Source organism: Pygocentrus nattereri, chromosome 16, assembly GCF_015220715.1.
Source record: "Pygocentrus nattereri isolate fPygNat1 chromosome 16, fPygNat1.pri, whole genome shotgun sequence".
NCBI classification, from domain to species: Eukaryota; Metazoa; Chordata; class Actinopteri; order Characiformes; family Serrasalmidae; genus Pygocentrus; species Pygocentrus nattereri.
Window position 1 is genome coordinate 23348524 of NC_051226.1, and position 69546 is coordinate 23418069.

General features: G+C 37.9%; 4 protein-coding genes across 6 annotated transcripts in view; 3 read left to right on the forward strand and 1 right to left on the reverse strand.

The window, feature by feature from the left end:
• The window catches only part of heatr6 (HEAT repeat containing 6), a 22112-nt gene extending 21035 nt beyond the window's left edge, over positions 1-1077 (forward strand). Inside the window, exon 20 of the mRNA XM_017704386.2 lies at positions 1-1077. This exon is cut by the window's left edge and continues 746 nt beyond it. The gene's annotated coding sequence lies outside the window, so the exon portion shown is untranslated.
• A 15942-nt stretch (positions 1078-17019) lies between these two features.
• On the forward strand, positions 17020-33332 carry hnf1bb (HNF1 homeobox Bb). Of its 2 annotated transcripts, none has more exons than XM_017704385.2 (9): positions 17020-17489; positions 19770-19969; positions 21006-21282; positions 21885-22105; positions 24590-24735; positions 26209-26329; positions 28857-29006; positions 29980-30077; positions 31912-33332. In XM_017704385.2, exons 1-9 carry the CDS (start codon positions 17152-17154, stop codon positions 31930-31932), a joined length of 1572 nt encoding a protein of 523 aa, XP_017559874.1. In that variant the 5' UTR covers positions 17020-17151; the 3' UTR covers positions 31933-33332. The 2 variants fall into 2 exon arrangements, with proteins under 2 accessions (XP_017559874.1, XP_017559873.1); XM_017704384.2 differs by having other exon boundaries at positions 17022-17489; positions 21078-21282.
• tlr22 (toll-like receptor 22) lies at positions 33215-38230 on the reverse strand. 2 transcript variants are annotated; one of them, XM_017704383.1, is made up of 3 exons: positions 38196-38230; positions 34646-37667; positions 33215-34560 (listed from the first exon to the last, which is right to left on the reverse strand). In XM_017704383.1, exon 2 carries the CDS (start codon positions 37548-37550, stop codon positions 34653-34655), a length of 2898 nt encoding a protein of 965 aa, XP_017559872.1. In that variant the 5' UTR covers positions 37551-37667; positions 38196-38230; the 3' UTR covers positions 33215-34560; positions 34646-34652. The 2 variants fall into 2 exon arrangements, with proteins under 2 accessions (XP_017559872.1, XP_017559871.1); XM_017704382.1 differs by having other exon boundaries at positions 34646-37672; positions 38196-38229.
• Positions 38231-39048: 818 nt separating this feature from the next.
• ddx52 (DEAD (Asp-Glu-Ala-Asp) box polypeptide 52) lies at positions 39049-48163 on the forward strand. The gene is made up of 15 exons (XM_017704381.1): positions 39049-39176; positions 40911-41133; positions 41316-41470; positions 42357-42542; positions 42753-42896; positions 43018-43129; positions 44075-44147; positions 44269-44472; positions 44749-44839; positions 45624-45746; positions 47098-47248; positions 47339-47414; positions 47525-47596; positions 47790-47888; positions 48012-48163. The coding sequence occupies exons 1-15, from the start codon at positions 39090-39092 to the stop codon at positions 48079-48081; spliced, it is 1866 nt and encodes a 621-aa protein (XP_017559870.1). The 5' UTR covers positions 39049-39089; the 3' UTR covers positions 48082-48163.
• Positions 48164-69546: the final 21383 nt, after the last annotated feature.

The following is a 69546-nucleotide window of genomic DNA, read 5'->3' on the forward strand; positions in this document are numbered from 1 at the left end:
TAATTACCCTTGTTGCCAATTGATTTTGCAACTGTGTGGCAAACATGTCCATCAGTGTCAGTAAGATGTTTAGAAAGTTCATCTTACAGCTTTATTTGAGTGGACCTCTCTGACATTGTTTATTACTATCACATCAAGCTTGAATTTGTTTGCAAAGCCAGCAAGGCAGTATGGTATAGTTTAAAGTGGAATTCCATTGATTTAGCAAAGTTTCTATATACTCAGTCTCTGAAATGGTGCTTTCTAGAAAAACTTAGAACTGATTTATTTACGTTGGTTTACGTTGTGGTGATAGGAGCCAGGGATCACAGTACAGCGCAAATATAACCATTTTATTTACTATCCAAAACACCCAGTGAACCTACATGTGTCCTCTTAGTTTTTATAAGTTATGCTGATGATAAAACTGTAGTAAATCTGAATAAGGTTCTCTCTGGACTGTTAGCTTTACTTCTCCACCATTTTTTAAAAACGAGAAACTTTCATCAGGAAAGTATGTCTCAGGCATCAGCCAACGAATCTGTACCCAAGTTATGTAATAGCTTTCTGTGATTGTAGCTTTTAGAGGCATTAAACACTATGGGTGTCTGGTTCCTATCACCACCACTGTGAATTTTTCTGATTTGGTTAGTTTCTCTAGAACACTGCATTTCACATCTAACCTCTCTGAATGACCTTGTTTACATCTTAATTGAATCATTCAGAAAGTTGATAATCCTCTCCATCACTGGAGGTGTCACTAAGATGTGTTGTATATCTTTTGTATTTACAGCTTTATTTGACTGGACCCTTGCTGTTTTTCATAACCGCACACCAAGCTTGAATTCTTGTGAAAAAAACAGTAATACAGTAAGATTCATTTTAATACCACAACCCCGAATCTGCCAGGTTTGGCCAATTTACTCTAATTCAAGACCCTGAGATGTTACTTATTTCCTCATGCAGATTCTTTGTAAACATGCACATAAGCATTGTGTGGCTATATCAATGCATATCATGCTTATCAAACATGTTTATTTGGTCCTGACTGTCCTGAATAAGAGGAAGTTTTGTTTATTAAAGTTACACTGTAAACCATTTGTCTCAAAGTCCAGTATTTCATATTAGGCTTTGGTGGGAATCCTAACTCTGCTTAACACAGATAAGTCCTAACATTTTACGTAACCAAAACCGTAAGAAACAAAGATGTTAAACTGGCTGCTTTACCCATTTTTAATCAACCTCAGGTTTCTGTGACTGTTACACAGCATAACTGCAGAGGGCAGTAATGAGCTGTGGGTGGATGCTAAAAGACAGGACCTCAGTCTCTTCAATAGGGTAATTAATTTAAAACTGTAATTAAACCATAATTGCATTAAGATTCAAACAAATTCATTCAGAATGTTTTGAGGCAAAATGCTCCATTCTAGAGAAACACAACTGATCACAGTGTTCGTGATAGGAACCAGATGTCTGAAGAGGTTAATGCGTCTAAAAGCTCCATCACAAAGTTATTACATGAAATGGTTGTGAACCCACTGAGACTAGATTTGCATTTACATTGCAGTCCATGTAGTTACTGAATAATAAGCCTTAGGATGTAATAAGTGTTGTATTTTAAGGGGTTAAAGGCACCTTGATTTTCAAATCTAAGTGTATAGTGCTCCTGGTTGTTCAGTATAAAATAGTCTGTGGTGGACCATTTATAAAGTTATGAACACATGTAGACTGTTCGAGATTACTTTATATTCAAGGGCTTCTCTCAAGAAGTCCTAGGCGTCCATAATATGTTTGTCTTTATTACCAGGCATTAAAGATGTAGCAGCAGTTTATGAGTAAAATTTTATAAGAGGCCATAAAATAGCTTCAGCTTTTTCTGTCCCCAATACTGAGAAACTCCTTCCTGAGGACTGAAGTTTTGGACAAGTGAAATGCTTTACTGTTTCATGCTGTTCATGGCAAGGTGGTAAAATACATAGATAATGATTGACGCTTGCTTTTTCTTGCATGCTTGGCAGTACTTAGGTGCTGTGGACTAGAATACATGTGAAAGCAGAGAGTCCAGTGTGAGGATCAAAGTGCTATTATAAATTTGGCGGAGTAATGGATAAAACTACACTGACTCAAACTTTTACTGCAGACACCACAGCTTTTTTTGTGATGATACTGAAAGGTGTCGGCTGGTACAGATACTGATTCAACATTTTTTTCTTTAGAAACTTCTAAGCTTTAAAATAAGCTGTAATTTTATCATTTCCCTTAAGATGAATAAAAAATCTGAAATATAATGCTGAGAAAATTAGCCTTTAAAATAGATGACTGTAATTCTAGTACAATACTTAGTAATCTTATGCTATGCTTTATTGATCCTACATGGGACATTTGTCATTTTGCTGACTAACTATGCCCAGTGTGAGACCAGCACTGCGGTTTATTTATATATATATATATATATACATACACTTCATGTAGTACGTAAACATGAACGTTTCAAAACAAACCATTCACTCCCTGCTCCATGCAGTCCATTCATAGGTGCTACCAAAGAAAAACAAGTGTCGCCATATTAGTAACTTTACAGTAGGCAAAACATTTGAATTCTTAAGGTCAAGAGATTTCATTTCATTTTGAAGCATTTCTGTTGGAACATTCATCATGAAATCCTTGCGCAATGTAAAAAGACAGCTGCTGTGCTCAGATGATGTAGAAAAATATAAATTGTAAAAATTTTGATACATTTTACATTTTTTTTTCTTTAGACATTGCTGATCTGGTAATTAAACTGCAAAAACAGGAAACAAAAAAACATTGCCTTCATGATGTGATGAAAACCTTGCGTTTACGTTTATGTGCTTACCCAGGCTACAGCAACTAAGCTCCACCCGTTGTCACTGAAGCTATAAGTAGTGATTTTGAAAGAGGCCCATTTCAAGGCATCAGTCAGAACAGATGTAATTTACATATGCCGGTATTAAAAGGTAGTAATGAAAACAGCCTCTTGAATTCTAAAGGAGAAATTATGGCTGTTTTTAGTACATAAAACCACATGAACATTATAAGTGGACCTGAGGAGGAGAAGAAATTTAAGTTGGGCCTTTTAAAACAAATAAGAATAAAACAAACTAGGCTTACCTAGTAAGCTTAGTGATAAGTGATAAGTCAAACTTATTTGTTTTGGCTTAAATGTATTGTTCTAATTGGTATAAAACCTTCACATTATGTGGAGGTTCTTCACAGTGGTGCTTTGAAGAACCTTCTATTAAAAGGTTGGTTCCTCTATAACATTGCTCCGAAGAACTCTTTCTGGCAGGTTTATTTTTAATCGTGCTCATTACTCATTCTTAGGCTTCAGGTGGCTGCTGTTGTTGTTCTAGAGGATTAAGTGACATTTCAAGCTAGATTAGTTAAAGATGGGATCAGATTCATTGTTTTGTGATATTTGGCAGCACTTTCTGCCTGTATTAGCCCGATACCGATAGAGGGTATTGGATCAGAACCATCTCTAAATTTTACGTCTGTGTTATGGAAGTTTCAGCTTTGAACCGTGTTTAATCAGCTATCTATTATCTGTTAAGACGCTTTGATGGAACTCTGTCCTTTAAGAGCTGCTGTTCACTGAGACGTGACAGAGAAAAGCAGAGGGAGGAATGAAGAGGGGGAGGAAGATGAGGGGCAAACGTGTGATAGCGCTGAAGAACAGCTCAGGCAAGCGTGAGGTTCAGTGCGAGCAGCAGGGGGGCAGAGTCCACTTGTCTCTAAACGACAGGGGGAAGGAGGGAATGCTGATTCAGGCACGTCCCCGAGCACTCATCCCCATCCTCCCATCCTCGCGGGTGGGTGTATGTGGGCGGATGGGGCGGCTGAGTGGACGGACATAGTCTCCCACTGGACTATGATGTCTTAAGGAACTAAGGTATCAACATACAATGGCCAAGGCATGGGTCCACGGCAGACTGCTGATTTCGCTTTATGATCTTTAAATGACCTACAACACTGTCTATTAGAACTTCTGGTTAGCATTTATAAGACTACATGGCTCACAGGCCTTTGATGAAAACTAACATACACCTACACTGTAAAGGCAGCATAATTTCTACAATAAAGTACTATAATATTTACAGTACAGGCAGATTATACTGTATCAAAGACCTTACTGCAAAGTTATTGCAGCAGTGTTATAACAATACATCAAAACATTAACAGTATCCTCAGCTTTTTGACCATTATCTTCACTGCAATTTACTTTTATTTTTTAGTTTTCCGCCATTTAAATGTTATAGAACTAGCTGAGCTACATTATCACTTAAGCAGTAATAGTTAACATTAGCCTAGCAAGCTAACACTAACTAGCTGTATAATAGCATGCCAGCTTACCTAGCACAACCTGTACCAACATAAGATAAGCATGGAGTTTTCAAGTGAATTTGTAAACTTTTATTTTTTTTGTCATATGTCATTATATGGCAGGTTTTAATTCGCTCTCTAAATATCCGTATCGTCTCCACTCAAAAAAACAACACAGACCAGCAAAAACAGCTGATGTGTTTTGATTTGCTTTTCAGGTTTTGACATAATTTGAAAATGCCTGGTGTCTTTTACGCTGTGTGTAAAGAATCGACCAAAAGGAATCCATTGATGTGGAAAAAGTTCGGTTCCATTGAATTACACTTAAAGTAAAGTAGGTTTTTTCCTTCCCCTGTAAAGTTGCCATTTTGGAGATATGAGGTTTTCTTCTGACAACAGCGATATGTTGGTCAACCATGCTAGGTGACCAGCTGCCAGATCAGCATAAACCACAATAAACCAACTTATTCCAACTTAAACCAGTTCAGCTAGCAGATAACCACTGCTACTGTAAGGCTAATAAAGCTATCTATAGGATTCTGTCTCCATGGGATTGGCTGAGTCCTGTTAGCACCAAGCTAACGGTGGTTTAATTTCCCTCATTGAATTGAATTAAACACTTTTGGACTTTTGGAGCATTGTACAATGTTTAAAGCACTTTTAAAGCAAATCAGTAAACACTACAGCTTAAAGCCTAGCTTTGAAAATGATGCGATGAGCATGTTAGCCTGTTAGCATTTGAAAGAGTAGCTGTTTGTATTTTTGGAAAAACCTCTTTTTTGATTTTGGACTCTTGTGTTTAAGATGAACTTTAAAGGCAAATTTCAAACTGCTGTTTAAATCGCTTTATTTCCAGATATGTGTGTGCAATTCAGAAAATAGAATATTGTTGATTAAGTGTTATACTGCTGCAAATATGTAGTCTTACCAAAGTAGAGTTACCAAACTTTTTTATACTCTATGCAGTAGAACCCATGTGTTAAACACAAGGCCTGGGGGCCAAGTCAGGCCTGTGGCACATTCCTGTTCAGCTCACAAAATTATTTTAGTTTTCTATTATTATTAGCCCATTTCATAAGCTGCATTATAGTTTCCAGCATGTGCCATAAAGTGTGCTCCCATCTCCTCCCCAACAATGATCTATGTCTAGTTCAAGCGGACAGTTTTAAAAAAACACTACTGTACACTGGTGCATGTAAAGAGGTTTAAGAGTCATCAGCAGCTAGTGTTGTCTATTGTTTTAAATTAAACTAAATTTTATTAAATTAAAATTTTTAATTAAAAAATATTTTTGAGATGTTCAAATATTCATTGCCAATTTTTCACCTTATTTTGACTCAACAATGCATTTGGGGTCATGCCAAAATATTATGTAAAAATACAATAAAAACAGCTGGCCCACACATTTGTTGAGATTTTTTAATATGGCCCTTTTAGTGGTTGACTTTGACACCCCTGTTGTAGAACAACCACGTTGTGTTTCCTAAATAGTTTTTAGTAGATTATTCAACAAAACTATTTTCTTTTCTATACAGAATCTTCACGGAATGTATAAGTTCTATACAAATTAATAGCTTTTCCTAGAACTCCAAGCCAAGATCTATTTAGGAACCTTTTTTTTTTTTCAGGAATGTATATGGAAAAAACGCTTCATCCATGTTGTGCAAATGGCCAGAAACAGTATAGACACTGTTGGTGCATACCTATTTGTTGAAGCACATTAGTTATGAAACACTCGATTAACTTGAGTTACTGTTTAGCCGAATGATTGTGCTTTTGGTCAGAATGACTAAGACCCTTCTCACAGGGGAAAAAGTGAGTGAGACAGTGAGAGGGAGAACTCGCGCTACATTAGGGTGGAATCCAAACGAAAACCTGCTGAATGAACCATAAAGGAAACATTCATTTTAACTTTCATGCGACATGTTCTAAAAGACAGTGTCTGGGCCGTGTTCCACATCACATGCACTTTTAGACATAATGTCCCTCTGTTTTTTATGGTTGGTGCTTTATAGGGCCTGCAAACTCCCCCAACCCCCAATAAGAACCGTTAAATCTCTCAAGGCAAATCATAATTGCTGACTTCAGGCCTTTGCACTTCAGGCCTTTACTGTGTCATAAAATCACAGTGGCATCATAACATTGTAGTGCTAGAGTAGTGCCTGCTGCTTAGTGTCATTGGACTTGGACCTGGAACCGTTGTTAAAGGGCCCATATCACCTCCTCACTTTTTAAAAAATATTTAAAACAGCTTGTAGGATGTAAACACTGTTAAAGATTCAAGACATACCATACAGTCCATATATGGAAACAAAGCAGCCAAAACAGACTGTTTTTAATTACTTTTTTGTGATGTCACTCAAATCTGCTTACTCAGCCTTTAGCAGTTTAACCTTACCCATTCGTGTTAAAGCTATAAGTAGTGTAAAGTGCACTAAAATGCAAAAACTAAAATACAGGAAAAATGTAAGACATTGATCATTTTGAAAGATTAGAGAGAGATTTACATTCATTCTCTTGTTCTTAATTTATTGGACGAGTATTGACATTTTATTTAAGGATTTAGATGATTTTTAAGTAGCTTTATTGATATTAAAGTGTGTTCCTGAATGTATTTATGTAATAATTATATTTATGCTGCACTCATTCTGCGGCAATAAAAACCAGAAAACCCAGCGTTTGATTAAATACTTACTTATTAGGTGTTTAAAGATTACGTGTTTAAAGACTTGCTTACATGTTTAAAGACTCACTAAGCATTACAATTGGATAAATTGTGCTGCTTCACTTCATCTGCTAACTTAAAAATAGCTATAAACTTGTTCACCATGTTTTTGCATAAAGTCTGGATGCTGTTTGCCCTGCCCTGGTGGGTTGATTGACAGGTTGGGAAGCCTATGAAAATTAAAATGCAATCTGGTCGGATGGACTTTCAAAGGCATTTTGCCATAGAATGAGTGGAGAGACAGAGAGGAGAGATGCTGTTTCCCATTTACATTCGAATTTTGCTCTCTATCTTGATTGGTGTTCTCTTTGATAGTATGGTATCATATGCATTATTAGAGAGTGAAAATTCAGATAAGGTCAAATACGTTATACATCATTATTGCATGGTCACATTAAGCAACTACACAATTCTGGAAAAACTTTTCAATGTAAATTGAGTTACTAAATAAGTTTCTAAATTTGTACATGAAATGTTAGTACCAGTATACCAACTTAAATTAAAATTTGAGTCTAACATTCCATATATGAGTGGGGTATAGAAATGCAAACATTTAAACACAAAATCGTTTTATTCTTTCTTTTCATTTTAATTTTGCTACTGGTCTGCTGCTTTAATTTTTTTTGCCATGTTTGTTTAGTGTTTTGAAGCGCGAATTCAGAGTTTCATATGTATGTGAAAGAGAGTGACCAAAAAAAGAGAGAGGGAAGAGAGTGTAGTGAGTATGGAAAGGATTTTCTGCACTCTTACAAATAGATTTTTTTTAAGGAGTGATGCCATAAAGCAGGACTGCCCAAAGTGAGGATATCTTATATAACCAGTAAGTTGCTCAAATTCTACCTCCTCACTCAAAGAGAGAACAAATATAACGTTTTTTTTTTTTATTGTTACATTTTTAAAATTTACAATAAGTTCAAATTTAATGATGAATGGACCAATAGAAATTCTCCGAAGGTACTTGGAAATCACGTTCCATAGTATTTCAATGAAAGTTGTGACCATTTCTCCTTTTCCTGCAAAGTTACCTTTTTTGGTGGCATACGGTTTTGTCTCCACAGTGATGATACTTGTATACTATATATAAAAGTTATCATATTCTTGTTTTCCATTTTAAAATGATACTTAAAGTTTTTAACATCTAAATAATTGTATTGTTTTTAGGAATTCCATTTGAAAACCCACCTACCTTCTTTGTCTGCATACTGTGCCCTTGGCCTACAAGAAATATTACACTTTATGCCACTCTGTCATAGTAGAACCAATTTAGGTTCCTTTAAGAAACTTTTGCTTTTTTTCGGTTGGGATGTGAAACATCATGTTGGCGGGAGGGGGGGGTCTTTTTAAAGTAAGAAACTCTGCATAGTTTAAAATTGGTGTAACACATTTATACATTGAATGTTTTTCTAGACACTCAAGGCAAGAACCATTTAAGACATATTTCTGTGAATGAGTGAGAGAATAACTCCACGACCCATCCTCCTTGAAGTTACTGTACATAATGCATTCCCTAGAAGAACCTCTGTCTCTTCATGAACATCTTCATGGACTTCATAAACGTTTGAATCTTGAATAGCCAGGGTCCACTGGTCAGTTTTATCACATGCTTCTACAACATAAGAATAGCTCAACCAGTTTGCATTGAAGTCCCTGTAGTTACTGAATAATAAGACTTAGTATGTAAAATGCCTGGGAATTAAACTTTCTGCATAATTAAATCATTAAATCAAAGTCATTCAGAGTGCAAAATGGTGAGTTCTAGAGAAACTTTTGTTGAGTTGTTCACGGTGGTGGTGAACCAGACGACCAATTGTTTAATGCCTCTAAAAGCTATCCCACAGACTTTTTTCTTATTATACTGTATTATTATTATTATTATTATGTATATATAGCCTATATATTATTAATGTATTACATTGACTATTATCAACATTACATATATTACAAAAACTATACATTACACAACACATTACAAAAACTCAGAAGACTCATGGAAACTGGTGGTTTTAGATGAATACAATGACTATATTTGTGTTGGAAATATTGAGACCCCAGGTTTCACCACCACCATAAAGAGTTGGTCAATTCTTTTTGCAATGAACCATTTCACTTCAAACTACTCTGAATGACTGTCTACATCTCAATGATTGAACAATACAAATGAAAAATAGGTGGGAAAATCAATTCCCTTTAAACTGAAATTCCCAATCTACATGGAGGAAATATATATACATGTGTGGATGCACCAATAACATTTAAGATGTTATTTAATAAAAATGATCAGATAACCCTTCAAAAAAAACATTTAAAAATTGTTCATCTTTCATTTTACATAAACCTCAATTATTGATTATTATTAATGATGATTATTATTGAATTATGTAAAATATCTGAGTGTGTCCAATAAAAGCAACTTCCTTTTTATAGTGAGTTAACTGTACAGTAAACATTCATCATGCAAATGAGCCCCCAGCTGAATATGGTATTGAAGTGAATCATTAACACAGTGATCAAGAGAGTCTTTATATAACTTCATCTGTGTGGCTACAGAGATCTGTTTTTTTGATGTATCAGCAGCTAACAGTCACCATACGGAAGACTTCGGCTGTTTGTTTTCTAACAGGCGCATTAGATAGTCGGGGACCCTGGACTGCTGGACCAGCTTTGTTTAGACAGGCGGTTAAAACCCTCCGTGTAGTTCAAGGCACGTTTGTTGTTTTAAATTCAAATCTGATCTCTGGACACACAGTTTGATCAGTCAGATCGGACTTTATGTCTTTCTTTATTTATCATTCGGTGCATGACCCATTCCATTTGCAGCATTTGGCAGACATTTTAGCCACTTACTATTTGATTATTTTATAGATATATCATAGAGTGCTTGCCCATGCAGGGGATTGACCTTCCAGTCTGCAGTGTGATGGGCAGAGGTCTTACCCGCAACACTATACCAACCAGAAACAATGTTTCTGGCACAGAACAGAGTTCAGGCACAAACCTGTTGATGCAGAATGTAAATGATGTTCATCATGTAACAGTGTAATTATTTCTGTAATGACATGTGAGTAGTTAAAAATCTATTTATAACAAAATGGGTGCATATGGGCACCTCCTTTTTTTTTTTTTAGCATTTTGGCCCTCCAGCATCTGCAGTTACTGCTGTGGTGAGTGAGACCAAATTGAAGACCAGTAAATACATTCACTGGTTATGCCCTAGAACTACACCTATGAGAGAGAGAGAGGACTTTTTAAGGACAAACTTTTATGGTCTTCAAGGATGTTGTGTCCAGCTACCTTAAATGTCAGAGAGAGAGAGAGAGAGAGAGAGAGAGAGAGAGAGAGAGAAATTCTCCTGATTTTATGAAGCATTGCCTAAAGTGTGGCCTATGAGGACATTTGATTTGGCCCACTAGAAACTTACCCTAACCGCACCTCCTTAACAATGAGAGACAACATATTTTTATACTATATTTGGTGTATTAAAGTATTATTTGCCCTTTAAATTTGTATTTTTGAAGTTTGTCAGTAACAGGATACAGTGCAATATTGTAAATTACAGATTGCCACAAATGTCACCAGCGAAGCAATAGACTCGATCTCCCAGAATCCTCTAGACACATACATCAACAAAAGCCTTGAACAAGGTTTTATTTGACCATCCACCTCCCCAGTAGCTTCTAGTTTCTTTTTTTTAAAAAGAAAGATGGTGGATTATGCCCATGTATCAATTATTGAGTCCCCATGAATTATCCTTATCCTCTGCCCCAAGTGTCTGTAGCCTTATAACAATTAAAAGGGGCCAAGTACTTTAGCAAACTCAATTTCAGAAGTGCATACAACGTGATTAGAATAAGAGAAGGGGATGTGTGGAAAACTGCTTTCGTGACCACTAGGGTGCACTATGAGTACCAGGTGATGCATTTTGGGCTTTCTATCGCCCCCTCTGTTTTCCAAGCCTTTATAAATCAAGTACTGAGAGACATGCTAGGGAAATATATAATTGCCTACCTAGATGACATAGTCTACTAGCCAGATAGAGAATCTCATGTTCAACATGTTTGATAATAGCTTGTATTTAAAAGGTGAAAAGTGTGAATTTCATTTACAAACAGTAGCATTCTTAGGATACATCATCAGTTCACAAGCGGTAGTTCAGTGGCCAACACCCTCTTCCGTAAAAGAACCACAAAGCTTCTTAGGCTTTGCTAATTTCTACCGTAGATTTATAGGGACCTTTAGCGGTATTGCAGCATCTCTTACCTCATTCCTCAAGGGTAGCAGTAAGAAATTACTATGGACCAAGCAGGCAGACAGGACTTTCCAGACCCTCAAAGAAGCTTTTACCATGGGCCCTATTTTGAAACACCCAGACCCTTCTGAGCCCTTTGTTGTAGAAGTTGATGCTTCCAAGACAGGTGTAGGAGCCGTGTTATCCCAATGTTCAGGTTCACCTCCTATATTGCATCCTGTAACTTTCTACTCACACAAACTATACTACAGAACATAATTATGGCATAGGAGATTTATTAGCAATTAAACTAGCCCTCGAAGGCACCACACACCCTTTTGTTGTTTTAATGGGTCACAAGAATCTAGCATATTTACATATCGCTAAATGTTTAAACTCCCGCTAAGCTAGATGGTCTCTCCTTTTCTTTCGCTTCAATTTCAGCATCACTTATAGACTTGGATCCAGAAACACTAAAGCAGATGCCTTGTCCTGAATATATCACACAGACACCACTACAACCTCAGTAGACAAGGTAGAACGTATACTTCCACCTGAAGTGCATTTAAGTACTATTTGCTGGAAGATAGACCAAGAGATCGAATAGGCATTACCAAATACAGAGATACCAGATCATTGTCCCTCAGGGAAGATTTATGTACCCAATCAGTTCTGCACCTCCCTCATTACTTGGGTCCACTCGTCCCTTGCATCAGGCCATCCAGGAGAGACCAGAACGCAGCAGCTTATAGCCAAGAGATACTGGTAAGAATCAATGAATAAGGACATTCATTCATTTGTTAGCTCTTGTTCTACTTGTGCCCAATGTAAGACCCCAAAATCCTTTTGTCCTTGCCCATCCCTAGCAGACCCTGGTCCCATATAGCAGTGGATTTTGTTACAGACTTACCCGATTCCCAAGGCTATACCACCATTTAAACAGTAATAGATTGCTTCTCTAGGGGGGTCAGATTCGTTCACTGTTCTGCATTGCTCATAGCATTCCAGACAGAGGAAGTACTTTTTCAACACATCTTTAGATTATATGGTATACCAGAACATATAGTGTCAGATAGGGGACCCCAAAATACTTCCCAAGTTTGGACTGCATTTTTTTAAAGTTTGGGTGTTACTAATAGTCTCACATCTGGATATCACCCCCAATCAAATGGACAATGTGACACTCAGTGCCAATCAGGAACAGGGCAAATTTCTGAGACTTTTTTGTTATGATAACCCTTTAGACTGGTCACGTTTTCTACCATGGGCAGAAATGGTACAAAATTCGAAATAGCTTGGCCACGGGGATGACACCCTTCCAATGCATTTTTGGGTATCGAGCACCTTTAGCGCTATGGACTGGTATGACAATGGATGTACCTGCAGTAGACGAATGGATGCAGAAGTGTGAGCAGGTATGAGAGAATGCGCATCAGTGTATTGAGAATGTTCTGAAAAGAAACAAGAAACAAGCTGACAGTTTTCCCCAGTATTTCAGATTGCTGACCATGTGCGGCTCTCCACTAAGGAATTTCGTTATTTCGAGGGAAGTAGGAAGCACCAGCCCTAATACATAGGGCCATTCAAAATTGTGAAAAGAATCAATGATGTAGCATATAGACTAGACTTGCCCCCCGATATTGTGTTTCCCATTCTTAACATGTCTCTCTTCTTAAACCCATTATTTCAGGGCCATTGGACGAGGCTACGCTGGGTGGCGCCACCTCTGCCTGAGGAGATAGATGGGGCACCAGTTTACACTGTCTGAAGGCTGCTGGACTCCAGGAGGCATGGAGGGCAACTCCAGTATCATGTGGACTGGAAGGAATATGGACCAGAGTAGCAGAGTTCGGTATCAGCGAAAGACATCCTGGACCCAGGCCTTATACCTCACTTTCACAGTCAGCACCCTGACAAACCTGCTCCTCGCCCCTGAGGGCGACCACATAAAGGGCTCTCTAGCTCTCTCCCTCCTCGTATGAGGCATCCATGTGAAAGGTCCTCGTCTGGCCAGCGCCTCAGCAGCTCTGGGTCTGCCCCTATTGGAAGTTCAGGTGGAGTTAGTGGTGTTCGTCCTGGCACTCTTTGGTGGGGGCGGTAATTTCACGAATGTCACCAGCGAAGCAACGGACTCGATCTCCCAGAATCCTCTGGGAGATCACATGACTTTATCGCTTCCTACAAACCCTGATACACACATAAACTTCATCACCCAGAATACACAGGGAGATCAGCTGACTGCTGTTCTCCGCACATGCTCAAATCAGCGTTCAAGATCGCCTGAGTTCTATTGTGCAGCACCTGTATCTATGATCACATAACCTCATCAGTTTAGTTTATAAGCCCGGGCTTTAGCAGTAGTTAGTTGCGAGGTATTGTTTCACCTGCAAACTACTGAGCATTCTTTCTATTATATTGATTACCGTGTATGACGTGTAATCTCGTTTTCCTTACTGATTTTTGATTTGCCCATTGGATTGTTTGCCCTGGATTTTGACTTCAACATTAAAGCCTGCTTGTATTCCTTTATAGCATCTCAATTCTGTGATAATCTTTACACAGATTTAAAATTCAATTTGAAACCTACTTATTTTCTTAACTTGTGTACTGTTTTGCCCTTTTTACCCTTTGGTCCAGGACAAAGATTGCACTGGGTAGCACTGTTGCCTCACAGCGAGGAGGGCCTGGGTTCGATTCCCCGGCCGGGCGACCGGGATCCTCTCTGTGTGGAGTTTGCATGTTCTCCCCGTGTCTGCGTGGGTTTCCTCCGGGTTCTCCGGTTTCCTCCCACAGTCAGTAGACATGCAGTCAGGCCAATTGGACATGCTAAATTTCCCCGTGTGTGAGTGACTGTCTGTGTCTGTCTGCCCTGCGATGGACTGGCGACCTGTCCAGGGTGTATCCTGCCTTCCGCCCGAAGACTGCTGGGATAGGCTCCAGCACCCCCTCGCGACCCTGACGGAGAAGCGGCTTAGAAAATGGATGAATGTATGAAATGTATGTATGAAATATATATGGGAAATATTATTATTACATATAGGGAATTACATTACAATATATATATTGCATACAAGTACTGACATATCGTCTTTGTCCAAAGAAAACCATGTATCTCCATTTTTGTTGATTTTTATTTTCCTACATCATTTCAACACACGAGCTGCGTGTTGTGTGAAAGATGAATGGACCAATGGACCGGACATGCTCCAAAATCTCTTGGAATAAAATCTCTTTACATTGACTTACATTGAAAGGTAACTCCTGTAAATTTACTATTTTGGAGATACTTGGGTTTTTTCAGACAGTGTATAATGTAAATGGGCCATACTACTATTAAATATACATATTTACGAATATAAAATCAACATGGGCCATATTCTTATTGCATATTACATATCTAAGTAAGGATATATAATACGTACAGTACTTCATGTCCTGACATTTTATTAAAAATGTGTGTGTGTGTGTCTGTGTGAGAGAGAGAGAGAGAGAGAGAGAGAGAGGAAGACAGAGATGTGTATCATTTTGAAGTCAAGGTTCAGCTTGTTAACTGAAATCTATCTTTTTGGTCACTAATTCTCTGAGTCTCACACGTCCTGTCTAACATTAACATCTAAGAGAGTTTATTCACACGTCACAGAACCGAGCGCTTTTCACTGTGATCAGATGTCACAACACTACTCCTACGTTTCTAATGAATCCAGGGCTCACACAGAGAGAATATAACTGAGTCGATTCACTTCGGTGCTGAATAAACAGTTAAAGTGAGTTACAGCTAAAACAGGAAGATGTTTCAGGGACACAGTGGAGCATTTTGTGTGATTGTGGCATCCTGTTCACCTCTTGTACCTCAGGGAAAAAGAACCTTAACAGATTATTCATCCGAATCTGTTCTGCTCCACTGGTCCTTTTGCAATGGGGCTGCTTTCACATCCTGGAAAAAAATATGTAATTTCAGTAAGTTTCTTATTAACTGCTGTTAATCATTGAACATCCACTCTCTTGCTTCAAAAATGTGTGAAAAGGTAGACAGACAGTTTAAATTCAGTCTCAGAACGATGTCAGTATCAGTAGCAGATCTAATGGAGGAGCTCCTCTCACTACACCTCTATGTGTATATATGTGGACATGGGTTTATGATGTTTACTGACATATAGTTCACCCAATTGTGTTTTTTCTGAATATCACAGTGATTCTCAATGTTGTCTTCAGCTTTCACACAAAACACACACACACACACACACACACACACACACACACCCGCGCACACACACACACATACACACACACACACACACACGCACACACATATATATATGAGGAGATATATATATATATATATATATTACTATTTCTATCCAAATTCCATTTTTTGCATATATATTAATTCTAAAATACCATTGATATTAGAGAAATAATTAAAAAAACTTCTTATCTATTTTTTCTTTTAAAATAAATAAACCTACATTTTACTTTCTTTAATAATAGTGATATTAATCATTTTATTGCATTTATTTTTCAAACAAAACCTTCATATACAGTTGTACTCAAAGGTTTGGGTACCTCAGGTAAAACTACATTTTGTTGATTTTCTAAGTATAAAACAATTTAACTGAAATGTGGCCTATGCAAAATTTATGGCACATTTTAAATTTTTTCAGTTTTATTTTTTCCAGCATGTCAAAATTTTGTGCACTAAAACACCACAAAAATACTATATTTAAGTTTTATCTCTGTAGATGATGTGTAACTTATTCTTAATTAGAAAATCAACAAAACGTGATTTGAGCAGGAGTGTACGTCATAAACAAGCCTTGCTGTGACTTCTGTTGTTAGGGTAGTTTTGTTTGTGCAACATAAAAGCATCAACAGATTTGTTTCTAATAATTGGTCTAATAATTGATGGAATGCATGTGTTGACTTGTAAGAGCAACTCATATAGACTATAGTATAATCGTATTATTCTCATACTCATGTAGACTATAGTACTAATGTATTTTCTGAGCTTAAATATATTAAGTAAATCCTATCTTTCCTAGATTGAATGATCTTGGCCCAACTGCATCTTTAAGTGAATATTTGTGTGTGTGTGTGTGTGTGTGTGTGTGTGTGTGTGTGTGTGTTTTTACTGCTCATTTGAAATTTTCTCATTTTGTAAATCCTTGGTTGGTGGCAGTATACTACATTTAATTCATCGTTTAATTAATGGGACTGACCTGCCTTTATTTTTGGGTAACTGAAAAGCTCTGATGGAGGCTGATTGAATGATTATTAAACTATTAAAGAACTTGGATTATTATTAAACCAGAACTGGACGTTTCTCTGTCCATAGAGTGATATTCTCTCTAGTCCTATCTCTTCTTACTGTTTAGTTTTCTCTGAAGGCTGATATAAAGTGGTCTAGTGTGACGATCAAAGTGTAATATTATAATCTCTATATTTTATGTACGCCCAACCTTAGTAAGAACATGTGAATTACTTTAAATGAACAAATATTTTCTTCTGCTGAAAAACTCTGACACAATTTTTATTTTTTTTTACAGATTTGTTGGAAATGAATATGAACGGGCAAGTAAACCGATCCTTTCCACTCAGCTCACAGACTCAAGGCCAAAGTCGCATATATTTGCATAATAACGAGCAGAACGTGGTTCTGTTTAACGGGGCTGAGCGTTAAGCCCCGCCCATAGCCGAGGCGGGGCCTCTCCCAGCAGCAGGTGAGTTTAGCCATTTCACTCATGATCTCACTGCGGACTCACACGAGTCCGAGGTTTATGTATGTACTGACTGGAAACTTTTCCTCCTTCAGACCACCAGGCTGAGTTTCCCGGAGTGTTCTCCCCGCGTTGCCGCGCCGCCGGCTTCATGTTTTACTGACATGGTGTCCAAGCTGACCTCCCTTCAACAGGAGCTGCTGAGCGCCCTGCTGGACTCCGGCCTCACCAAGGACGCGCTGCTGCAGGCGCTGGAGGACCTGCCGCCCTGCCCGCCCTGCCCGCCCGGTCTGGGCATCAAAACGGAGCGGCCCCTCTCCCCGGCCAGCGACAGCGACTCCAAGCCGGTCCTGCTGACGCTCGGCAGAGTGAGCAAAGTGTCCGGGGACGAGGGCTCGGAGGACGGAGAGGACCGGGACACGCCGCCCATCCTGCGGGAGCTCCAGGCGCTGAACACCGAGGAGGCGGAGCAGCAGCGCGCTCAGGTCGAGCGGATGCTAGCGTGAGTGTGGATCAGTTTCAGTGAAAAACACTAAAAACACCCAGCAGAGCGGGTTAAAACGGGTCAAGACACCCAGAACACTTAGTTAGTTAGTTCTGATGTGGGCAACATGTGAGGTAGTTTGGACTGACAGAGCCGAGGCTTCCTGTTATAATAGGATGGTTTAGTGAACAGCAGCGCAGTTAACCCAGTTTTAAAGTGAACAGCTGCAGATCCGGGAATTTATACACAGAAATACTCAGCAGGAAACATGGAGCTAAAATTAATGATGCTCTTTCGCAGGTTAGAGGTCCGTTTGTTTGAGGCATTTGTTTTTGGGAAGTTAAGTGGTTTGGTTAACTCATATTCAGGCCACCTGTTAGGGGCATTAACGCACCGTAGGCTCGTTTTTTGAGTGTGGTTTTTAAGCTAAAACGGCGAAGCGGAGGCTAAACGGTCTGTTTGTGTTTTGGTTCAAGTCGAGCGGCGTGTCTGAGCGCCGTGGCCAGGTAACGTTACCCACACGGGCCGGTTAAGATACTCGGTTATTTGGGAAAGTTTCACTTTACACTGTTTAAGGGACAATTAACACGGCAGCTTAGAAAATGATTTATTAAATTGCTAAAAGCTGCCGCGGGTGATCCAGCCTGAGTCCGGATTCAGCTCCCTCTGTTTACAGCCCGCTGACTCTCACAGGCCAACGGGGTACGAGCCGCTTCATTTACTGTTTAATTATTATTAGAGGTATTTAGAAAAATATTCTAATATTCATCATTGATTATTGATTATATGTATGGCATTGCAATAGATTAAAACGCGTTTATTTGAATTTTAAAAAGTAACGGTTAAACGCTATATATTAGCAACATTAGCTGGTCGACATGGTTAGTCTGAATGAGCTTTTCGAAAGAAGAAAAATCCTTTTTACAGCGCTTTTAATAAAATTAGTTTGACCCGTTTTTTGTTGTCTGTTTTTTGTTTCGCGGCACATGTTCAGGTCGCGTTGTGCCCGACTCTCTCAGCGCTGCCTGTGCTCGGTGTTTGACTAGCTCGGCCTCTCCTCTCCTCTCCTCTCCTCTCCTCTCCTCAGTCTCTCCGCGCTGCGAGTCTCACTGCTGCTTGTCTCTCTGCTCACTTTGTAAGACGTTAAGCTACCGCTGCCGGTTGAAAGTCTCTCGGCGTGCCGCTGTAGAGACCAAACCGAAACCACGTGGAGCTGTTGTTATTAATTTAATTCTATAAATCATCAACAGAAAGATACACATGTCGTATGATTAGAGAGAATAGATATGTTAGTTATTCATTGTCCAGAGTTATAGGCCTAAATCAACATCCCGGAGCCCGCGGAGGGTTTTACTCCTAAAAACAAACAGAGGGACTGGTCACCCACATCCTCCACATCCACTACTCACAGTGTGGAGATCACAGAGACACGCGGCTGAGTCCTTCACTGATCCGTCTACAGATACAGCGCATTTAATCCAGAGACCACCAGCGCACAGACACCAGACAGAAGAGACAGCAGCCCCGGTTCATCAGCACAGTCTGAACCGTCTGTTGCAAAACTGTTTATGAGCAGACATGTTTATATGATACTGCGCATTTATATCATTGCGACTGCCTTTACTGTTAGTGCTGTGTAGGCAATATTAATATTATATCATCATAAGTCATATAGAGAGGCTCTGTGGGCCTGTATATTATAACTCAAGAACACTGGAACCAAAAACTCAAACACCTTTTTATTGTAAAGGTCTTTTTCTGATTAGTAGTAGTAATACTAATATAATGTTATAATATAATGTAATTAATGTAATTATCAATGCAAATAATGAATAATAACAAAGCAGTTTTTATTAATAATGATATTATTAATAATAATATTAATGTTAGTAGTAGTAGTAATACTAATGCTAATAGTAATGTTATAATATAATGTAACTAATGTAATTATCAATGCAAATAATGAATAATAACAAATCAGTTTATTTAATAATGATATTATTAATAATAATATTAATGTTAGTAGTAGTAGTAATACTACATATATATATATATATATATATATATATATATATATATATATATATACATACATTACATACATACTAGTTGTTGTATAATGAAAGCTAATCGCTAATGTTACAAAAAACATAACACTTGCTAATATTGTTCATGATAACAATATTTATTATTATTATTAATAAAGTTATTATGTAATTATTATTGTTGTTGTTTTTGTTGTTGTTATTATTGCTGTTGTTGTATTGGCTAATAGCCCTTGCTGTGTATCTCTTTTAGTGAGGATCCATGGCGAGCAGCCCGCACCATTAAGAGCTACATGCAGCAGCACAATATCCCTCAGCGAGAGGTGGTGGACGTTACAGGACTGAATCAGTCTCATCTCTCACAGCACCTTAATAAAGGAACCCCCATGAAAACAACCAAACGAGCTGCGCTCTACACCTGGTATGTGAGGAAACAGCAAGAAATCAACCGACGTAAGTTTACATTTTACAGGTTTTTGTTGTTAAGTATTATCATTATTTATTATTATTATTATTATTATTATTAACAAAAATAATGTTGTATGAAATGGGGTTTTTGTTTCAGGATCTTATTTCTTAGTGTTTAAACAGTTTCACTGGTTAACCCCTACAACTGCTGCAGGCTTATTGTTTTTACAGTTATTCATTTAAGACTTATTGTTCAGTAATATAAATTATTTAGTAACAGTGTTATGCAAAATTTGGCCAAATGACATGATTTTTTCTATGTAGAGAACTCTATAGAGAACATCCGTCTGCACATTTTAAAACAAAATTACTGTTTATTTACTGAACTTAATATATTGCAAAAAAAAAAATCATAACTATGTCTTGTGCCAAACTTTTAGCATATTTGATTCTTTTGTTTTAGCTTTTTTCCATTATGTTAAACTCTGTAAATAAATATGAATTGTGCACTAAACCTTGCAGATAAAATACCATATTTAAGTGCATTAAAAGATGTATTAACTTTATTAAGAAAATCCACGATGAACCTTATTGTCTTTTCCCAGTTTGGAATCACTTGGTTAAGAGTTCATTATTTTATACATGAAAAGAAATTATACAGTGTGGGTAATGTTGGATATTAAGTATTCACCAAATTATATTCTTAGAGGCTTTATTCAATGTTTTTAAGAATTCTGTGATGAAGACCTTATGAAATAAGAACTCTAATTATCTAGTTTTACTCCCTGAGATTTGATCTTCACTTTTAAATATGAGGAATTCTAGATTATTATTAAAAATGAATTCATACCTAGCATTTCCTCATTTTTATTCGTGTTACGATTTTGTCTTACTAATTATTTCAAATCTTTTGAAAGGCTATTAGAATAATTTTATATGCTAAAATTGTTTTCTTATTATTGAAAAAAACTGATTCCAGACTTTTGAACAGTCGTTTATCTTCCTCTGTGGGACTCCCTCACTCAGTCCTGTCGTGTATCTTTACTCTGCATCCAATCATTTCCTCCTCTTATTTTCACAGAGTTCGACCGTGTTGAGGGCTCTGACCCCAGTGACTCAGGCAGTCAGGATCAGGTACTGTTTTTTTTCCCAGAGTTCAGCCATGTCGGGCAGAGTGTGGGCACTGCGGGGGGTCCTGGAGGGCCGCTGGGGGACGAAGGTGAGCCAGGCTCAAAAAGACTGAGGCGGAACCGCTTCAAATGGGGGCCAGCATCTCAGGAGATCCTGTACCAGGCCTATGAGAGACAGAAGAACCCCAGCAAAGAGGAGAGAGAGGCACTTGTGGAGGAATGCAACAGGTTAGAGTTCCCTAAAGTGGGCAGAGATAGTACTGAGATCAGACTAGTTTATAACAGTCAATTCTGTAAACAGCTTATTTATTATAGAAGTACTGGTTCAGCCAAAAACCAAATTCTCCTGTTTTTTTTCTCTTACCTAAATGTGGTCAATCAGCCAAGACATGATTAATGTCTGAAGTTTGCTTCTTTGGTTTTTCACTTTAGCTACAAAGCGAATGTATCTATCAAGTAATAGAAGCTTATAGCTTCCACTTAGCATCATGCAGGTGTTAAGTAGGGTCAGATAGACTTGTTTTAGGTGCTATGACAGACTTTTGTAAAAAAAAAAATTGTAAAAAGTAAAGAGAAGATGCGTGATGGCTTTTACTGTTTTTAGCTATGCCGTGTACTTGGGCAAAAGTTTGGGTGCCCTAAAATTTGCATTTGGACAGTTAATTTTGGGGAGGGGGGGTGTGGGGGCATGTTCGAACTTTTGCATATGACTAATTTTCAGACATCAAGCTGATGAACGATATTTGGGTAGTCAGAAAATTGTTGAAATATTTGTGTAAAATTTGTGCTGTTTGGGTGTGCTTGAGTGATTTTTTTTGTGTTATTTGCAGGGCTGAGTGCGTACAGAGAGGTGTGTCACCCTCTAAAGCTCATGGTCTGGGCTCTAACCTGGTCACAGAGGTCCGTGTCTATAACTGGTTTGCTAACCGGCGCAAAGAAGAGGCTTTCCGACAGAAGCTGGCTATGGATGCTTATCCTGTTCACAGCCTGAACCCCCTAATGCCTCCTTCAGCAGCACACCAGCACCACCATCACAGCAGCACAGATACAAGTAAGATAGCAGATTTTGTCTCTACTGAGAGCTTATATTTTTATTCTCTCTGCCTGTCTCTTAAAAGTATAAGGCTGCCTGAGAAAAGTTTATTTAAAACTGTTTATCTGCCACTGAAAGTCCGTCTGCATGTAATCTATCTGCTAGCCCCCTCTTTCAGAATATGTACCAGTAAAGATTAATAGAATGAATTGTAATTTTATATCTGTCAGTGCTTCATTTTGAAGGGCCAATATCACAGAAAAACTCATTTCCCTACTTTTTCAGCTAGAGAGTTTGTAGACAACTGTGCGTCCCATGTTTCTTCTGAAATCAAACAATACTAACTGGGAGTTTGTCTCCCTTTGCTGCAGTAACAGTCTCTATTCTTTCAGGAAAACTTAACAGTAGATGTTGGAACATTGGTGACAGGATTTGATTGCATTTAGCCACAAGAGCATTAGTGAGGTCAGATACTGATGGATGTTGGATGATTACCTCTGGATCACTGCTCTTATACTTCTTTATATCCCTGTAGCCGATGCTTGAGCATGGTTATCTCTTGTGGCTATGTCAGAGCAACCCATTGTATTGCCTTTGCCAGCAATGGGTGCACCTTAACGTTAGCTAAATTCACTAATTAGAAGGGTGTCTAGATTATAGTGTGAACATTATTAAAGTTTTAAAATGTACCATTCAGCACAGACAACGCAGGGCAGCCAACCAGAACAGAGGCCATTTAGACATTTCAGGTATAGCAGACACAGTAACAAAAACAGCTTGTTTAATGTTTAAGGGATTAGGAAAGGTTGGAAAATGGTCAAACATCACGAGTAGATATAAGGAGAAAAATTGAGCTGTTATTAGTACTTCAAGTTAAGTAAAAGTGGAATCAAGTGTACTGATGGCAGAATTGAACAAGTCTGTGCAAAGGCTAGGATATATTGAGGGAAAGAGGATCCAAACCTGTGTTCCTCTAACCATCTTCCACAAATTACTCTGAACTTTTTAAAAAGTAAAATTATTGTGTTTTTTTTTACAGTATTTATATTTATTTTTAGTTAATGTAGGCAAAAAACACAGATAAACAGTTTTCTTGGCTGGCCTAAACACTGTAAAGCACACACACACACACACTCGCACATGCATGCTCACTTAGTGGAATGCAGGTAGATGATGTGTATTCTCAAACATGAATATTTATTGCCTAACAGAGGAGAAAATCTGAAAGGTGAGAGCAAATGAGCTGGAAAGTAAAGTGACTACTGCATTGTTTCTGTGTTTGTGTGAGTATATTTATGTGTGTGTGTGTGTAATCAGAAATTCCTTTGTTGGCCAAAGCACACAGCCACACCTGTAGACACCTTTATGAGTGCAGCACATAAAAGTCTTGCCACATGCTTGGGGTCAGTTCTCGATTAACTCAAAACCAGGGCTTGGCACATATAGCAGAGCCCAAATTAAACCCGCAAATAATTTTCCATAAATTCAAGTGCTCTTTTTAAATCCACTTTTAGTTCAGTTATTAAGTCTTGAGACGTAATATTCCGTAACTGCTAAAAATGATTTGTTAAGCTCTGTGTCTAACATGTGAGTTGTGTAGTTGTGAGAGTGAGGAATTAAATGTGGGCTCACATACAGAGCCTTAAAGTTTAGAAAATTTCTAGATCTAGATTGAGGTGCCCAATCTTGTGTTGGAGGGCAAAAGTGCAATGTTTATAATGGGCTGAGTGCCAAAAAGGCAACATGGTATACAGTAAGATAGGCAGGTTTCACGTTGTTTATAATTGCTTTAAAAATTATTTCTTAAATTACACTATATTTTGTTACTAAAATACTTCAGAAATGCAATTTAAAAGTAAAGTAAGGATTAAATGTCTGGAATATATAGTATTAAAATATATTTCTTTCCTCATTAGTTGAGGGGGTGGAGTTAGGATGGCTTTCAATGGGGCCAAATCAAATGCCGTTGCTGGCCCTGATCTAAAAGAAAATTAGTCTATTATTTAACTACTTAAAAACTTGTAAACACAGTTGTCTGTTTTTGTGTCTTTGTGAACCTACAGCTGTGAAACAGACTAAATTTCACAGAATGTTTGCAGTTGGATTACGTGTTACGTCAGAAGTGTGTGAGTCAGAGAACTGCATGTTTGCTTGTACTGTGTATTCTGCTGCAGTCGCTGACCTCTGGCTGCTGAAACATTCTGCAATTGTGTGTCTGCCTGCCTGATTACAGAAATGAAGAAGTCAAAAGTTTGTTAGAACTAGTTTGGAAAGATCAGCTGATTGTGAACGTTTAAGAGCCAGAAAGAAAGCCGTGAGAAAATGGAAGTGAATTTGAAGGAATGGTCTCGTTTGATGTCTAGGTGTGTTTGTTCAGTACAGACTCTTATCGATTAGCTGATACAAAGGTATGCAGCAAACGAGGTCATATACAGATACACAAACCAGGTCAGGCTGTGCAGCTACAAACTCTCTCTCTCTCCCTCTCCCTCCTTTTCGTAGAACTCAGGTACAGCCAACAAGGAAGCAGTGAGGTCACTTCCTCAACGGCCATCAGTCACCTTGGCAACAGCCAGTCGGTGTTACAACAGGTGTCTCCAACTGGCCTGGACGCCTGTCACAGCCTGTTATCACCTGAAGCCAAGATGGTGAGTGTCTGGTGTAGTAGAATAGTGCAAATATCAGCAGCAGCCTCAGCTTGAGGTCTTTGTAAATAAAGGCTGTTTTGGCGATACTTTGGCGTAAACACTGAAACTAGAAAATAAACATGTGTTCACAGGTTTAGAATCACCTTTTAGAAGTTTGGAAACAGTTTTGAATAATATAAAACCAGTGTTGTTACAGATAAAAGGATTCTAATATGATACTAATATTTCATTAATTTCAAACAGTTTGTAGAAAGGTGTAAAAGAAAGAAATATTCAAAGATGAACAGAACTGTATATAATATTGAGAATGTTGCGCAGCCCTGAGAATGAAATTATAATAGAATTAATATCCAGAATGGCCCATATTCAAAAAGCGGGGACAAAATCTTACAAAATACAAAACGAGATAGTATTAGTGTGTGTACAATATGTATATTTCTTATATTTGTATATCTGCTGTAGTCTTGCACTAATCGCTTTGCACTTACTATCCATCCATCCAACCAATCAACTAACCAACCACATTTTGTTTTGATAATTATTTCCCAAATCAACCGTAATTTTTATAAGCTCATTGATCAGTCTGGAAAAAGGCAGACTAGTTATGTTTGTATTTCATTAACATTTGTCATGGATAAATGGTTAAAAACTGGTTTTAAAAGGAAAGATATCAAGACCAGGCTATCTGCAAGTGAAGCAGGCACATAATTAAGAAAATACTGTAGTGAGTGTCTGGCCTTAGTCTTCATGTGTGTAGGAAATGACTTGGAAACTTAACATAATGTAAAACTGATAAATTAAGCCAGACCTATTTATGACAGTTCTACTCTCATTATCCTAACACACAGCCAAACAACATCTGCCATCTAAACTGGTCATCTGAAAAAAGTGGAGGAATCTGTTTCATCTTCTTGTAGGCTGCACTTTTTTTTGTTGGTTCTGTGGTCCGCAAGTTGCGAAAGATTGGGAACCTCTGACATAAGTAATTACTGGATAACTATTATGGTAATTGATCCCAAACTTTTGCACTGTAATATATTTAAAATTTAGATTTTTGCATTTTTCTCACTGTTTACTGATCCAGTCATTGCTACGCTTATAGGTTTAATTCACGCACTGCTCCAACGCATCACTTTTATGAATAAAAGCATTATTTTGGAGATTGTGATTGGTGTAGTAAGGTGGCTTCTTGTTGCATATAATGTGGAATGAACTGGGTCACAGAGTAGCAAGTGTGGGCAGCGCCCATAACACTATAATAATGTCATCACTCTACTTTATGACTGGAGTGAATGAGCCCTCTAATAAACATGACTCACTGCTATGTATTCTCAGTCCAGCCGCTCACCCTCAAAGATACACTTTGAAGATAGAGAGGACATTTGTTCTCCAAGAATTGAGAACCCATGACCTGACTTGTAATAAATTTGAGTGTCTTATGTGTGTTTATTTTGTGTGTGTGTGTGTGTCTAGATCTCTGCCTCAGGTGGAGTCTTGCCACCAGTGAGCACTCTGACCAATATCCACAGTCTGTCTCAGTCTTCACATCATCACCAGCAGGCCCAGAGCCTCATCATGACCCTCACTGCACAGAGTCAGTTCAGCTCCATTCCACCTCTCTTTAACTACTATCTTTTATTTGAATTTACTATTATTGCTTAAAGATTTGACTGAAGTGTGATAGAATATGCAGTGCATGTGAGATGATCTATATATATACTGCATATTTTTGAAGGAATAGTTTGACAAGAAATCCAATATGCAGGACTTTTGTCCTGTTGACAATGATATATTATACAACCACATTTCCAGAAGCTAGGATGCTGTTCAAAATGTAAATAAAAATAGAAGGTAATGATGTGCAAATGATTTAAACCCTATGTTTAATTAAAAATAGTAAAAAGTCAAACTGAGTGTTTTTGATAAATATGCCCCTTTTAAATTTGATGCCAGCATGTTTAAGAAAATGTATGACAAGGGCATTTTAACACTGCATCTCGTCTTCTTTTACCAACAGTCTGTATGTGTTTGAGAACTAAGGAGACCTTGCTGTTGTTTTGAAAGTGATTTATTTTCCCATTCTTGCTTGACACAGGATTTCAGCTGCTCAACACTTCAGGGTCTCCTTTGTCATATTTTTCATTTCATAGTGTGCCAAATGTTTTTTTAAATAGGTGACAGTTCTGGACAGGACTCTTTTACTATGAAGCCATGCTGTTGTAATACATGTAGAATGTGGTTTCACATTGTCTTGCTGAAAAAGACATTGGATGTCATATGTTGCCAAAACATGTATATATCGTTCAGCATTAATAGTGCCCTCACAGATGGGTAAGTCACCCATGTGCACTAATGCACCCCCATACCATCACAGATACTGGTTTTTCAACTGTTCACTGATAACAGGACACTTTTCCACTTCACCTCAGTTTTAACTTGCATTTGTGGATGCAGTGATCAACTGTATCTTTGCATTCTGTTTTTATCTATATTTTGCCCAGTGTCCCAGCTTTTTGGAAACAGGATTGTATATATTTTTTGCTATATAATGTACTTTGGTATGTTTAACTGATAACAGTGAATTATACAGTGCCAGAAACCACATAAGCAAATCTATTTGAGATTGCTTAGCAAGTAGTCCCAGTTTAAAGCAAGTGCGTGATGAGCATGGTGGAGCATCAGCTTCCATCGCTTAGCTACATTAGCGTCGTAGCTCTTGTGCAAAAATTAATAAGTAACAGCCAACACGTGTCAACACAAGGGGGAAATTATGTAAATTCATATGTAGGTCTATGAATAGTTCTCCTTTTGTAAAGTGTAAAAAGGTTCTGTCTTGTGTTGCAGTACATGTTGATGCAAAGTAAAATCACTAAAGTTATTTCTGCAGAGTCGGCCTGACTCAGCTTAGGTCTGTCTGTGTTTGTCCAGCAGTGGTGAATGTAATGATGGGGTGGCCTTGATGCAGTAAACTCAAGTCAAATTTGTCATTGAAGAATTAATGCCTATTATTTAATTACACACAGGCCCATATCTTACATTATTCTTGCAGTTGTTTATTTACGTCCACTTAGTGTTTGTGTGGGTTTATGTACATTTATTAAAATTCATGTGACCATTTCCCAACCTCTTTTACTTTTAAGAATGAAACAGAATATATTTGTTATTGTACTTTGATTGATGTATATGATGTATATGATCTTTGTTTTGACTGGGTGCCCTATATTACGCGTTATTCAAAAGGCAAAAATAAGTAAATGCATTGGTTACAATGGTGATGTTATAAAAACTGAATTCGAAATGGGCTTTTTTCAGTTTAGGTACCACATACACCGATCTGGCATAACATTATGACCGCCTCCTTGTTTTTACACTCATTGTCTATTTTGTCACCTCCACTTACTGTATAGCTGCACTGTGTAAATCTACAATTACAGACTGTAGTCCATCTGTTTCTCTGCATACTTTGTTAGCCCCCTTTTACCCTGTTCTTCAGTGGCCAGGACCCCCATGGACCCTCACAGAGCAGGTACCATTTGGTACCATGTGTTAGTGTGTGTTGCGCTGGTCTGAGTGGATCAGACACTGTGTCCACTCACTGTCCACTCTATTAGACACTCCTACTTTGTCAGTCCACCTTGTAGATATAAAGTCAGAGATGACCGCTCATCTGCTGCTGCACAGTTTATATTGATCATCCTCTAGTTCTTCATCAGTGGTCACAGGACAATCTACTCTAGTATATCTGTGACAAATCTGCTTTTTAATCAGTTACATATTAGACAACAACATCTGTACTGCCTGGCGATTTATCAGACCTCTGACTACTGAAGTTCATCATTTTAGTGTAAAATTTTACTTTTACATGTAGAAGAATGCAAATTGCAAACTTCAGTTCTGCTAATGCTGGATGTGCAAAAATATTGTACTGCACTTCTATAAGCTACGCTGTTTTTATGTCATTATTAAACAGCAGTAAGCAATACTTTGTATGTTATGTATGTAAAGAGAGAGAGGAAGACAGTTTTAGAGTTGAAGGGGTTAAAGTTCTGGGTTTGGATGGGGGCTGCTGATCCTGAATTAGTGTAAAATTAACAATGCTCTTCTTTTTTCTTCTTCTTCAGGCCTGAGTTCCCCTCCTGCTCAGAGTGTACCTGTCATTAACAGTGTGTCAGGACTGACCACTCTGCAGCCCATGCAGTTCCCTCACAGTTCCGGCCTCACGCCCCTCACCACTGTGCACTCCTCACAGCAGCCCTATACACACTCACACAGTGAGTATTCTGCACATGTCTGCAGATACATGCTCCTTAGAAACCTGCACTACTATATAATACTATATACTTTATGAAGTAAAACAGTTAAATAATATAAAAAATAAAAAAATATATAAAATTATTCTAATATGGTGATGTTTGACTACATATAGTGGGGTTCAAAAGTTTGAGATCACATTTATGATTAGAATATTAGAATTTTTCATTTCAACCAGGAAATAAACGATGAAAAGTTTTAGAATTATGAAACATTTAAAACAAAGAAAAGTTATGACAATTAAAATAATTTACTATTTATAGGTCACTGTTCAAATGTAAGCAAATTTGTTACATTGGCCATGTTAAGGCCTTTGCACAGAAAGGTCAGCTCTTCCATTTAAGCCTGTGTTCAGAGGACTCTCAGCTGGATTTGGTCTAGTCATCTGAGATTTTTGCACATGCTAGTGCTGTTCATGCCATCATGAGTGAACAGTGTCATTATTCAAAGCAGAAGGAGGACCAAAGAGTAAGAAATTCAAAAGTTTTTATAAATATTTTAAAGATTTTACTTTAAATATGCCTTAAACAAAAAGTTTTCTGTATTGGTCTCAGAGTTTTGGACCTCATTGTAGGTTGCAAGTAATTAGTAAAATAATAAGACATTGTAAATGTGTAGATGATTCTGAAGTGATTTAGCAGCATACCATTGAAAATGAAGTTAGAATAAATGTCCTGGACAGAATGCCTCCTATTTCAAAGCCTGTTATCAAACCTTGAGGTAGAAAACCTGATAGGAAATTAAATACATCATTACTGTATATTATTTATTATTGTCATTAATTAATTTCATTTTAATACACACTGTGTAAGTTACAATTGAATAAAATAATGAATATGACTATTTTAATATGATGTGATTTCAAACTTTTGAATGGCAGTATTGACTTCTTGATGACCTGTTGTTTGACTCCCTTTTTGGTCCCTTCCTCAGTGTACTCCCCCAAGCAGGAACCTCCTCAGTACTCCCACCCAGCTCGATTCTCCTCCATGGATACAAGCACTATCACTCATCTGGGCTCTAACAAGCAGGTAATTCTCTTTAGGCTTGACTACTTAAGCTCTCACTGCTCCAGGCTTTACACTTTCAAAAAATAAGGAAGGCCCAACTTCCCACAGAGACATACAGCAGAGCACTTAAATCATCTGCTCAAGTAAATATATGTGTCAGTTCAGCCTTTTGTACCACATTAGTACTCAATGGCTGGATTGTCCTTCTCTGTAAGCATAGTACATGGGTTCCTGGATACAGCGTGATGACATGACTTGAACCCATACTTAAGTAAAGGTATTGTCATTTCACTGAAGTGATTATTTAAGTTAAAAAAATATTAGTAAAATTAACTTGAGTATGTGCGAAATTTCTGTGTTAACAAAAACAGCTTAAGTACTGAGTACCCTAAAGCTTCATAGTACATCCAGCATCTATCAGTATAGAACCTTAAGGTTGTAAGGTGCTTTTCTTCTCTTTCTGTAATACATTTAGTCTCAGCTAAAATGCTACATCTTAAAAGCAGGCAGTGTGAGCAACAGAAAATCAACCGAAATTAAAAACAGAAAGGGAATTATAGTTAAATGTGAGTGGCTAAAGTGAAACTGAGTAAAGGCTGTGTTACATTTTACACACAAATACACTTCCAATACAGCATCGTCCTATAAAAAAACAAAGCACAAACAATACTTTTACTATATTTAATGCAATAAATATAAACTTATATTAACTTCTGTGGATATGTAAAAGGTATAAATTGTATAGTATTGTTTCATTCAATGTGAACCTCTGAATTCAATATGAAGAAGAATCAAGCAATACTTTTGACAAATTGGAGCAAAGAAAATCATTTAATACTGCATTATTTTGCATGAAGTTTAATAAAACATTGAACAAGCAAGTCCCCCGTAAGGGAGACCATCCCTCTTCTGAAAAAAGACAGTCAGAGAGCCTTCATTTATTGAATTTCCAGACAAAAAGGCCATTACAAGTACAAGTTATCCATTTTCAGGAGAGATGTATCAGAAAATTAGTCTTAAGATAATCCAGTTATACATACAAAGGAGAAAGTGAGCGGAAAATAAGTAAAAAACAGGAGTTCAAAAAATTATTAGAAGATCTAGAGAACGGTGCTTACAGATAAACAGTACTTAGAGCTTTCATCTTTGAGAGACAGGAGCAACTAAAGCTCCACTCCTGCTTCCTTCCAGTGTGAGAAAAGAACTCAGCATGGTGGGTCTGAAAGGTTATGTGACTGTCTAGAAGCTGTTACTGCAAAAAGGAAAGAGACAAAACAATAAAGTTTGCAAATCCAGAAAAGAAACTGCTGGTGTCTTCAGAACAATGGACTGACCAACCCAGAGTCCAGATCTCAACAACACTAAATGTGTTTGAGATGACTTGGATTGTGAGAAGCAGAAAGTGCAACTGGAACTTTTTAGACTGAACTATAAAGGTGTGAAAAACTGAAAGCAAGTCTCTATAAAAGACTGGAAGTTGTAATAATGACAAAGAGTGGGCAAACTAAATACTACAATATTATACATAGTTGTTGGCACTTGTGTGTAGTTTTCTATTAAATATATATTTTCTCCTTTATTCTGATTTTCTGGACTGGAAAATAAATAAATGAACAGTGGTTATCACAACATTATGCTTTATTATAAAATATTGTACTTTTATGTTTTATGTAAACATTTTCAAGCTTGCCTCTTGCCTTATTTTTGTGGTATTTGAAAACATATTGAGTCGAGACAGCACTGTGTAGTACAGAGCCAAATTGTGACTCTTGTGAATAATTATACACCTAATAGCAAAATATGAAGTAATTATGTTCACCACAGGCTATTGTAATCCTCTTTTTCTTTCTTCTAGTGCCCTTTGCAGGCTTGGTGAAAGTGTTCACCTGTGAAAGACCTTCCTTGGCAGCTAAGCAAGAGGAGTCCCTTAAGCCACAGTAGATACTGTGACCTCTGAAAAAAACTGACTGCAGTAGATGATAAACCAGGAGTCTTGAGTCCTATGTTGATTTTACTAATGAGTGGATGGTGCTGTGACAACCTGCTGGAACGTGATCATTGAGCCCAATAGCCTAAATGATCAAGGCATTTTCTGCTCAACTTTTCAACAAATTTAAATCTAAGGATGCTCACTCACCCTCTCTGCTGACCAGCCTTCATCATCTACTGAACATTTACAGAGGACCTATAACAAGATTCCTGTTCAAAAGGGTGCACACAAGCCATCATGGACCTTCTGCAAAAGACTGCTTGGAGCTGTTCTTCGACAATCAGACCGTTACCTCTGTGGATGCTGCAGCCACCTTGAATCATCTCAGTTGAAATTCTCTGTATAAGAGGCTCCTCCTCCATATTTTCCTGTTAAATTTATGTGGATTGTGATGAGGTCAAGCAAGAGAACGTAATGGTCAATTTACGGACAGTTTTTTCTTTTTCCTAAATCGCTAACTCTGATATATGTAGTGTTGATTCTTATTTTTTTATGAAAATCATTTCTGTGTACCAAATTCTAGACATGTTCAGGATACAAAAATGCCCCATTGACTGTTTTTGCCAAATAAGATCATTCAGCAAGATGCAACAGTAATTGTCTCTCAGGGACTGATTTTACACCACCCTGTTGTGGAATTGTGAAAATGTGTCGCCTTAATAATGTTTTTAGTGTATGTAAATTCTGGAATCATTGGATCATATTTATACTGTTGTAAAACATTGTGTATATTGAAATTATTTTTAAAGAACAACACTAAAAGTGGAATGCTTTATTCTTGGAAGAGAAATGCAAAATATGTACAACTCTATAGAGGACATGTAGTTTAAGTAAGATGGGCAACAGTGGCAGTAGATTGAGAGATTCTGAGATGGAGTGATAGGATGGGGCGTATGTTTTCTTTTCCAGATTGACCCCATTCTAGACCCAGGTCTATTTCCTTGTGGCCAAAAGGCGTGAAAACTCAGTTGAGCAGCCACCATGAGGAAGTGAAGAAGTCATTACGCTTGTCCTTTCACCATGTGACCTTTGTGGAATGTGATTCAAATGTGTATTTTCCCAAGGGAAAAAAACCAAAGCCACTTAATGTAACCTGGAGGAAAAAGTACTTTTTTAAAAAACGACCACAAACTCTACTGCACCTCTAAATCACTCATAAGACACCAACTTTAGGGTTCATGTCAGAATTTGTATTTGGTATCATGCATATTTGGTGTGTTTATTACACCGTTTTTTGAAAATTGAACAAAATTGTCACAAAAATAAAACATCATAAATACATAGTATTTTATTGATTTATGTATGATATGAACAGTATAGAGATAATAGGCTAAAATAAATTATACAACAACATAAACTAAATGACATTACATGCTTTAACATACTATTATCAAAAAGCATCTTAAGCATCTTAAAATATACAATATACTGTATTTTCTCATTATTTTGATTCATTTACTGCTTTGTTTTCTCACTTCTTATTAGCTGCTGTTTTCAATCACTCAAATGTATTTAAGGGGAAGATCTGCCTGTCAGAGTTAATACTGAAGAACAGAATGTCTGCAATAATGAACTGTTCAGTCAGCAGTCAGAAGGCACTCTAAGAGAGACAGACAGTGAATAGGAGTTTCTGAAATATTGTGAGTATTCAAAAAGACATGTGGTCATGGATAACATGAATAATGCACAATGCATGTACAGTTAAGAAAGTTTGGAATATAAAAAATATAAATGATGTGGAATCAACAATCAGATTGTTGAACAGTAACAGCTTCTACTCATGGGGTCAGTTAGCTGAACAGGCATTAAGGCTGGACTACACAGTCTGGACTATACAGCATTCTAAATGGAGGCTCCCTATTGAATGAAAAGTGTAGTCTAAAATTAATCCCAATCTTTTCTGAAGCACAGCAGGAATAGGTCAAGAAGCTCTAAAAATAAGCACAAATAGTGCAAATTCATTGAAAACAACAAACATTTTTACTCTCTTTTAAGTGTCTATATGCCTCACATATAGACCTTTAGACAATGTAGATCCATTTAGGCTATAAAAAAAACTCTTGAGCGATATTCAGCCCTCTCATTCTGGTGTTTGAACAATTTGTCCTAATAATCAAGCGATAATACTGTGCATTAGAATGTCATTAGTTAGCTATTGTAGAACATAGATGTCAGAACAAAAGGCAGTTTAAGTTATTAGTGGTCCCTTTGAAAGATAATGTAAAATTGAGAACCTGGTTGTTGTGAATTTCCCAGCAAAAAAAAGAAAGTAGTTCAGTCAGTGGTGACAGTCTTCTTCTGTATTCTCCAGCAGTACAGAGAGAGCGGTTATTATAACCTGTGTAGAGAAAGGGAGCCAGGATGGAGGTCGATAGAGGTCAAAGCAGGGGCGTAAAGCATAGAGGCCTGCTGTTTAAAGAAGAGACACCAGGTCAGCTCCTTCTGGACCCCCTTTAGATGCAGAAGCCTGTAAGATGCTGCTGACATACATCTTGTTACTCCTCTTCAATATTCCTAAAACAATGAGACAGTGTTTCAGAACATTTCACTGATTAGGCTACAGAAACAGAGTACTGATGTTTAACAAATGAACAGTTACCTTCATATTATAGAATCCTTGATGTAAGTCTACATTCTTCTCCAGAAAGAATAATGTTCTGCTTGTCTGGGTCTTCCTTGGTCTCTAAAGCCTGTCTCATTTTCTGCCAGAAGATCCTGGCATCATCTCCAGGTTTGGGCCATTTAAGGTAGGTCTTCTTCTTCACCAGCTTACGCATTTGATAATAAGGAGACAAATGGCAGGTGGGAATATCCTCCAGGAATACCAGGATCAACACATCCTTCTGATCATTAAAAAGCCTGAAGTTAGCCATCTGAATTTCTTTGGAACACCAGTTGCTCCTCAAGTAGTTGTGGGTGATCAAACAAATGGTCTTACGACTGCTGTATATTCCGTCCATGATGTTGTCTATGATGGGTCTTCCTGGCTCAAAGTCCCTGTAATGTAGACACAGTCTCCAGCCCTGCTCATCCTCCAGATTGGGCACTAGCTCCTCAACAACCCAAGGTTCATCTTGGGCATTGTAGGAAATAAAGGCATCATACTGGAACTCATGTTGGTGGCGCATCTGTTTCTTCTTGCTGTCATACAGGAAGGCAAGGAATAGGTAGTATGCATAGATCACTTGCCAGTACAGGAAGTGATAAATGAAAGAGACCAAAAGGGTGATGATTACAACGGCAGAGCTGCATACAAAGCAGATAAAATCCACATTCACGTTACAAGAGTCAGTATTGAGGTCTGCAAGGTACGTGCCTCTTAGTGAAGGTGGGTAGCTGCAAGCGTACTTGCTCAGGTAGACAATCTGGGTAGTGTTATTTTTCATAGCCCAGTCAATGAAGAAAGCATTGCTACAGTCACAAGTGAAGGTATTTTTCTCCAGGTCAAGGTACCTCAGCCGAGGCAGAGACTGAATCAGTGTCTTGTTAATGACATCTAGTGTATTTTCAGAAGCTCTTAAGACTGACAGTCTGGAGAGGTTTGCATCTAACAGGAAATTGAGGGAATGAAGCTGAGACCTTTTGAGGATGAGCTTCGTCAGCCGCTGTATAGGATGGAAAACTTCTGCAGAGATTGACTGCTCATTTCCGAATGCATTCTTTGAGAGATCCAGAAACCAAAGTTTAAGGGTGGAGTTAAACGTGTCGGGATGCAGATACTGAAGGTTCATGCTTCCACCGTAGAACATGTTCAAGGAGGTTAAACCTTGAAGTAGGTTTGAAGGTATTTTGCCAATACCCCGTCGTTGACTATGAATAGACATTATTTTGAGTGACTTTAAATGTTCAAAAGGAGGTAGGTGCAACGTTGTTTCTCTATATTTAATGAAATTGCTGTACAACTCCAGTAGTTTTAAGTTAGGCATGCCTAAAAACACTTTTGGATCTTTGATCGTGTCCGCTGTTATCCTGTTTGAAGAAAGTAGCAGTTTAGCTAAGTTTATAAGCCCTGAGAAAGCTTGGCCTTTAATCTCGAAAATCTGATTGTTAGACATGTCCAAGACTCTAAGATTGGACAAACTCTTAAACGTTCCATTTGTGACTGCACTTAACTTATTGTATGTCAGTTGTAGCTCCCTTAAAGATTGTGGGCCATGTTCGAAAGTGCTGCCAATAGTCAGTAACTGATTAGTTCCCAGCTTTAGGATTTCAAGATGCTGCAAATTTTTGAACAGGCAGGATCTAATTTCCGAAATTCTGTTGCCATACAAGTAGAGGTGAGTCAGTAGTGTCAAATTGGCAAAGTCAGAACAGTTTAGCTTATGTATTCTGTTTCTACTCAGGTCTATAAACTCAAGTGTTGGGATCAACTGAAAGGAATTGTTGACATGGGACAATCTATTGAGCTGTAGTTGCAGTTTCCTCAGCTGTGTTAGTCCTTTGAATACAGGTGCAGAGACAATAGATATTTCATTAGTAGCCAAGTCTAGCTCTGTCAAGTTGAAGCAGTGTTGAAACATATAATTGGTCAGCTTTGAGATTTTGTTGCCCTTCAGGCGTAATACATTAAGTTTAGGTGAGCATGCAGCCTGTAGAAGAGCTTCTACCTTCACCCCCTTCATTTCATTTAATCTTAGCTTATTCAGTGAAGCCCAAGATGAGTTCTGAAGTAATGCAGTTATGCTCTCTCCTGGAATGTCGACCCCACTCAAGTTAAGTGTTCTTACTGAATTCAGGAAGGCCTTGTCTGTAATGTTCCACATCATGCTTGTATTTTTACCACAGTTTGACATATCAAGGTAGTCTAGAACAGGGAAAATGTTGTCTGTTATTTGGAAGGTAGTCAAAGGATTGTTAGAAAAATCCATTTTTGTCACAGTCAGTGATCTCCTTGACAGGTCATATGAGTTAAATGTGTCAAACCTGTTACTTCCAACCAATAATTCCTTTAAACTTGGTGATGCAAGCACAGGTTGGACTCTGTGAATCTGCTTGAGCTTATTTTTTGTGAGGTTCAACACCTTTAAACTGGAAAGAGTGTTAAAAGCATGTGGGTCAATACTTTCAATTGCATTATCATCAAGGCGGAGCACCTGCAACTTGGTTAGTCCCTGCAGCAGACCTCCTGATAGCTTTTTCAGCCTGTTGTGGGCCAGGTTAAGATTGGTCAAATTGGGAAAATGTTGAGATGTACCGTCTTGAATGTTTGAGATGTGGTTGTTTGATGAGTTCAGATGACTCAAGTTCCAAATATCCTCAAAGTCTTTGACTTGGATTTCTGAAATGGAGTTGAAGGAAATGTCTAAATACTTGACCTTGTTGGGAATATCTGCAGGAACCTTAAAGAAGCCCATTTTGTAGCATAGAACTTTCAACTGGAAAGTCTCATCTTGAACTGTGCAGTTCTGTAAAGAAAATGCACCAATCTGGACAATTAAGATGCATAATGAGAGAACAGTTTGTGGTATGTTAATATTTGAACATTTTGTAGGATTTCCTGCCATTCTTGATCAAGATGGGCTGCTTTCCAGGCCTCTTCTTAAATGCTTCTTCTTAAATATGGGTCCTGCTTTTAAAATCACACCATATCCAGCGAATTTGATTTGGAGAAAAGAGCCCACCTAGTCTGAAAAATGACAGTGTCAAGCATGGCCACATGTTGCATCTGGATAACATAATGATATTCACAACAATAATACATTTTTACTCAAACCACCAGCTTACTGAAGTACTGAAGTACTTAAATACATCTGAAACAGGATGTAAATGATCCTTTTGCCTTTTACTGTAACTTCTGTCTACAAAATAAGAGATAGCTAAAGTAGGAAGTAATACCACTGACGAAGGTCCATGCATGCAAAATTCCATTCTGTTGCAATGTCATTATTCTCAATAAGATCCTAATCTCACCACACTTTAAAATAACAGAAAGTGTGAAATTTAATCACAGCATCTTCACTTTCATTAACTTTACCATTTTTATACTTCACAAACACTGTTTTGCATTGTTTGATGCAATCACTTTTTCTTAGGAAAAAAATACTGACAGCAATGTATCTGTTATTAATTATAGACAGGTAGGCTTATAATAACAGTTTGACTAGTATCAGTTACAGAATGTAGTAAAAATACATAAACTGATCACATACCGTCAGCTCAGTATCTCTTCATGAGATCTCCTGAGACTGTTTCAACAATGAGGGTGTGTGGTCAGCTACTTTGAAGCAGAAGTGAAAGTTTTTTGGAGCTGATGAGTCATGGTGGAATTCTGTCCCACCCATATTTTAAATATTAAAGGACCTACATGTCATACATTTTTCTTGTATTTATTTTTTCCCCTTATGTCCACTCATGCTGTATCTATATGTAACAAAAACAGCCATGATTCATTTTATATTTACATACATCAAACTTATTTTAAAAAGAGAGGGGTATTTGGTTTTCCATCATATGGGCCCTTTAAAGTTATATGTTAGTATATAAATATTAACTAATGGAAGATGGAGCTTCCTTTGTTGTAGAAGTGGTTGGTTAGCGTAGTGGTTAACACCTTTGCCTTGTAGACTGGGGTTCAAGCACCCTACACTATACCAATAAGAGTCCTTGGGCAAGACTCCTAACACCACCCTGTGTAAAAATGATCAAATCTCTGGATAAGAGTGTCAGCAAAATGCTGTAAATGTAGAAGTCTGGAAAGTGAGGGAAAAAACAAACACTGTTCATTTTAAGTGACCAATTTTTCTTGCTCCATTTTAAGACCTTCATCATTAGCTGTCTTTTTACTCATAACTTGTGATTTACTGTTTACCCGGTGGTCTTATTGCTCAGTTTGTAATATGTGCTCTGTGTGTCTGTACATGATGGTCAGTCTGGTTGGTCCTAACGCTCTACTTTACTCACAGGAAAAGTCTGTAGAAGCAGCGCACCCACGTGGACATCAGGGGTACATGAAAACGTATAATAATCAATCACCGAGCTGCTGATCAGGAAGGCTCTGGAATCGATTAGTTAGGCTTTCCCCCTTCCATCTGTATCGTGACTCAATGGACGCGGTGGACTTGTTCAGAAAACTCGGAGCTGGAGCAAAGTTTGATTTTAAGCGATTTGGGAAAGATGCTGGAAGGTTTAAGGTGACGACTGTGTGGCTTTTTGCTTTCTCGTGTAAATATTGTCATGGGTGGCAGCTTTTTTGTTGAGGTGCTGGCGTTTTGACTTCAGTTAGCTAGTTAGCTAGCAAAGTCTGTTAGCCGCGGCTAACGCGTTCATTAAAATGTGGCTTTAGTGGCCGCGTGGACACAAAGTTCGAGTTAGCCAGACACCAGAATAGCTCGAGAACTGCTCAGCCAGTCTGTAAGGTTAAACGGTCAGTTCAGCGATGTAGTGAAGTTTGTTATTGTTTACCATAAGCGGTGAAAACACTGTATAAACCACACGTGGCTAGTAAGTAAGGCTAGCGTGCTGGCGCCCAGTGGGAGTAAACAGTCACGTTGTAGGACCTTTTATTCTTATCAGACACTCGTTTGATCAAAAAAACACCACGCGTCTCCTAATGCCAGCTGTCTGTAGCTGATCTTCAGCTCACGACGTTCAGCCGTAACATTGAAACCACCCACTAGTTTCTACAGTCATTGTCCATGTGTGCCCGGTGGGTCATTCTCATCGATGGTGTGTGTTGTGCTGGTACGAGTAGAACAGACACGTCCACCTTGTTGGTTCACCTTTTAGATGTAAAGTCAGAGAGGTTAGCTCATCTCTTGCAGTTTGTGATGGTCATCGTCTAGTCCTTCGTCAGCAGTCACAGGGCGCTGTTGGCTGGTTCTCAGTCCAGCAGCACTGCTGTGTCCACTCAAAAAAGCAAAACACACACTAGCACACCTCAGTGTCTCTGCCATGCTGAGAATGATCCACCACAAAGGTCCTGACTATTGAAGAACAGGGGAAAAGGGGGCTAACAATGTATACAGAGAAACAGATGGACAACAGTCTGTAATTGTAAAACTACAAAATGCACCTGTATGGAAAGCGAAGCTAATAAAATGAACAATGAATGTATAAAGAAGGAGGTGGTTTTAATGCGATGGCTAAGCAGGGGAATGTTCTGTAATGCTGCTCCTCAGAGGATAAAGTAGGCAAAGCGAGTTTGTGTATGTTGAACATTTCATATACAAAAGCAATGCAAAGAGCCTTTTGAGAGTAAAAGCAGAAAGACATTAATTTCAGTCTAGTGACAGAATACTTAACTGCAAAATAAGATAATCATGAATAAAATGTACAGTATTACTTAAGTCTTTCCAGAACCTTCCAAGAGGATAATCACCATCTGTAATGTATTAATCAACCCGATGTATAACAGCCTACCGTTTAACCTACAAGAGAGGTTATGTTTTGAAGTGATATGAGTCTCTAAAGAAGTAATCCTTCCCCCAGGGTTAGCCCCATAAGAGTCCATAAACCTTAACATAACAAATGCATAATTATGCTGTATTCATTATATATTTTCCATGCTTTTAACTTCCAAATGAGGTAATTGATCTTAGGATTAAAAAATACTTCATTCACTCTTTATTTTAAGATGTTAGACTAAACCCCTGAGTCAGCACATTTCCAAAGAGGACAGGGATTGAGGATAATTAGGGATTGAGTAATAAGGTGACAAAAGAAAAGCAAAATAAAGACAGCAGGCATATTAGATCTATAACTTACCAAAAGGGATATTTTTTATGTTATATTTTAGCAAAGCAACAATAATGCTGAGAATGTGATCATTTTGGTCAGGGATTTCACAATAGATGGTTTTCCACACTGTCCTATCACTAGTCTGAATTTCCTGTCTTTCTTTTCCTGTCGTTCATGCTGTTAAACAGGTAGCGAGGTCTCAGAACAAAGAGGTTTCTAAGCCCTTAGATGGGTTTAACTTCTTTGGCACCAACACTCGAGAAGAGGCAGCTGTACATGATGATGAGAACGAAGAGGAAGAGTCCGAAGAGGAACAATCTGCTGTTACACAAAAACGGAAACATAGCAACAAGGATGGATCGTTGAGCAAACCAAGGAAGAAACAGAAAGCGAATAAGGAGGAAAATAAAAGTGAGAGCCAGTCTTGACACTTCATGCCAGAACAGTTTTATAGAGTTAATGCCATTTTATTTATTATCAATCTCTGACCTGCTGCTTTAGAATCTTAAACCCAGTCTGCATTGAAGACCTGCTTGTTTAGTTCTGCATTTGCTTTTCTTATATTTACCTCATTCCCGTATATTGCTACATAGATGCAGAAAACAAGACAGATGGTGGTGAGGAGGAAGAACTCGAGAACAGGGGTATTCAGTGGCTGTCATCACAAGACAAGAAGGCAAAAGGGCCTAAGACAAAGGCAAAAGACCAGCTCTCACTGAAGAGATTAAAACAGCTTCACAGTGAGAAGGTAGGAAAAGCTGTCTTTCACTGTCTTTGTTTTTTATGATTAAAAAAAGTTCAATATCTTCAGCAGTATCTCAAACTAAGGATGGGCAGTATAGTGATATTTAATGTTATCAATATTAAATTTTATTGTGATCACTAATGTTACCATAGCATATTGTGGATATTGTTAGTGCATGTAATACACTGTCTATTGTATTATAGACAGGAGGGGGCTGTAGTGATTCTTTCCTGTCTGTTTGAACTTATTAAACCCAAAAATAAAATATCATCATTAGGGCTGACCCAAGTTATTTGAATACTCAAGTACTTAAGTTATTTTGGTTTTATGGTTCTCTATTAGGTGTGCAGAAACTTTGAAAGGTTGTAGCCTAAAATAAATATAATAAGTCAAGGCCTTATTGGTAATATATAAAAGTGTTAAAAGTCAGTAAACTATACCTGGTTTAATTGAATGCTTCATAAATTAATGACAGTTATCCACATCATCTCAGATCACAACAAACCGTTCCACACTTGACATAGCCAGTGAAGCTAGAAGATGTGTGGGGGCACTTTGTCATCAGACTATAAGAAAAATGCTCAGTGCAAAATTTGTGATAAGAGCCTGGTACACAATGAAAGCATGAAAAGTTTGATGAATCATCTCAAATATGTAAGTATAGTGATCCTTGTCTGAGAACTGCCACATATTCAGTCCACACTGCCTTCAGCTCAGCTCCGTCAGCAGCCCTAATTGTGATGCATATTGTGGATTGTGTGTAAATGTGTTAAGGTATTGTGCTTTATTTTAATCCTATTCCTTGTCCTTGTCTCAGACACAATCCATAAACAGGTTTCTATTTAAGTGATGAACCTGTTTGCTTGTTTTAACTTGATTTTTATTTCAGGTCAATCAGATCAGGCACAGTAACAGGATAAATGTGCATGGCACAGATATCCCAGACCCTCTTAGCACGTTTGAAGAGCTTCAAAAGGAATATGGGCTGGACCCAAGGATCATTCAGAACATCAAAGCAGCAGGCTTCCAAACACCCACACCTATTCAGATGCAGGCCATACCACTGATGATGCATGTAGGTTGATTTCAGTCAGTTATTTTTATGTAGATAAATGCTTTTAAATATGTCTCTGCATTTTGTATTTATTATTAATCTGTTCTGAGTGAAGCAGAATTGCCAAGACTTTAGTACAGACTTATAAGCACTTGTTTACTTAAAGTACAGTTTAGTTATGTTTAAAATTTCAGATAACATCCTAGGACTTTTTTGTTCTCTATATTTCAGAGGCGAGAAATCCTGGCATGTGCCCCCACTGGCTCTGGTAAAACCATGGCCTTTTGCTTGCCCTTGCTTGCCCACCTCCGCCAGCCATTCAACAAGGGCTTTAGGGCCCTCATTGTAGCCCCTACCAGAGAGTTAGCCAGCCAGGTGAGATTTTATCATTTACAGTACAGTTACAGTACAGTACTGCTTTCAGTTATTGGTAACACTATAAAGCTGTAAAACTGACTTGCATTTTTTCTTTATTTGGTTGTGTACTTGCTTGTAGACACACAGAGAGATGCTCAAGCTATCAGAGGGTGTGGGCTTCAGGGTTCACATGATCAACAAAGGAGTGGATGCAGTTAAAAAATATGGTCCCAAGTCAGCTAAGAAGTTTGGTAAGCCATCATTCTATAATCCTTCAAGAATCAGTGCTGATAAAATTATGTGCTGCTTGTTTATCAGACATCCACACTTGCCTTTTGTATTGAGTGAGGCAAATACCATTCACTAACTCTGTTATCAGATGAACTAGGACACAGATCTCTGTGTGTGAAATATTGAGATTCTCTGTTGAGCTGCTAACAAGCGATGAGAGATGAAAAAGGAGGGGTGAAAACTCCCTGCTATGAACCCTATTCACACCATTTCACACAAATAGCGATGTCTAAATGAAATAGACAGCAGTACTTTAGCTTTATTACCTTTAAACCTCACAACTGCCACAATGTGTATGTGCAGTAAAAAACATATTTATAAATATTTCCTGCTTGCCCATTCAAAAAAGGTGAAAATAGTTTGCTTTTGTTTTTTTATTTATACACATTTCTGTCTAACTTTATTCCATGAGTGCTATTAAAGACAAGCAGTAGCTAAAGAGAAAAATTGTTTTCCGCTGAGGGACCTCCTCCAAAAGAGGATTATTAGGTCAACCCACAGATACAGTATTTGTTTCTGATCAAATAGTTAGAAATAAGATATTTCTAAAAAGTGAAAAGACAGCCTTGATTTCTAAGCGGTGAATTAATTTCATCGTCTCACATTCAGATTTATTTCTTCAATAGCTTTCAAACAGCGGCTAAAAACGCGTCATAGATTATTATTATTACTGGCAACCAAGACAATCAGCTAACACGTTGTCTATCCTCTGTCTGAAATTGATTTAGTTCATTTCTGTGGACCGTTATGAAAGCTTAGCAGCCCTCTACAAATTACTTTGCAAAAACGTGGTAAAATGGTAAAATCATTGTTCGACCCTGCTATAGGGGATGGTTTCATCATTTTTAACTGCTTATAAATATTAACATCTGGTTTATTTTACAAATCCAACCTTTCTTTCTCAGATATACTGGTGACGACTCCTAACAGGCTAATCTATCTGCTCAACCAGGACCCACCAGCTCTTGATCTCAGCAGGTGAGCTCTAAACACTCTAACAAAACAAGCTCTTTATGCATGTGCTTATGTAGCTGTATTTATTGTCTGTGATGCTGTTAAGGTCTTAACTGCAAAGGTTACTTTACTTTCTTGCTTGCAGTGTGGAGTGGCTGGTAGTGGATGAGTCTGATAAGCTTTTTGAAGATGGCAAAACTGGCTTCAGGGATCAGCTGGCCACAATCTTTCTGGCCTGCTCCTCTCCAAAGATCCGCCGAGCATTTTTCAGTGCCACCTTCACCACAGAAGTTGAGAAGTGGTGCAAACTCAATCTGGACAGCCTTGTGTGTGTTAACATTGGACCCAGGTACAGAAATCAATATTTATATTAACAACAATTAATTGATAAAGTTGATTAGTTGTTGATTATGGAATATGGAATGACTGTGTCATTTACTTAGAGACAAAAGCGCCCTAATGTTATATATCATATACACAGCCGTTCAGATTGCAATAAACTAAAGTGCAGGGGGTGATATATCCAGTTTTTTTCTTGCTTATTTCTTAGTAACACCAGTACTGATTTGGCTTCTCTGATGTCTAATTTTATTAAGCTCATTTCCTGCCATGTGTCTGTCTGTAGGAACTCTGCTGCAGAGACAGTAGAGCAGGAGCTTCTGTTTGTAGGTGCAGAAAACGGCAAGCTACTCGCCATGAGGGACTTGATTAAAAAGGTTGGCAAGATTTGAATATTTTGTAAACTAGGGGAGAAGAATTAATAATAGCTGATGTGAAAACCAGAAGACAGACATGCACAGAAATAGGTGTTCATCCAGAATTTTAGTACACATCATGGCCAAAAGTAAGGGGACACTTTACTTTGGTTACTATGGGTGCTGTGTTTTTTTGGTGCAACAGATACATCTACCTAGCTCTACATAACACTTACTCCCTAGTTCAGAACTCTCTGTGTTGGTTGAGAGCTTCATAGATTGGGTTTCTATATTCAAGCAGGCACAAACAAGCCAAAGATCATCACTATGCACAATGCCAGCCATCGATTGGAGTGGTTTGAAGCACAACGCACTGCACTCTGCACTCAGTGGAGGCACGTTACATGGAGTTAAGAATTGCGCTTCCATCTGGAAGCCTTATGGATGAATCTGGGTTTGGAAGAAGACAGCTCTAGCCCATTGTTTGGACTAGAGCTGCAACAACCAGTTGATGCTATCCATAAGGTTGATATAGTGTAGTGAGTAACACCTCTGCCCTCTACGCTGTAGACTGGGGTTCAGTCCCCTGGCTGGGCAAGCACCCTACACTATACCAATAAGAGTCCTTGCACAAGACTCCTAACACTACCCTCGCCTACCTGTATAAAAAAATGACCACTTCTGGATAAGATTTTCAGCTACATCTGTTTCTGAAGGGATGAACTGCATGGCTAAATTATACATATTTGTTGCTGATGCTGGAATCTGGATTCCAACCTTCTGTAACCCTGAAATATTTTTGCAGGGTTTTATGCCCCCTGTGCTGGTGTTTGTACAGTCCATTGAACGAGCCCGAGAGTTGTTCCACGAGTTGGTGTATGAGGGCATTAATGTGGATGTAATCCATGCTGACCGCACACAACAACAGGTTTGTAAAAAGAAAACAATGAGTGATACTGTTTCTGAAAAGCCTTATAGGAACTGGGATTTTAGGGGGTGCTGAGCAAGATTTCACTAAAAGTTACTGTAGATCACAATCATTTGGTTCATCAGTAATGAACAAATTTTAGTTGACACTTACTACAAATTGTAATTGTTGTTCTGCAAAGTATTTCAGTATTTATTTTTGTCAACTGATTGCACAGCTTGATAATTTGTGTGGACATTTGTAGCTGAAGTCTGAGCGTGCTGAAAGAATCATAAAACAATGTATGGCTACATTTATCACTTTTGAAGGTTTTCTTGCTCATCATTTTCTAATATTAGAAGTCCTGAGTTGTTGTTTTGCTATGCTTTTGATTTGTTTGTATGCAATTGGACAATTACAATGTAATTACATAGTAATTATTTTGATTTAATGTCACTCTATATATGGCAAAAAATTAAATAAATAAATTATAATTATTTTATATATATATATATATATATATATATATATATATATATATATATATATATATATATATATATATATATATAATTTCTTCCCTTCAGAACTTGATCTTGAAATCATAAAATTGATGCTTTTCTCCAATCATGCAGCATTTTGATGGACTTTTTCTGGTTGACCCGCAAATGTGATGGTCATTCCTGAGGCGTTGAAGGGTTAAAGAACATCTACCTATTTCATGAAACTGCGGAAACATTCACATTAATTTCAAACTTGAACAAATACTTGGCTCTGATTAAATGGCCACTGTTGACCAAAGGATGCATTTATACAGGTTTCTCTGTGTAAAATGGTTTCACAAAAATGTTTTAGTTTTATTTAAAAATGTCAGCCCTGGGAAATAAAACACTGTCAAATTTAGAAACAAAAGTCTTCATGTTAAATTTTTCATATGTATCATGCCTGTTTACATTGTTTTTACCAAAATTATGATGCAGATCTGTTTCTCAGTCTAACATTTCCTGCAAGGCCTCGGAAGTATTTCTACTTCAGTATGCTAGGTGGCAGTCTTTTGCATCTTTTGCTCACAAGGCAAGGAGGAGTCAAAAGTCAGGAGCCTTTTTGAATTTCAAGTTGAGCATTAGGGAATGCAAAAAAAAATTCATTATTAGAATTGAAGAAAAAATACAGTGTAATAACATTTTTGTCCAGGTCCTGCTGTGGAATTGAGCGAAAGTTCTACTGTAAGCTTAACGTTTATCATATTTAAAATGTAGTATTAGGTACACAAGTTTAACAAAGGATCTGTCATATAATTCTAATAATGTACAGTTTGTTATATTCATGTAGGATAACATCTTTTCTGATGTTTCTCTCTCTTCCTGACCAGAGGGATAACGTGGTAAGCAGTTTCCGCTCTGGTAAGATCTGGGTGCTGATCTGCACAGCTCTAATGGCCCGAGGTATCGACTTCAAAGGAGTCAACTTGGTTGTCAATTACGACTTTCCCACCAGCGCTGTGGAGTACATCCACCGGATAGGTCAGTCCCTACAGGTTAATCTGTCCACTGCCATATTTATGACAGCTGCAGTTGAAAAAGGATGTTAACTTTAATTTCATCCTTCTGTAGGCCGCACAGGAAGAGCAGGCCATAAGGGGAAAGCCATTACATTTTTCACAGAAGCCGACAAACCTCTTTTACGCAGGTAACAGTATGACTAACGTAGTGTGAATGACTAGCAAGACCTAAGGAAAGATGCATGTTTATGTTTATCTGCCTCACTTGTGCTTTTGTTTTTCCTGTTTTTATCCTCAGCATTGCCACAGTAATAAGACAAGCTGGATGTCCTGTACCTGACTACATGATTGGATTCAAGAAAATAAAAAGGTGCCCCCCGGTCCTTCCTTCTGTCTGTCCTTCCTTCCTTTTTTCTATCTTCCCTTAAAACTTTTTTCCAGACATCACCCCACCCCACTAAGATATCTCTTCTACAAAACATTGTTTCTAAAGAGAAGTGGCCATTGAGGCTGATCAAGTGTATGAAGTTTCTATGATTTTAATGTAATTTTCATCTCCACAGCAAAGTCAAACGGCAACTTGAGAAGAAGCCACCAAGGAGGTCAACAATTCGCACAATGCCTCGCTTTCTCATAAAAAAGAAACCTGGCAAGCGGAAAAGGTAGAACTCTCAGTCTTACTACACAGTTCCTGTATGAAGCATGATGTAAGCTTGAAGTGGAATTGCCAGTCAAATATAAATGCAGCTGTGCTGAAATGTGATGTACACTTTTCTGTTTTTCAGAAAAGAAAGAAAAGTTGGGGCACACTTGAAAGCAAATGGAGGAAAACCAGAAGAAAGTACAAAAGACTGAGATGGGGAAATTGTTTTAAATTTGTGTAAAAATTGTGAATTCTTTTCTCTCTACCTTTTATTTCTAATAAAATTCAACAATTTCCAAGCAAATGTTTGATTTTTTTGTTGGTTTGGTTGGGGATTTTAGGGGGCACCCATTGTACAAACTGCAAACATGATTTTAGGTCATAAGAATAACAGCCTCAGCTTTTCTGCCAGTTTTGCAGTTTCCGGTATACGCCTCATTTTGGTATATGCAAATACTTCTGTGTTTGTGGTTTCATAGTGTGGTGCATATATTAGTTTTGCAGAGTGCGTTTAATCTCTGACTGTGTCAGTTTGACTGCACCTTACAAGTTGCTGCTTCTTGCTCAGGCAGATTCATTTTGATGAGTAATGTATCGTTTAATTCTTTTGAGATTTTTTTTTTTATCTTTTAGTTTCTTAAATGAAGGGACTACCTGATACATGAACATTTTGGCAGCTTCGCCTAAGACCGTCTGAGGGTTTGGAGTCTCAGTTCTTGTTTCAGTGATCGTTCCAAGTGGCTGAAGAGGCTGATCGGTAATTTTTAGGTAATTTAATTACTGTGTAGATTAATTGGCAGTGATTTCAGGGCAAGAATCTTGGGTTATTTGTGCTAAATTGCTTTAAAGTCTATCAATGTTCAGTAGTAATTCAGATTTCAGCTTTGTGTAAACAAAGTGTTTCTCTAAAATTTGAAGAAAACTTGTTCAGAGTTAAACTGTACTAGTACAATTTTAATGAACCTGAAAATTATAAGAAAAACCTTGTTTGGGCGGTTCTGATAGGTGGCGCTGTCCATAACCAGCATTTCCTCTCTGGAGTGAAATTCTGTGGTGGTGTGGAAGCGAGATGGTAGGATATTTCTTAAATTGATCAAATTTGTAGAAGTAAACCTTTTTTAGCATCAACAGTGTATCATAAATGCCCGTTTTAATTCATAGTGTTCATGTCGTTAGTCTAATACTCGAGTGACATGCATCTGTTGAAGTGATTGGCAACAAGTCCGTTTGAAATTGGAGTTTCAAGCTTTTCTTTCAAGCCTAAATTGATTTTTATTTCTCATGCAGATGCTAAATAACAATCGTTGTGATTTTAATGTCAGTTAAATAAGATTAATAGCTTGCTTTTAGGCCTTGTCGCTTATTTGTTGATGAAGACCGCTTTTTTCGTTGATGAAGGCTCATGTTCACCAAAGGCAGAGGCCTGTGTGGTGCAGTGTATATAATATGAAAGTATTCGAATTCAAAATCTATAATAAAAATGCTTGCGGAGTTCTAACCTTGCTATTTTGTATCCAGATAAATCTGAGTGCAGAATGTAACTTTCAGTTATTACTACTATGAGTTGGGCATAACTGTGATCGGCTAGAGAACAATAACAGTTGAGCACTTAACCGTAATACACACTTTATTTTTGGTTCCTGTAATATACATTTTTAAACCCTGCCTATCTAAGGCATCTTTTAAATAACAATGACATTTCCTATAAAATAAAAAAATTTAAGATATCTGACAAAAAATGTAACTTAAAAAATGTAACTCTCTTCCAAAGAGAAATTCCATTGAAACCGAGTCAGAATTAATGATAGTGGTGCTGATAGGAACCAAACGTCTGAAGCAATTAATTCCTCTAAAAGCTCCCTCACAGAAAATAACTGCACTAAATGGACGATGCTGCTTGATTCCTGAGACACTGCTTTATGATAGTTTTGATATTGTTAAAAATCCTTTAATGGAAGAGAAGTACATGCAGTGCTTTCTAAGGCAAAACAGTAACTAAAGAATTTTCTCCCCCCAGATTTACTACTATTTTACTGTTATTAAGATGACATATAAGAATTCATAAGACACGTGTGGATTTATTGCATAGCAATTTTTTTGTGCTGCACATAACTGACTGTTATATGGTGCTATTAGAATAATACAGACATTTTGATGTATTAGTGTGCTCTGTGCCAATTTACCCAGATTCATTGTTGTTTTATTGAATACAAAAATACAATGACCAGCTACTTCAGTAAGTACCTTGTTCTTCAATAGTCAGGACCACCATAGAGCAGGTAATATTTGGGTGGTGGATCATTCTCAGCACTGAGGTGTGTTAGTGTATGTTGTGCTGGTATGAGTGGATCAGACACAGCAAACACTGTCCACTCTATTATATACTCCTACCTTCAGAGTCAGAGACGGTAGCTCATCTGCTGCTGCACAGTTTCTGTTGGTCATCTTCTAGTCCTTCATCAATGGTCACAGGACGCTGCCCACCTGACGCTGTTGGCTGGATATTTTATCAGTGTCACTGCAGTGCTGAGAATGATCCACAACCCAGATATTACCTGCTGTGGTGGTCCTGACTATTGAAGAACAGAGAAACCGATGGACTACAGTCTGTAATTGTAGAACTACAAAGTGCACCTATATAGTAAGTGGAGCTGATGAAGTGGACAATAATTGTAGAAACAAGGAGGTGTAATTAATGAAGCGGCCAGTCAAATCAAATGCTGCATGTTAGTAGTGTTGTTAGTGTAGTCTAATGAAATAAATGTTGCTTTCTAATTTAGGGCACCGATAATTCTAAAAACAGCCTGAACATAAACTCAGCAGAGAGGCCAGACACTGACTGTGCCAGTCCTTTGGTGGGACAAGAGAAGGTACTGTGCTTTTACTTTTGCACTTCTGGACTTGTTTATGATGTATCCAGTATTATTAAACACAGACAGACAGACATGTTGTGTTGATGTCCTGAGTGAAAATAAATCATCCTCTACAGCTGACGTGCTCGGTCCTGGTCCTGGAGTTCTATCACCCAAGAGGGTTCAGATCTAACACACCTGCCTCTAATATTCAGAAGATCCTGAAGGCCAATAGTGTCTGGATCAGGAGTGTTAGATCAAGGTTGGAGCTGAACTCTGTAGGGTGGAAGACCTTCAGGACCAGGATTGAGTACATAGGCTCTACAGGGAACAAACATCAATATATAATGTGACATATTTGAAAAACGTGAAATAAAAATGTACCATAACTTTTTCACAGGCCACATTTGATGTTTTTTGCCCCAAATATGTTAAATTCAGCAATGAAACAGTAATTGTGCCTTGAAATGTGCAGACGTGTGTTCTTTGGAAAAGATGTCACATTTTTATTTAGAAAATCAACACAACGCCATTTGACAATGGGGTGCCAAAACTTTTGCACACAACAGCAGGCTGATTCATTGATTGATTGATTGATTGACCTGTCCCACACACTGACCATAAAATACCTAAAACAATACAGACAATACACACAGACAAAGCAGAACATGGCCGTTTATAACAGCTCCTAATAAAAAATACCTGTTTATCTGCCGTTGGATTTTAGCTGAAACTTAGTATTGACTGATTCACTTGGAACTCACATGGTAATTTTGTAGACATTAAACAGTAGGATTTTTTCCTTTTTATTTTCTTTTAGGTCCCAACTCAGTGTGTGGGAAACCCAGAGGGACATGGGTATGTGGTAATCTATGACGATAAGACCTTCACCATGACTAAACAGCCTCCAGTAAGTGTCCATTAGTGTGACAGCAGTTTTCCTAACACAAGATGGCTATTGCTAAATGTTGAGTGTAAAGTTGTTGTTGCTTGATTTTTTTTTTGTTGTCCTCTTTCCTTTTTTTTTGCTGTAGGCAGAAGAGGACTTGGATCCTTGGATCATGGAGGTGAAATGATGAGGCTATGATGAGGTGGGATTTCAGATTGTTCAACCTTATAAAAGTGCTGCCCTTTTTTTTAAGAAAAAGAAGTATTTCAACACTCAGGGCCAGATGTATTAAAGTTGCCTATGTAAAATTGAAAGAAGCAGCATTAATGAATGAAGACGTTGAAATATTGCAGTGAATCGCCCTGTAAAGCCTGAAATAATAATCGTCAGATTTCACGGGAGCCTCTCAGACCACGGCATATGTCTTTACGTTTTAGCGCATGCACACGTTCAAAAAGAAGGTCTGGCGCAATGTTTACACCTCAAATAAAAGAAGCAACATTGCACTGATGAAAACATGATGACTATATTAGATAATTCACTTACAACCTCGAAAAACACTTCCTTCACCAGGTTTTGACTGAGTTCTCTTTGAACACTCTTTCAGTGCACTTGCAGTCTTTAGATTCATTTGCTGAAGCGCAAACAACATTACTGTCACTTTCTTTTGCACATTAATTACACCTTTAGGAGAAGGTTCCAGGACAAATCTTCTATGCACAAAGATTACAGGCTATAATCATGCAGTACATGTGAATCTGCTTGGCTTCCTGAGATTTTGAGTGACAATTTTAAGTGAAATTTACTCCGGCTCTTAAAGCTAATTGCATATTGTTGGGAGATGTCCTTTCACAATGGCTGCAGTCAGTTAAGCACAAACACTTTACCAATATTAATATTTACCAACAGAATAAAAGTTATTCCCCTATTCCCTATTTAATATGTTGGTGGAAAAGAACTTTTGCTGTTTGGTTCAGTATTTTTGGGCTTGGTGAAAATGATTCATTTAGATGTATTTTTTTTTTTTTCTATTTTTATTTGTTTTTCTGTAATGTGAGAACTTCAGACACAATTTGCATGTGTTAAAATTTTATGACAAACAGGCTGATGTAAATGGTCCAAAACTACTTAAAAAAATTCTTGTCACATTAACGTCCATGCTTTTCCTTCTCCTGTAAGGTTATCATTTTGGAGTTTCATTCTGACAGCAGTGATGAGGATGTCCACCATTTCTCCATACCTCATGGCTTTTTATCCACGAAGGGCTGGTGTTGTGGGCTTTCATTCCATCAAAGCAGAAGCTCACCTAATCAATCGTTTGGAGACCTAGACTAACTGATTAAACGAGTGGAATCTTATGTGCTTCTGCTTTGTTGGACTGAAAACGTGCAGCCCAAGCCCTTTGCAGATAAGATTGGACACATCTGCTCTGACTTAACCTCTGAGCCTTTGTTAGAACTGTATAAATTGTCCTGCCAGAGGTTGCACAGACTAGTTGACTTGTCGATTTCACTGCATGGTGATGATGCTTTAAGTTCAATGTTGACTAGTCGCTGATCACATGATTGACACCAAGGAGGCCTTAGTAAAGTCTGTTGAGGAGTCTGGTGATTTCAGGGACTGTATCTGTGTTTTCCTGAAGGCTAGCAGTCCAGGGCTTGTTATAAAGGGTGCATTATTCTCTACTGAGCTGTGAAGTTTGGCTTCATTCTCACATTTCTTTGTCAATCTGCAGTACTTCAAATATCAGATTTTGAACAACATTATCTCCATTTCCCAAAGCCTACAGTAAAAATTCACAGTTGTTGGAGAGGGGGAATAATGCCTTAATCCTTAATTGTTTACTCTTATTTTGGCGCTCTATATTTCTCTGGCTCTCCGGACCTCTGCTGGGGATACAGTGTCTTGGCCAGGGTGTGCCTAAGTCAGATATAAATTTGCAAGATTCCCAGGTCTGTATCTCTGGTTCCCTGAAGGCTAGCAATGTGATCCATTGGTTCTGGAAAGGGCATGTCACACTCTACTGACCTGTGGAGTTTGGGTTCGTCACATATTTTTACCATCAGGATTTTGAAAATCACTTGTTGCAAAGCATTCCCAATGGTTATCAATGGTTATTAATCAATGGTTAGTCAGTCAACTTAACTTTCATCACATAACTGTCTGAAGTCATGCAGCCTCTAGTCTGAAATCTTCATGACCAGTAGGATCTGCAAATAAACAACAGTTTCATCAATCTAAGAACTGAGGTTAAAGTTTAATTCCACTATTTTTAAACACTGCCTTGCACCAGAAGTTGGTATTCTTGTGCGTAACTTACATGATTAACTACAGCCTAGATACACTAAATGTTGATTTTAGGTGCATTGTAGGTGCATTTTGTGGCCGCATCAAGGCACATTTTGCCCTGTGCCTTCTCATGCATATACATACATCTAGCAAACAGTATGAACTAATTTGTGCCATTCTGAAATCTTGTTTGTGCTGTACAAGGTAATACTAGAATTCTATAGAACTACTGTACTGTACAAACTATTGTTTGTTTGTTTTTTTTTTAGATGGCCAACACTTGTTCCTGAAATGGTGTCGCCGTTGACGGCGAATAAAAATTTTGATTATGACTTGAATCGTTATTTATTTGTGAATGTGAAACGACATTAATCGTTTTTTTTTTTTTATTTTAACCCAGTCACTCTCACAATTTTAGTCATTTTCAGTTGCCACCCACTAGCTCCCTATCACACACTCCTATCAATCAGGGTGGGTGAAGCCTGGCATGTGTTTCTTCCAAGATATGTGAAGCCCACCATCCTACCTTTGTACAGTCTTTGGACAGCTGGTTACAGTTTGCCCACCCCTGGCCAAATGAGATGTGTTTTTGGCCTTTGAAGTGAAAATAAGTTACCATAACCTCTGCAGCAGACTATTAAAAAATAGCAATTCTGGCATGTGCAAAGGTTTGTACACCCTTCCTGTTGTTAAGAACTTAATTAACTCTTTTGGGCCTTAATTGACTTGTGAGAATTGGTTAGGCAAGTCAAGAACCATCAAAGCTAGCTGATGGGGAAGGCTATCAAAAGATTTCAATGTGCCTTCAGCTCATAGTTTTCACTGTCTGAAATGTCCTTAAGAAAGTCTCAAAGATCAAGAAAACTCTGATAGAACTCATATGCTGACCAGAAAGATAAAGCAAGACCTCCATATCACAGCAAAGGACCTGCCGGAAGGTTTAGCTGACACAGTAGTGGTATTGCACCCTTTTACTGTATAGAGATGTGTTACAGCCCCTTTAAGCTGTCTAGGGGTAAGAGGAGCATATAACATGTGGTGGAAGTTGGATGAGTGGGTTGGTGTATGTGAAATGGAGAGGGAGAGAACCACAGACCAGATAAGCTCACGTTTTAGCAGTTTACTGAACTCATAATTCAGTATATACAGAAACCAGCCATAAATATACATATATACAAAAAGAAACAAAACAAAAATGATCAAATTCATACAAAACTGAAAATAAATGTAGGGCTGAACTCAGGATGGCACCAAAGAAAAGAACAAAACAAAAGAAAAACGAAACCCTAAGCTAACTGAACAAAACAACTTTTAATCTAAGAAATCAATGATGAAAACAAAAACTAGCTACTCTGAACCTAATCAATTAAACAAAACATACAGAGGGTAGTGTCTGCCCCTTGCCTAAGGTTTTTAACAGTAGACAGTCCTACATGGTGTAATGTATGAGCGCGCTCCTTCTTACCTGTCCAGCACCTAAAACAAATACTAATGGCTGTTTTAAAGAGCCACAGAAGAACTGGTTATCTCAAACATAAGCCAATTACATGGAGCATTAAAGTTTGTAGGCCACATGGTTCTCCCCCCCGCCAAACAGCATGGCTGCTGCTCTCCTTCTGTGGTTCTGTGGTGTCTGTCTGCCTCCTGCCCCTGCTGTTCCCTTCTAGTGGCAGACTTAAATAAAGTGGGCTCCACCCACCAAGGTACTCCTGCAACAGGACCACACCCCAGGCTGTACCTGTGAACATAACCACAAACACAGACATGCCCTACATGCATTTGCACGTAACAAGATTCTTGCATAAGCAATATGTGCACGGAAAAGTCTGTGGTAGAACAATCCAAGTATATCACAGAACTAGAAACATTTTGCAAGTGAAAGTACAGAGTATCGAAAGAGAAAGAGAGAACTTGTGGGGGCAGAGAAGACCGAGCCAAAGAGAATCCTTACTTCATCATAATGTTACACAACTTTTATCAGGAAACTTTATGCCAAAATGTTCATTGGATGCACAAAAACGTTTCAGGAATGTCCTTCCTAACAAGGACAAAGAACAAAACAATATACATGTATATACTGGATAACAGAAATTGCAATGATAATAGAAATGAGAAAATGAGACTGTATGTAAATGTCAATCATATTTGATAATACTGATAATACTTACTTTATTATACTTGTTTTATTTTATGCTTCAAAAGCTTATTTAATCCATAAATATGGGCCCAAAGTTTTATTACACACCGAATAGCTCGCTCAGTTTACATTGATGTCCATGTAGTTAATGAATAATAAGCCTTATCATCATAATTATCACCACTGTTATTTATATGGTGCCTTTCCTGTGCTCAAGGATGACAATCAGAAAGTAACAAAATGCATGATCAACAATAAATAAAACACACACACACACACACACACACACACACACACACACACACATCGAAAATGTCCTTAGCCATGAAGGGGTAGCATTTTCCTGCAGCAGAACAACACCAGTCCAAGCAGCCTCATAGATGCAGCATCACCCCAGTGGCTGACCCAGACAGCCATGTAGCTGTGATATAGTGTCAATCAGGTCCCAGGTTCAGAAAGCCTCGTAGCTGCAATACGGCATCAGGTTCAAGTTGCATCATAGCTTGGCGGATATGATGGGACACTTCTCAGCCAGCAGGGAAACATCAAAACATATACACAAACAATACAATACAAGTGAAAATGATGTAAAGTGGCAATCAGATTGCGCCAGTGTACTTACGATGGAACACACATGCACACAAGTATCAGAATGTAATAGTCTTAAAAGGTTAAAACTGAAAACTTTCAAAAATTACATTCAACATGTTCTACATGTCAACATTTTCTAAGTTTTGATTTTTTTGATTTTATGTTTTGTTGTTTTTCTAAATTAGTGCACATCCTTTACAGAGAGCACACTTCTGCACATTTTAATGAATTATTCCTTTGTATTTGCTGAGTTTAAAATCATAAAAAAACATGTGGCCTGTGGAAGTTATGGCACAACAATATCAAGATCCCTGCATACAACTGGCCTGTATAGGAGGGTGGCTAGAAAGAAGGCATTACTGAAGAAAGAATACATCAAAGCACATCTGGACTTTATCAAAAATCATTAATGTGATCAAACTAAAATAAAGGATAAAGGTTTGTGGGCAGATGAGACAAAAAATTGGGGTTTTTGGCCAAACATTTTAAAAAGCTCTGTGTGGCACAAACCTAACACTGCCCATTCCTCAAAAAACGTCTGGATTGTTCTTAATTTGTTAATTACACAGTCCTTACACAGCTTATATGTGTTTTATTAACCAATATTAATATATTCATTAATGATGAATAATTCTAAATACCTGAGCAGTTTCTAATGAGCTAATTGTGAACAAAAAGTGAATAGATGTTTCAAGCTAATGACACCAAATATTCAGTCCATAGCAAATACATACAGCAAGTACATATTTCTGTATTAGCCATTGTTGTTAACACAATTATTAGAATAGCTGTCTTTGTTTTGTCATGACTGACAACACTTACCTGGCTAAGACTATTTGCTAGAGGCTCATTTGAAGGATAGACCCATCAGCTGTAAAGAGATAGACAGGAGTTTCAGCTGATGAACAAATGATTGGATTATTATGTCCAATCAGATGCAACTGCATTTAGTTCCAAAGTAAAATTTTATGGTAGTCTGAAACGATATGCTGAGAAGATTTCAATATGTGCACGGAAAAGTCTGTGGTAAAACAATCCAAGTATATCACAGAACTAGAAACATTTTGCAAGTGAAAGTACAGAGTATCGAAAGAGAAAGAGAGAGCCAAAGAGAATCCTTACTTCATCATAATGTTACACAACTTTTATCAGGAAACTTTATGCCAAAATGTTCATTGGATGCACAAAAACGTTTCAGGAATGAGGACAAAGAACAAAACAATATACATGTATATACTGGATAACAGAAATTGCAATGATAATAGAAATGAGAAAATGAGACTGTATGTAAATGTCAATCATATTTGATAATACTGATAATACTTACTTTATTATACTTGTTTTATGTTATGCTTCAAAAGCTTATTTAATCCATAAATATGGGCCCAAAGTTTTATTACACACCGAATAGCTCGCTCAGTTTACATTGATGTCCATGTAGTTAATGAATAATAAGCCTTATCATCATAATTATCACCACTGTTATTTATATAGTATAGTAGTCTGAAACGATATGCTGAGAAGATTTCAATATGACTCGTCATACAAATGTCATACTCCAAATGACTAATCACCCGTCGCTTTGTCACCATCTTACCGCACATTCACATGTTCTAATGTGACTGTACAGTAAGATGGAAAGAAGATTATTTAAAAAATTAAAAACAACTCAAAGTAAAGGCCAGTCTCGATCAGTCTCCAAACCGGCATACTGTAGAATTTGCATGGGATGAATTATAGGAGACAATTTTAAGAAATCCAGTATAACAATATGATGCTTGGTGTGGCACTGGCTCAAATGAAGAGGGACAGTCCAGTAGCAAGTAGCAATCACTGGGCAATGATTGCCATTTGTCCTCAATATACTCTCTTCCTATTTCCCTGATGTTTGTTGGAGACCAGTATGAGTGGCCATGTTTTTGTGGCCATACCAGCCTAAGCCTGAAATACCTGAGAGCAGAGTGCTTGCAATGTGAGCCTGGTCAAAATTCAGTCTGGCCTGCAGGCCAACTTTTTTACTTCAATTGTAACCATCTGACCAGCTTTGATGGATTAGGCTCCCCTTGTTCTTTCCTGAAACTGGCCACAAACAGGAACCATTCAAGTTAAAGAACATTTGTGGTATAAATCACATGCCAAAAACCGAGGCATTTTCCCTTCATATGAAAAACATATCTGAGACTAAATGGGAAATCTGTAAAGTTACTAGCTGGAGAAGCTGCAGACAATGATGGCAAGACACCTAGTGTTTAGTCACCTGGTTGGGTCGTGTGTGGAAGGAAGGCAAATGAGATTACCAATTAAGGGCCTTTATATCTATCTCATTATCGTCTTTGTTATCAGACATCATTGTCTCCCTTGATAAGGTGTGTATGTAGTCAACTGTTTTCCTTTAAAAAGAATCTAATGATGTAAAAGAGACCATGATCCCCTCTCTCTTTCAGATGCTTCTCTGAGATTTGGTTTCTTCTTCATCTCTAGTGAGCCTGAGGGGCCTTTATAGGAAATAAACTGAATGAAAAAGTCCTAAATGAGCCCAAGATGATATCAAAATAACAAGCTTCTGTTTCAGCAGGTTAAAAGGATGCTATATTTTTCCACTGTTGGGGTGAGTGGCAACCGTGTGCCAAATGTCCTGTGATGAGTTAGGAATGATTGACTCATAATTCTGGTAGCATAATGTGCTGCATTAAGCATTTGTGGTTAACAATGTGATGCTTTGCAGCCTCCACCTCTGGAGCAACCTCAAAAAACAAAGGATGTGGGTTGTGACTTAAAACGTTTGCGCGCTGCCTTTTCACTTCTCAATCTGACACACACTGCCTGTTTTCCAAGAATTCTTTTCTTCTCTGCGTATAAATTGTGCTCTTCTGTTGTAAACTGGACTGTTGGGGAAACAACAAAAATTTGACAAAAAGGATGATTCTTCTTTGTGATTCCCACTTGCTGTGCTCGAAGGATATCTACAAAGGTAAATTCAATTCATTTCTTATATTAAATGTCCTAGTGTGAAGGCAACTGGCTTTCAGTAACTTAATTGCTCTGGATTTTTAATCTTTATTTTGATATCAATTTTAATGTCAGCATATTAGTGGGTTAGCAAACATTTGAAAAGATGTTAAACGGGTTTGGAAAATTGATGTTACAATTTGACATTTACTGGAGTTTTGATTGTTCTGTTCTGGAGCTTATTATGCTGTCACTCATTGATGTTTTCTGCCAGTTTTTTATAACTGTATGTATATATTTTATTTATGTATAAAATTGCTGGCAGTGCAGGCAGGGCTATCACATTGGCGCCCAGAACATGGGGTTTCCTGGGGCAACCGGCACTCTTAGCGTGTTAATTGGCTGCCTTAAATTGCTACTTACACGATACCCATGATTAATGGGTAGCCATGATAATAATAGACTTAAACCAGTAGCCTACATTACAGCACCAACTGTTTTGAGATGAGTATCCAAGCAAAAATATGATTTTTTTTTTAGTTCGTTGAAGTCACTTCATTTTTTTATAGGCTGTAAAGGGATATATATATATATGGTTTAAAATGTATTATTACTTTGCATCTTGGTTGCCATAAGTTGTTTTAAGTCTAATTAGTGATTTGCCGAATCAGTAAGTTCTGAAACTTGAGTGTTTACACACTCTAAACGTAAGTTTTTTGAGTTTAGACATCGTGAACACGTGGTTGTAGAATGAGAAGAGATTGTATGAATGTAGAAAAGGAGAGAACTTGGAAAACGAGGGTTGGAGTTCTGGGCGACTTCTCTATGCTGGAAGACCAGATCCTGTCCTTGACGATCAGAGATAGTACGAAGAAAAATGGGGAGAAGATGTGGAGCTGTTGGCTTTGAAAACGTAGTAGGAGGAAGTAGGAGGAGCGTCAGGAGTGGTTCCATCACAAACTTCTTTAATTTTATTCGCCATTTTGGATGTTTTAGTCGGTCTTTTCTTGAAACATTATTGTTCTTAATCTGGTCATTGAGTACGATTTGCACCGGAGCAATGGTAAAGTGATCATTGATCATTTTCTACAATTATTGTTTGAAAACCATCTGTAAAGTAATTGTGAGATTACCTCTATGCCAAGTGTTCGACACGTATATTATTATAACAATGCATTTCCTGAATTTAGTGGTGTGACTGGTAACCAAGTTTTAGACATTTGATATTGATTACCTGTGAGACTAAAGGCTATTTTTTTAGACTATTATTTTCTGTAAGAAGCAAATGTTTACAATTATTTGTTTGTTTACAAATGTTCTAAAGAAGACTTATGTCTGGGTTACCGCTACTTTTTCAATAACATTCATGAAAGGTTTCATGGTGACTAACAGGAAACAAAAACATCACAGTACAAAAAAAAGGTTTGGTAATCACGGTGGTGTTATTGCATTGAGGGAATTCAGTATGTTGGATGGTTCTTTACAACATGGATTGAGCCATGGTTGGTCAGTCATACTCGTCTCCAACAAACCACTGCAAAATGAGAAGAGAGTCAATGCACTGGGGGCACTAAAGAACATGTACTGACCATTTCTGATAATAGAACCCAAGCCAGGCAGCTTCACATTACAGCCGTAACGTTTTTTAGCTTGGTTATGTTGCGATCAGGAGCGTAGATATTACACTAATACCTTGAATAGTGTTGTTAAGCGTGGATGTGGATCATGTTTTCACAGAACTGTGCAGATTTGGACTTCTCTCCTGGGTTTAACACACCAAATAAATAAAAAAGGTCACTATTTTCTCTCACCTTTAGTCCTAGCCAGTTTCCATTGTTCTCTTTTGTGCTGGAAACTGGCTGGAGCTGTGTAGGGCACTGCCAGGGATTCGGACATTTTCTAGAGTGTGTCGTTCTCAAAATCGTTCCAGTGCCTCGGACCTTTTGTTCCATGACAGTTTCCGCAATGCTCTTTAAAAACCAGTGAGCATTGACTGTTCGCTGTGCTCCTGGACCTGAAACAGCACCATGTCTTCAGCTCAACGCTCAGAAAGGTTTAAAATGGAGGGTTGAGGGATTCGTTTTTTACTAACTTCTACTACATGTTTATAGCTAACCAGAAAATATTCAGTTACAGAGTTTAGGTTGAAATCTTTACTGAAGGGATCAGATTAAGTGCTTCTCACATGTTATCTTAAGGTCTATTCAGTCTTCACCAGTCTGATTTAGCTACAGTTGCCATATATTGCTTTGGTGAATCATGCTTAGCTTGGCAAAAGCAATGCCATTGGAAAATTAGCTTTATGCTCAATATATTAAGTGAATGAAGAAAGTCTTAATCGCATTCAATACTAGTATGTGTGACTGACACATAGCGATATCTGCATCTCAGTGCAAACACAATGCAAACATTAACTAGAATATTCCATCCTAAAAAGGACAGTATGACTAAGCGCAGGACAGTGGATGAGTTTCCCAGTTGATGTCAATGGTACTACATTGGCCTCCATCCATGTCGCATGCAATTCAGTGACACAGCAGGGACCTAGCCAGTGCCTATGCACTTTGTACTAATTCACTATATACAGAAGTATGAATGAAGACACTGAAGAAACTACTAATGTAGTTGTGTAGTCAAGGTAGAAGAATGATAAACTTTATAAACCTCACTTTTTGCACTAAAACACTGACAGAAAACAATTAATGTCCATCGCTGAACACTGCTAGAGACTTATAAGCTTGAGAAGTTTAGAAAAAGTTTGCACAATCTGAAGGCAATTCTGTTTAAGGATGCATCAATTTGAGGATATAACGTTTTCACCATGGTTTAACGGAAGTTCTCCATCTTTGGTCCTCAACATTGCCTCTTGTACTTTCACCGCTCTGTCAAATTTGCTACTTATCAAGCATACAAGGTACCTAATGATCATCTGGTCAGTGGAATCAGGTATGTTGATTCTACACTACACAAGATCATCAAGACAGACTGAAACAAAGTTTTACTTCAATATTTTTCAGAACCAAGAAGAAGACAGCGCACGGATCCTCCCAGAGGAGAACAGAAATGTGGACGCCATCAGTAACCCTAGGGTATGTTGCCTGCGTAGTGGTATTAATAACAGCGTAGTTATATTTTATTTATCAGTCATGATGCTGAAAATATATTGTATTTGGTGTAACATTCTAGGTTTCTGTCCAGTGTGAGGAAAACACAGAAGGCAAAGATGGAAAAGTCATCTTTGAGAATGAATCACATCCCTTTAATAGTGTGATTACTAATCACATTCTCTCAGGAGATGAAGGTGTTTCAGTGAACATGTCTAAAGATGAAGACCTTGTGGTAAGTCTGCTCAATCACAGCCCAGATTAATACATAGTTTTCTCGGCACAGCCACGATATATAAGTCTGAAACAAGTTGCTGAAAACAGAGGGGGTGTGTTTACTGACTGCAATTCATTGTATAATAATCAAGAATCACTGATGTTAATAACATGCAAAACAATGACTGTAAAAGAGTCAGCTCAGCTTCAATAACATGACTAGGGGTGGGCAACATGGCAAAAACATATGATACTCCAAGAAATTGTCATACACAATAAACATTGCAATAAAATAAAATGTAACCAACAAAATACTACCAGTAGTGCTACATATAAAGGCATATGACAACAACAACAACAACAACAACAATAATAATAATAATAATTATTATTATTATTATTATTATTATAAACCTACAACTACAATCTGCAAAACCCGACAATGCCACTGAGAGAGGCGGCAGAAAGGCGGGCGAGCGCTCAGCGGCGACGCACCTCTGCGAGGACGCCGGGGAGAGAGCCGTGTGTGGAGGGGGCGGCGCGCAAAGCCCGAGCTCCCCGGACGGACTCCAGTCGCGGGAGTGACAACCCCCAGTTACGCAGCGAAGCCGCCTCACTGCACCTCACCTTCGACCCAGGCGGTCGCGCTGCCAGCTGGAGCAGCTGATTCTCACCTGGCGGGCAGCTTGAGCGCCTTTAAAAAGAGCTGAGAGGGAAGAAAGCGAGAGAGGGACGAGCAGCAGCAGCAGCAGCAACGAGACACTGAAGAGCTGAACAGCTCAAGAGACTGAAGAGCTGAACATCTCAAGAGACTGAAGAGCTGAACAGCTCAAGAGACTGAAGAGCCAGCTTGAGCCACTGAAAAGTGGCCGGCTTAGGGTTTGGTTTGTTTTATGTGTTTAATGTGTGGGAAAATTTCAATGATGGCTGCTGCAACCTTGAACCCTGCCTCCAGCTTCCTCCTTGAGCCCGGGGTAGCACATGCAGTGCTACACAATCATTTTTTTTCAATGTTTTGCCAACTGCACTGCACCAAATCCAATTATACAGGCCTAACTATAATCACGTTGTAATGAAACGTTCAGTTAGTATTCTCTAAGTACTGATAATGTTCACAATATACTCAGAAAAGCATATTGTGACAAATTTATCACAATAATGATATTAACGTATTGCCCACCCCTACATTTTCTCCTTTTGAGCTAACAATTACATATGGCTGTGGCATCAGTGGGGTTTAAGCTCATGATAAAGGTATGACATTCTAATTCTGATTCATATACTCATAATCTCCTGATGCTGGCTTAGGCCCAATCCCATTTAATCTTTTACTCCTACCACTTAGCCCTACCCCTCTGTTTTGTGCCTTTACACCTATGGGTAGGGTCTCTCAAATCTTGTTTGTTATATAGGGCTAGGGCAAAGTGTTAGGGCGACATGACCCTTCAAACTGAGGTGTTCCAGGGGCACACTCCAAACAAAGCGTTTTCAGAAATCAACACATATCAATAAAGTGAACATTATGTGTGTGTCACAAACAGGTTCATCAAACGTGAACAGAATCCGAAGTCACTAACAATAAACATGCTAGTTAGCTTGTTGTGTAAGAAGACTAACTGCAACAAAACCTGTTTGCAGTCTATTCAACATACCACAAACCAGCCCATCAGCATTCCCAGGCATTGAAAACATCTTTGTTTCCGTACATTCCTCCGATTTGCTGCAGCTGTGTAATCAGTTATCTTTACTTTACGATCTGAAGTTGAGCTGTTGAGTGTGATCTAAACATGTGATTTTTGATACATATTAATTTTGCCTCAGCAACTTGTATTAGAGCATATCGTCACTGTTAGAACAAAATTGTGACTTTAAGTGAGAAGAAAAACGTCACAAACTTACAGTGGAAGTTAATGTAACAAGATTTTTTCAAAGTCATTTTGGATCATTTCTGTTGGTCTGTTCATTGGGAAATTTAAACACAATGCAAAGGGTAACTCTAGTTTTTAAATGATGTAAGAGAGAGATAGAAACTAGATGGGTGCTAAGATAAAAACTTAGAACAGTATTCAATATCAAGGTTGCCGTTTATGTTTTCACTCAGACTGTTAAAAAAAAAACCTGTTATTTCATGATACATTCCAGGTCCCAGTTCAGTGTGAAGACGATCAATGGGGGCTACATGGACAAGTCGTGGTTGAACATCTGTCATATAAGATGAGGGAGTCAATGTCTCCACAGCTGAGGATGAAGATTACATGGCCTACAACCTTGCGCAGAATTAATTGAATGAAAGTTTATTCTAGTTTTTGTGCCATTTATGCACATTTTATGGTCAGCACCTATACTTTCAAAAGCTAACCATTTGTGTGTAGATCTCACAGGCAGTGACATTCCGCCACTTTCAATGGCAGAAATACAGTAGGCAACATTTTAATCTTTCATTAATCACATAAATATATAATTAATATAAAAAAAAAACATGTACCTTGATTTTTGTTCATTTCTATTTTTCTTCATAGACGTTTAAGTTACAAACTACTCCATCTTTAGTACATGACTGCTGATACTTCACTTTTTTATATCACTTTCCTTTGCATTTTACCCATCCATGCAGTGAAACACCCACATACATGCACGCTAGTGAACACACACACTAGGGGGCAGTGAGCACACATGCCCGGAGCTTGGCGCACAAAATATTTTGAGAACCACACAACCAGCCAGTCCTGACTGAGGTGAGGAAAATGTAATCATCCCGGTGAAGTGACTGTCTTAAGGGCTTTGAGCATCTGGCCTCTACAGCCAGAAGTGTTGACTACAGCAGAGATTTTTAACTCCGGACTTTAAATTCAATTTCTTGTCCTGGATTTTGTAATCAATCATATACTACGAGGCCAAAAGTATGTGGACACCCTTCTTACACCCATTAGTAACAGGTGTATAAAATCAAGCAAATACCTATGCAATCTTCATAAGCAAACAATGGCAGTAGTATAGATCAGTAACTTTAAACGTGGCGCTGTCATAGGACGCCAAAAGTCAGTTTGTGAAATTTCTGCCCTGTTAGATATACCCTGGTCAGCTGGAAGTACTGTGATTGTGAAATATTGTGAAAAACAGCTCAGCCACGAAGCTGAAGATCACTGAGGGCTGAAGTGTAATTATCACCCATTCTCTGTTGCATCCCAGATGCCTCTGGATGCAACATCAGCTCAAGAACGGTGTGTCAGGAGCTTCACCTACACACATGCCTAAGATCACTAATGCTGAACGTTAGACTTGTGTAAAGCATACTGTCACTGGACTCCAGAGTAGCGGAAACATGTTCTCTGCCCAGAGGCCTGAAAACAACCCTATTGAACATCTTACGGGAATGTTAACGTTGAGCCAGGCCTTCTCGTCCAAGACCAGTGCCTGACAATGTGACTGCTAGTAACCATATCATACATCTCAGTACCTGAATACCTTTTTCATATATCATAACAGCCAAACACTCCTATCATACCAAGCATACTTCACAATCTAGTGTCTTCATAAGGGCAGGTGCAGTAGAGCAGGCTTTCATTATTTTCATTTCATCTTGCCAGTGAGGACAGTGTCACTGTAGTCAGTTTCACTCTGTACTTCTCATTGAGATGATCATTTATATGATTATTACTTCAGGCTGGATAACTGCAGTGTCTTAATGGCTCCTGTATTCAACTCCTTAAGACACACTTCAGAACAGAAGGAATATGAAAGGTAACGAATTTGATCATGACATTGTTCAGACAAAACAGCTTCAGATAGCTTAACAATCAGTGTCTTCCAATTACAAACAACCCACTGGTTATTAACTACTGTTAATATTTAAGAAGTGTCATTGATTTTCACTTGAAGATTTTGCATCTTGAACTTTGATAAAAAATTTGACTCCTGTTGTGCTTAGAATGGTATATGAACGAACGTAAGAGCTGTAGATCACGTGTCCTTACCACATGCCCTACCTGCATTTTGTGAGGAAGCGACATTTAGACAACACCTTAGATTTTTCACTTGACGATATTCTTCGGTGTTTTTACTGTTGGAACGAATTTTTCCTTCTCATACCCAGCTGAAGACTTTTATAATGGTATGTAATCTAAAATGATCTAATTGACTGGTTTGTTAAGAAGCAAGAGATAAACTGGTTTGTTGACAATCAGGCCGACCGTCATCGAACTCTGATGAAGTATGTTTGTATTTATCTAATGAATGCTGGAACAAGAGCAAAATCATTACGTCATTCACTGTAATTTTGTTGTACATGCTGCTATAATTGTATATAGTAGATCATTATAAAATATAAAATATAAAACTATTGAAGTTTTTACATTTTTCCCATAACATTGGTGTTGCATAAGATCAATTACATCGCTGCTGTTTAATTTACTACAATATTTTGCTCTCATCTCTGTGTAAGAACATACCTGTGAGGAACAAAACATACATTGAAAACTAGCCCTTTTACTGGTAAGGCCTCATTTGTGTATCGGCCATTTTGTAACTCAACACTGTGACGCCGCTTGTAACGTAGACAGGATGTTACACAATGAAGATGGTGAAAGCAAAAATTTGCATGTGTAGGTTTGGATGTCCTGGTCAAATAATATGTTCTGTTGATTTTCTAAATGAAAATGTAATATGTTTTCTAGACACGTCCACACATTTTAATACACTTTAATGCTTACATGCTGAATTTAACACAATGGGAAAAATAAAATTAATAAATATAAAATGTGGCCTGTGCACATGTGCTAACTTATTTTCACATAAAAATCATTTGTCCAGGGGCATTTAAACATTTGCAAAAGACTGTATCACCCATATTATATACCCCAACATCACAAGAAAGACTTTTTATTATTATTATTATTATTATTATTGTTGTTGTTGTTGTTATTACTTCTATTTTAATGTTATTAATGTTTTTGAAACCAACGTATGCATGACTATAAATGTAAATAAATCATTAAGGACCACCCAGACAACTTCCAAATACTCATTAAAAAAACATATTTGCTCTATTTTTCCTCTTAAATGTATTTTTTCTGCTGAACTCAGGGACTTTGCTTCTGCAAACAGAGCCAGACTGAAGAGCTTATCAGCCAGAATGAGGTAAGTCATTGTTCTTGATTAGAGTGAAAACTGTACTGCAGTGGCATCAAGATGTGTTTTCATGAAAAACATGTTATATGTTCAGTTTTGCGTATTAAAGTCCATGTATGCCTATTTATGCTTTGGTGTGTTGGGCTGGTTGTCTTAACATGGCTTTGTTGAAGTCAATGTTGAAGTTACACCAGAGATGATTTGCTATTATTGATGACCTCACGAACGATGGTCATGATTTCAGGCCATAAGATCCACAGTAGGCAAAGCATAAAGAGAAGTAAACATTTGTCAGAATTTTTGTTTCCTGACAATACTTTCTTGGAGCTCAAACTTCCGCCATGACATCAACTCCCTGTGCAAGAGTCAAATTTGTCATGCTTTGGAAGCATGAATCTCTGAAGTGATCGAAACTGTGGAACTGAAATCAGTGAAGTCTTTATGCCATGTTTCAGTGCATGTCTAAGACATGTTGCTGTTCCTACAGGCAGCGTGTGAAATACCCCTTGGGTATATCCTATTCCAAAGACAGAAGCTTTGGGATTCAGAAGACAGAAAAAAGCCTCTGCAAATTTTACATTTTTACAAATTTTACAGTGTAAATAAAATAAATGACTGGAATACACCTTCACAAAATTTTAACCATGGCCAAGAACAGCTGTGCTTCATATAGACACTACTTAGATTAGATTATTACATTAGACTGTATTAGATTACATTTGTGGTCACATCACAGCTGACATAGTTTACATTTTTCTGTCTACTTAATAGGGATTCAGCCAAGCTACAGTTAGCCCAATATGTTTATGCCTAAAACCTTCAAAAATAGCATAAAACTACTTTGTCTCACTAGGCTGATTAGATTTTTGACAGACTGCAGCATTTTAAAGCACTTGCCAGCCCTATGCATATGTTATTAATGTGATTTACTTAATGTATAATAATCATTTGTTGACATTTTTACAGATATATACAAAGAGTTAAAAATACAGTGCAGTTACGCATTTCTATTTATGCTTTTTATCAAGCAAAATCAGAACTTTTAAAAGATTAACTTTTATTCCACTCCTCCAATCCCCTCCCACGTACATCCCTTCCCTTCAATCCACACCCACAACACAGTAATACCAAGTTTGCACCACCGTGTAATGCCTGGGAGCAAGGAGGTGGACACATATGCGGAGATAAGCGAGTTTTATTTTGGGAAATCCAGGGTCATGGTCAGAACAGTCCAGGTTCATATAGCCAACACGGAGGGATTGTGGGACAGACATGATGAACACAGAGTTTAAACAATACACTTAGAACAGATCGAGCATTTAAACATACAGACAATCAGCACAAAGATATAAACAAAGACCAACGAAACCAAGGGGCAAACACAGTGCTTAAATACACAAGGGATAACAGGACACAGGTGGAAACACAGGTGGGAACAATCAGGGGCGGGGTTACAAAACAAGGGGCCGGACTGGGGATTAAAACAAAGAAATCACATGGACTAGACGAAAACACAACAAATG

Coding starts and splice junctions, on each gene's coding strand:
- hnf1bb (XM_017704385.2), top strand. CDS start 17,152: ATGGTGTCCAAGCTGACCTCCCTTCAACAGGAGCTGCTGAGCGCCCTG. Junction 24,736..26,208: donor TATCACCTGAAGCCAAGATG/GTGAGTGTCTGG, acceptor GTGTGTGTCTAG/ATCTCTGCCTCAGGTGGAGT. Junction 30,078..31,911: donor ATCTGGGCTCTAACAAGCAG/GTAATTCTCTTT, acceptor TCTTTCTTCTAG/TGCCCTTTGCAGGCTTGGTG.
- tlr22 (XM_017704383.1), bottom strand. CDS start 37,550: ATGGCAGGAAATCCTACAAAATGTTCAAATATTAACATACCACAAACT.
- ddx52 (XM_017704381.1), top strand. CDS start 39,090: ATGGACGCGGTGGACTTGTTCAGAAAACTCGGAGCTGGAGCAAAGTTT. Junction 42,897..43,017: donor CCAGAGAGTTAGCCAGCCAG/GTGAGATTTTAT, acceptor ACTTGCTTGTAG/ACACACAGAGAGATGCTCAA. Junction 47,889..48,011: donor AAACCTGGCAAGCGGAAAAG/GTAGAACTCTCA, acceptor TCTGTTTTTCAG/AAAAGAAAGAAAAGTTGGGG.